The following is a 69,930-nucleotide window of genomic DNA, read 5'->3' as shown; positions in this document are numbered from 1 at the left end:
AGTTTTCAAAACTGGCAACATGATCTCATGTATATATTTACCATTCCATACAAGCATATGCATTGTTTTATAAACTGTCTGTACGGAGTTTTTGTGAAATGTTTAACTTCATAAACATCCACCACAATCGCAATACACGTACTACCTCAAAGAGGCACACAATCAGGAATTGTTGTAAGGGGTTCCCCAATTTTTAAAGATTTCGGATGATGTTCTCATCAGAAATCAAGATAATCTATAGACGAAATGGACTATCGGAATCGGGAAAACCTCTGAATGCTTTGTATCCAAGCAAGATAGCCTGTGGATGCCTTTTCATCGAAACATAGAGAAGAGCTATTCTTAAACGCAATCTGAGTAAAAAGAAGGAAAGCTAAATTCTAGATTGTATTTACAGTTTCATTTTTATCCAATTACTGGTTTAGCAGAAAGTTATCTTACAAAATAGAAACGAAGAAGAGGAAATATGATAGTTCGACTCCCATTAAGTCTTATATCCATTAATCCAAAATAAGAATCTGTTTTTGACTCTGAATAATGTAAAATAACAAAACAACCGAACTCCAAGCACAATTTAAAATGAAAAGTCCTTTATAAAACGCCAAAATCAAAAGCTCAAACACATCAAACGAATGGAAAACAACTGTCTAGAAAGTAACAAAGAGTTATAGACGCATGAAATTTATAACGTGTTGTTTTCATTTTTTTCGAGGTATATTGAAACACTATTAAATATTTGCTACCTTGTTCTATTATTCTCTTCAACCAAACCTCGTGGGAACAATTGGCGATTGGCTCATCATATTCCTGACATTGTCAATGCGGTCTCCAATGAAAGTGGTGTTATCAACCAGGTTTTACATCGAAGTTGTCCTTTTTATGACTGTCATTGAAGAGCTTAGCAACTATAAATAGTTTCCAATCGGATGTATAAATAAATACCTCACAACCAATGAAAATATAAATGCATACAGCATAGCCAACGTTAACGGCCGTGTAAATGAAGAACCACAGAGTCAACGGACGAATAAATACAAACTACGCAGCCAGCGGACGTATACATATGAAATGTATACGGCACAGTAAACGGACGCATAAATTGGTGCTGCACAATCAATGAACGTATATATACACACCACACAGCCAACGGACAAAACTATATACTTATAGCTCCAGCTCAGCTTAGTGAACATATATTTCTGCATCCCTTTTCTATTAACATCTTTAGAGTTTGAGATATCAGTTAACAGATCCAATGCCAAGCTAACACAAAAAGTAGTTTTAACTATTGACGAGACAAATAAGCATTCCAATGCAGTATTTTAGTACCGTCAATTTTAACTCTTTACTGATGTTTTTTTTCGGTTTTTCATTGTTAATGATCCAAGAAAATTAAAGCAACCACACTGTTTTTTTTAATTTAAGTATGGATCAATTTGCAATATAATAGTTTCAATACCATTGTCAAAGCACCAGTTTAATTCATTACTTGGATTGCTTTCAAATTATTTTTGAAGAACTTTTGTTAACTGACTTTGCTGAGGGTCTGTGGAGAACTAATCTTTTCGACAGATGGGTTGAACATGTCCATGTAGCAACATTACAGTATCACATGTATATGGAATACATAAGAGTACATTTGAGATGACAATGTATTCCAGAGCTGGGGTTTCTGTCATTGTTTCTTTGATGGAAAGTTGCTGCTTACAAGGAATATTTTAAGCTATGGGTTCTTATTGGTAAAGTTGGTCATGTCTTCGAAAGGTTTACGGACTATGCATAAATTGATTGCTCGCTTTTAAATATCTGTGTCACATAAAATTAAATAATGTTCCATTTATCTTAAGCACAATGGTGTCCACATCACCGAATGCGACTTTTCGTGTTTTGACCGGTGCCACTTGTGGAGTAACAATTGCCAACACTTCTGTAATCTTTCATCCGAATTCAGTTCGTGTTGCTTAATCTACAGATTTATGTGAAGTGTTTTGGGCTTGGTATTTGTCTTTTCGTTTTTTCTTTTCTTCGTTTGATCATTGGATCATTTGTCTTTCGTTGATTGGTGATTTTTTGTTATACCCTTCACGGTATGTATAGTGGCCGGGTGAGATCGTATTTTTTCGAGATAATCGGTCCACTTTTTTCAAATGATATTACATGCGATCAGATCGATGTACTGCTATTTCGCAAATATAATAGTTCTTTTCATGACTGTTGATCTTATTCTGAGTACTATTAATATTTTGAGCACAAACTTCGCACACGTTCTTTGATTTTCACGTAAGTATTCGATCCCACGGTGAATTTTTGACGAAAATTTGCAAACAAGCTATTTTTCACCGAAGCAGTTCAATTATGTAATAAAAAATAAACCTTCATGTGCTTTTTTAAATGGGGTCGAAATTTGAGACATTTACTCAAAATTTCGGTTGTTTGGACATTTCTATTCTTTGGATAGACATACCTAACTTTTTTGTTTCAAAAGATAAACTCAAGCGGATTTTTGTAAAAACATTTGGAAAATATTCTTTACATAAGTTTGCTCTAAATTTGTATAACAATTCTTTGGAAATAATTAATTTTTATCAAAGTTTCAGGATTTTAGAAAATTTTTAGAAAGTTTGAAGGCACCAGCCCTTCCCTAACCCTGGACAGTGGTGTAACAGTAAAACATCAGAATAAACTATAAAAATCAGTTGAAAAGGGCTTGATATAATATTTTTGGTAATATACTCTTGGCGTAGCTCGGTATTTATACATCCCGCCATTGTGTTATTGTGCTATGGGCTTTTTTTTTATTCTTGTCTTTCATTTTTGCTTATGTGCATTGTATATATAGTGTCTATATGCCATTTTGTTTTTCTTTGTTGAACTATTTTTTTTTGTTTTTATAGTGATTAAGATTATAACACAATCTTGACTGTTGTACCCCAATTTTTGACATTTGTACCTATTACGTCTTTTTGCTTTGCTCACACATTGTTGTCAATATAATGGAATTCTATGCGACTGTCATACAAGTGAGAGGTTAAGCTAGCTATAAAACCAGGTTTAATCCACCATTTTCTACATAAGGAAATGATTGTACCAATTCAAGAATATGACAGTTGTTTTCCATTTGTTTGATGTGTTTGAGCTTTTGATTTTGCCATTTGATAAAGGTCTTTCTGTTTTGAATTTTCCTTCGAGTTTGGTATTTTTGTTATTTATTTTTAACTCGTCAGATCGAAACAAATCAGAAACACATCTAACAAAAACACAGACCGAACATGTCAGGGTATCCCTAACGACTAAAATACACAAAGCACAGATCTGACAGTTAATCCATCTACAACATGTAAGGTTCAACTTAGAAAATGTTTTGAAATTTATAAACTGACAATTTTAGATGATTAATTTTTGGTTGCTTAATGTCCAGTGACAAATATTTCATGATTGTTTAGGACGAGAACAAATTAACAATAAATACAATAGGTAGGTCTTGTAATAGAGGCCGTTCGGGATGAAAGTCTGGAAATTAAGACTGTCACTGAAATAGTGTGTATATTGGATAGCTTTGCAACAGACCACCTACAGACCCCTGAAAGAGTTTTTGTAATGCTTCATAACGTGCTGAGAGCGTGACATACTCTCTCTACACGGCTGATTCTGACCGGATGTGGCTGTGTACTTGTACATTCCGCACAGCCAAACGAACACCTCACTAAGTCAAGGGTTTTACTACCGGTCGGAAGAGGACCTAAGTGACCATATTTCTATTCCCAGGTTCCCCTTGGAGGTAAACTTTAGAAAGGTTGGTTATAAATCATGTCAGAACTGACTTCTGAGCTGATGATAATCTCAGTGAGTTATCCAATGTAGAAATAAATAATCTATAAAGATTTTTGAAATAATAAAAAAAAACGAAATATGTATATAATGTGCCTACAACTCACAATAAAATTGAGAATGGAAATGGGGAATATGTCAAAGATACAAAAACCCGATCAAAGAGCAGACAACAGCCGAAGGCCACCAATGGGTCTATATTATCTATTTCCATTCTTTTAATTTCTGATGGTAAGGAAGCTATGAGAGTGCTTTATTTCTGTGTTACCAAGCATAAAATACGCTTGATCAGACTCCTCTTCACAGTAGGAGCATTTGAACATTGTTCTTGTTTTCCATTTCTAGAACGATAAAACATATTACCATCAAAGCAAATAGTAAATGAAACATTTAGGTTGTATTTTCTGTTAAAAAAAACGCCGATTTACCAGCTTCACACACTATAATATGCATACGTCTCAATCCAACAATTGTATTGGTTCACATAAAGAGTGTATATAAAATCCGTATCTGTACACTTACACAAACATTGTTCACATCACGTAAATTTACTGTAAAGAATCGACATCGGTATACGTACAGCATGTGTGAATTGATACCTGGGCGTTGCCATGTTTTCATTGGTGTGGACATGTTGGATCGATCTAAACATACGTAAACCTCTGTGGCTTGAATACAGTGGACGTTCATGATGTGAACAGTCTTTACTTGGGCGCAGACATGTTTGTTCTATCTATGCTGCGCACTCGAACAAACACAATCTGCTCTCGAAAAAAAACACGGACATATACAAATGCATTCACTCTTTAAATGTCCTTATAAATGGAATAACAAGAGTTTTTGTAGAGTTTATATCTAAGTATATTTAGATTCCATGTATGCATTTCCTTTGACATTTGCAGTGGTACAAATGTATGTGTATAAAAATAGCTTTAATCTATAATTTGAAATAAAGCATTTAATGGCTAAATCAAACGTTTGTAAAACAATACGATTTTTATCGCAAATACTTATCCACCTTGTATGATCTTGTATATTAGGTTCTAGCACCTTTTTACGTCTTACCAGAATGGGTGTCTGTTTGTTTACATTTTTTATATCATACTCACTCGAAAAAAACATGGTCGCACATGGAAAAAAAACCCGATCACATCACTCGAAAACACACGATACCAGTCGGACACTTTACTTACAATGCCCTTGGTATCCTCCTATTTTTATCCATCGATACTAAATTAAGAGTCATGAAGACCAAAAGAAACAAATAAAAATATTTTCCATTTTGCAGTAAAAACATATTTGCTTAATTTGTAACAGTTATAGTTCTTCCATTGTTATTGATTTCTTTCCTAATGATTAACGATACTTATAAATTACCAAGGAAGTTCCGTTGACATGTCCGCTTATTTCCTGGAGTAAATTGACAACTTAAATAATGCCTTGTCCAAAAAGAACAATGTGTTATTAACTCAATACTGATCGTCGTTGTTAATCGTATAATTTATAATTATGGTTTATACATGCTATCTGTTGTTTGTGTTCATAGGAACAAATCTTTTTCTTTAAATAAAAAAGTTATGCATATAGCGTAGGCCATTATAGAGAAAAGAGCTTTTACTAAGGACGTAATTCTACCACAACTCATTGTTATATGCCATTAAAACAAACATATCTTTTTTTACGGTTTTATGCCAATTTTGCAAAGTGTAAATATTGTAGAAGTTTAAATTATTATAAGCTTATTGATCCGAATTGAACAAGCCTCATTATAAATAAGGATAAGATCAAGAATTAGTTTTAGGATGTCAGCTGGAATGTATTATAGCAAATAAAATCATTGGGCAGAAAATAGCTTCAATATTTATTAAAATATTTGCCTCAATTTAATCATATTTTGATCACATATTATTTCATATCAAATATGAGAAAATAAATGATAATTTTGACATCAATAGGTCTGGTTGTATTCTAAGTTGTATGCCTAATCCGTGTATGTCTAGCAATTAATCAGAAAGCAGCTGTGACTCTTAATTTTTGTAGATGTGTGTTTTTAATTTTGTTTAAACTTCTTGTTATTATGTGTATAAAATGTATCCAATTCTTCTTTGCGTTGTGTGATTTAAAAGGAATAACACCAAAATGTACAGATTAATAGATTGATGATCGTTTGCTTGACATCCATTGACAATATTTCTTTGAAGAAGTTTTGTCAACTGTGGCTAGATGCTAATTTGAAAATTTAGATTTGTCTGCACTATCCTTGAAATGTTCAACCCGACGACATGAATTACAGTTCAAACTATTTGAAGGATTTATTGATATTTCTATAATTAAAGAGTAAGTTTTATATAAATGCAAAACAATACAAATTGAAACCCCATAAACTATTATAGAAAATGTATTTTATTGAGAAAGCGACCATTTAAAAGTCTTCTGCGTACAGTTGCACCATCGTTTAGATGATCACAGTACTGTTGCCTTGCTATATGTCCACGGTCACATTACTTTTCATCTGGATGTATTGGAATGTCATAGTTAATGTCACAGTTTTGCAGAACTCCGTACAGACGTGTTTCAGCACTATTGTCGATGCATCTGAACCTAGACTTCCACAATCCAAAGCTCCTTTCGACAACACTTCTTGCCCTCATATGTCCCCTTTGTACCGTTCCTCGGTTTTGGTACTTGCATTTAGAACTGGGGACATCAACCATGGCCGTAACGGATAGCCACTACCCCCTAAAAGCCAGCCAATGCTTGTGACTATAGAATTAAATAATTGATAAAGATATGAATTAGTGAGAATGAAAGAATCATGAGTTGCATCAGAGTATTTGGGACAATGTTCAAAAACTTCTTATTTGAATCACAAACTGCTTGAACGGTAATATAATGGGTTTTTTCTATTTACATAGGTGTTCCTCCTCAATTGGGGCTATTATGCGAATGTGTGTACCGCCTATGGCATCGACTACATTTGGAAAGTTTGTATTTTCATGAAAGCCTCTCATATTATTGGTCAGTTGGCATCTTTATATAATTATTGAAACCTTCTATAAATATGAAGTAACATCACGTGTTATTTTGGATACACTTGGCCTAGATACGTTATAATAAAAAGCATTAACCATCTGAAAGCTTTCAGTGGTATAAAACCTGAGTGCTACCATGATTTGAAATTATACTGACTAAGCACGAGATCGTGCTGTTGGTCTTGTTAAGTAATTTTGATACATTCTACATAATTCATGTCTCCGTTGGCATGAAAGTCTATATCTACATATAACTTGTTCATCATCCATATAATCTGGTGGGTTATTTCTGTCTCGGAAGACCCTGTTTCGGCGTACATTTTCATCTCGACATAGAATGTGTCTCTAAACAGCAGCAATATTTTTATAAGATGTCGTAACTTTTATGATAATCATAAGACCATCATAAGTCATTTCGCGAGGTGTCATAAGTTAACGATAAAAGTTATGACATGTCGTAACTTTGGACACTTTCGAAAACATATCTTACAACTATGACAAGTCCTAAGACAATCGTTAGACATGTCTTAGTCATAAGATACTTTAGAAAATCAGTCTCCTGGTATCTTTGATGAATTTTTTTTATAATATTTGATTTAAACAAAAATGGTGTTCAGTACCAACTTTTTATAAAATTACCATCAGCGGCATCAGGTTTTATCTGTCCATATGCTAAAACAAATGGAAAAAATAAAGAAACTTGTCGAACAAGACTGAACAGGACATAAAATATTGTTTAGCTATTTAGGTTCGGTTGATACTTTCAGTTTAAATTTCTTTTTACTTGCAATTGTGTATAATTAAGTATAAAATAAAATTGAGAATGGAAATGGGGAATGTATCAAAGAGACAACAACCCGACCAAACAGCAGAAAACAGCCCAAGGCCACCCATAGGTCTTCAACACAGCGAGAAAATGCCGCAACCGGAGGCGGGCTTCAGCCGGCCCCTTAACAAAATTGTTTACTAGTTCAGTAAAAATGGACGTCACACTAAACTCCGAAACATATAAATGAACTAAAATTAAAAAAACATACAAGAATAACAAAGGCCAGAGGCTCCTGGCATGGGACAGGCGCAAAAATGCGGCGGGGTTAAACATGTTTTGTGAGATCTCAACCCTCGCCCTATACCTCTAGCCAATGTAGAATTAAAAAAAACACACACAGCAATACGCACAGTAAAATTCAGTTTAAAAGAAGTCAGAGTCCGATGTCAGAATAGGTAACAGAAGAAACTAAGCAAAATGACAATGATACATAAATTAACAAAGGGCTACTAGCAGTTACTGACATGCAAGCTCCAGACCTCAATTAAACTGATTGAAAGATTGTCTGTCTTCATCATCTGAAAATCAAGTACAATCCCTCCCGTTAGGGGTTTAGTATCATACCATCATAAAATATATGAGAAGAACATAACCTGTATCATGCCAACAACTGGTTTTAGAATAAATGTGTTTATTTCCGATACAAAGCTTGTAAAAGCAGCTGTTTCATGATTTAGTTTTTTAATTTCATCTTCTAAGTCACGCCTGTCTGAATTGCAAGTTGTCGTCTATATAGTATATGCCACTGATAAAACGTTAGATATGTCCTAGCATAAAACAAAAGTAAAATAACAAAAATACAGAACTCCAAGGAAAATTCAAAACGGAAAGTCCCTTATCAAATAGCAAAATCAAAAGCTCAAACACATCAAACGAATGGAAAACAACTGTCATATTCCTGACTTGGTACAGACATTTCCTTATGTAGAAAATAGTGCATTAAACCTGGTTTTATAGCTAGCTAAACTTCTCACTTGTATGACAGTCGCATAGAATTCCATTATATTGACAACAATGTGTGAGCAAAACAGACAAAAAAGATTAAAATGTCAAAAATCGCGGTACAGCAGTCAACATTGTGTTATAATTTTAATCACTATAAAAACAGACAACTATGTCATAAAAAAAACCAAAATAGCATTAAGACATTCTATAGACAAAGCGCATAAGCAAACATGATACAGTCAGGTCGGTTGGAAGTATTTTTTTAAGGATGATGATGATGATGATGATGATGAGACTACTCCAGTATTCACATCAGGGACTTTCTTTGTTTTATTATCGCGGCATTATTACCATAATTGTCCTGATGTTTGTTGATACCCCGGAGCAGCTGAGATCGTATTTTTGTCAGGATTATTCAGTTTGTTTTTTGTCAATTCTGTCTTTCTTTCATTGACAATTTCCCCGCATCATGACCTGAAGTGTCTTAAACCGGTGATAATAAATCACTAAATATATCTACAATTATTGGCGAATGCCTTATACACATAACGCTTCTTTTTGGTGTGGTATAGTGATAATTACACGAATGATCAGCTTTTCTGCCATTATTGAATCCATTTTATTTACTTAAAATGCAGCATTGCGTTCAATTATGCAGCGAATAGAACAGTTTATAAGTCATTTTCATACATCCGTTTAAATTTTTTAGGAAAGAATGGTCAAGTTCGGTTTTTGGTTGGGTTAGTGTTGCTCAGTCTTTAGCTTTTTATGTTGTGTTCATATACTGTGTGTCTTTTAATCGCTTTTAATTTTTTTGCCATGGCATTGCCAGTTTGTTTTCTACTTATTTGTTTGAATAGCCCTTTGGTATCTTTTGCCTCTCTTTTTCGATATTTCATAATGTTCAATATGAATACATATCAAAAGCCAGTTTGTATTTTTAACTCTGTGTCAATCAACGATTTCTTTTGGAAAATCAATTTACCATATGATAGTCAATCGACACTGATGAAATCAAGTTAAAGGATTTTCTCGCTGTGTTGAAGACCCATTGGTGGCCTTCGGCTGTTTTCTGCTCTTTGGTCGGGTTGTTGTCTCTTTGACATATTCCCCATTTACATTCTTAATTGTAATGTGATATAAGCTTTCTAATATATAATACCAATAACATATCATATTATTGTTTGAAATAAAAGGGCAAAAGTACGGAAAAGGGACTTAGCGAAAACAACACGTGCTCGTAATTAGTTAAACGACAGATGCAGAAACAAATTCATAGTTTGTACGTCTCAACGATAAAAAATCAACAAATACGCGACTATGTTGTGCGTACATCGTTTATATGAACGATGTCAAAAAAATGTAAGAAACAATTAACTGGATTTAACGACTACGGGCGTAATCGTTTACATCGTTTAGATTAGAAACAAATGCGCTTTTAACTCCATGAAAAAAATTATTTCATCCCAAAAGGATTTGCACATAATATGTGCAACTTCCATAATTATGATATTAATATAAAAGATTTCGAAGGTTAGTGTTGATTTTTGGACAAACTCTATAAAAATCACTTAAAACTAATATATAGCTATCAGTTGAAAGGTTTTAGATTCTTTAATTCATTTGTTGAATGATTTTTCTTGTAATTTCAACATGAATTTAAAAGAATTATAAAGTCTTATTGATTCCAAAGTCATGTAAACAAGAAAAGATCGATGTTCATGTCATGTTAAATTGAAAGGTTGAACAAGCTTTCATTGTAGGAAATCCAGTACTGAGCTCGCATATTGGATAAACTAAACTTCTCGAATCATCGTAGATTTCTAGAAATGTCGTTTTTAAAGTGTCAAACAGTGATAAAAGGGTGTATATAACGCCATGTAATGAAACTCAACGAACTTTTAAGTCTTTCATGCAGTCCAGAAATACATTCCAACTATATTTTCGACAGTTTATTTCATTCTTTGGACAACCTTAATATATATTGATAATGTAATCACGTGTAAAATAACTTGTCTTTTTTACCTATTTGTAGCAAATAAAAATCATTTTAAAAGAATGGAGATAGCTGTAAAGCTATTGCTTTCTCCTCTGTCATTTGAGCTGAGGAATTATAAATTATATAAAATATCGGAATATTAGCTATAGGGTAAAGGATACAATTCGGAGTGTATATTTCATCGATTATAGGTATAATTTGCCAAATTCTGTACATTTTGGGTTTTTTTCGACAGAAGATAAATGTAATTGCTGGTGATCATTTAGTGTCGTTATTCTCAAGGATTTCATCCGCCAAGAAGCCAGTGTTTTACCATTTTGATATTTTTGTTGCATTTTGATAAATACTCCACCGATAAAGGAGTAGGGCCATTAAAGCCTTTATTTAATTTAAAATATTTTACAAAACTTAGAATTAAGTCTACAAACAAGATGACAAACCTAATAAAAAAATTACGTTAATTTTTATTTGGGAAATTAACAAAACATTTACATTCACACCATGTACACTTTCAGGAATGTAAAAATACAATCTAAACATCCAAAAAAATCTCTTTTTTACCACATTTTTTTATCGTTACTGAGAAATTGCGAATAATATCACTTACCGTGAATAACCATTCAACAATCAGTGATGAAAAACGCACATTTTGAACCTTTCTCTTTTTTTTTATATGTTTTTAAATAGTTATCATATAGAAAAAAAATGAGCACACCCAAGAAACAACTACATTTTAGAAGAAAATGTGTTAGTTGAGACAATACATCTTCTCAAAAAAAAATATGTCCAAGCTGCTCGATGTTTTCTGAAAGTGGCTCATTTTCAAAAGTGAGGTAATTGTGACATTATATCATGCCTCCTGTCTTCTCCTCTATGTTCTGTACATTCTTTGTAGACGTTAATTACAAACCCTTCATATTATTTTACTAAAAAAGGCCGAATTGGTCTTGTCTCATTGACAATCATACCAAATCTCCTTATTTTTATATTACTTCTATGAAAACATTTACCTAAAAATTAAATAAATATTGTGAAAGATTGTTTTAAATATTAAGTAAAAAATAATTAATGTGACGAACTTAAAGGACTTTATACGTCTTGATGTATACTTCATGTGATAGTTGTAGCATGTGAATCCATTGCATTTTTCATATCAATGAATGTTACAACACTATAAAGTTATACATTAAACGTTCTTATAAAAGTTCTACCATTCCCGGAAGCACGAACCCATATGCATTCATTAATTCCTTCTTCTGTTTGTCAATTATTGCTGTTATTCTATCTTTAGTTCAAATTTATCGTGGTGTTCAGAATATTATTTAAAGTAAGAGAAATCGTTCAATTCGCATGACACATTTTCACTTCCTATAAGTGCATGTATGTCTACATAAATTTCTCAGTGATATATGTCTCATTAATTATTAAACCAAAATCAATAGTAAAGCTAGAAATATAACTGCTACAAATGAAGAAAATAATTGTATTCTTTAGTTTTTTCTTTGACAGTTTAGTTTATGAGTTTATTTGTTATGTGGTTTCTGTATAGAAAACTCAGATACTCTAATTGTTTCCATTCTTTTAACACTTTGTTTTAACAAAACTATATTTGAGCCAGACATTACAAGATCTGTATTTTGGTATATTTAACAATCACACAATCATTGAAAATGATGCAAGTTTGGAATCTCTTGGAACTTTCTACAAGTTTGCCTTTACTGTGACCCCTATCTATGTTGTCACAAAGAACAACTGCGTGAAGAATATTTATGTAATCTTCTTGAAGAGGACGGTTTGGATTTTAATTATGCACCATGTCATGAAGTTATCTTCGTATGAAGTATTTTATGTCATTGAAGAACTTATTAAAACATGACGTGTAATTCCTGGGTATTTTAATGTCCAGAAATGAATATTTAAGCGTTATTCGCATTTTTTTCTATTGAAGGAAAATTCTCACCCAAACGTAAACAAGTAAATGTTTGCGTCGAGTGTGATTTGGTAACAAATTTGTTGAGGAACTTATCAGATTATTTGTTATTTCCATGATTTACGACGTGTGTCACATGTGAAGCAGGATCTGCTAACCTTTCCGAAACACCTGCTATCATCCCCGGTTTGTGTGGGGTTCGTGCTACTCAGTATTTAGTTTTCTATGTTGTGTTTTTTATACTGTTGTTTATCTATTGATCGTTATCTGTTTTTTTTGCCATGGCATTGTCAGCTCGTTTTCAACTTATGAGTTTGATTATCCCTCTGGTATCTTTCGCCTCTCTTTTGATTGCAACATGTTTTTCTGTAAATTTAGAATTCATGAAATTTGTGTAATTGTGCTAAACTCCGTCAGAAAAGTTTTCCGGTTTCCTTTTTCAATTTATTTTTTTCCCGATAAAAATAATCTAAGTGCTCTTCATTCCGTTCCCAAGATGACCATGTTAACAAGGAAGCAAATGGGGCTAAATGTCAAAAAAAAAGTTAGATCTTATATTGCAATGTGTCTGGTGGCGTTTTCTTTTAATTTCCTATTTGATAGCCTTCAATCGCCTTTAATTAAGAATACATATCTGAGTTTGATATACCCCACATCTCTTTCCGTTATACCTTAAGAAAAAGAACACAGAGACGGTCAATACCTCTAAATAATATACTAAAAATAGAGATCCCAGGACCATGACACTGAACTATAGTAAAAAGGGACAAATGAAAAAGAACACAACAATGTTTATCAGGATTGGAATGTAGAATCTGTTCGTTTTGTCAATTTTCATGTATTTCATATAGTTACTTTCAGTTAATTATCGAATTATTTTTTGTGTCAATCTAATGACAACGTGAACAACAACGAAAAATATACATGTAATTCAAAACCAGAAATTGTATTTCAGGCTTTTTGATAATAATTCCTCTTATCCTGTTATTATTATTTATTTTGTAAAACATATTGTTTGCACAAGTCATCATCTTATCATTATTTCTTTTTCTTTCAACTTGCAAATAATAACAAAGCTGGTAAGTGTTAAACTTGCATTTTAATCCATTTTGTATTTTGTTGTTCCTTCGTAGATGAATGCTTTTGTCAGTATTCCTCAAATGTCCTTTTTAAAAAACACAAATGTTCATTTAAAAAGCACAAATGTCCTATCAAAAAGCGCAAACGTCCCGCGCCGAGTAAACCAATGTAAAGAGTAAAACAGCTTAAATAATCTCATTTAATCTAATGTTTTTTAATCGAACCTTTGCACTATTATATTGTGCCTAGAAATAAACAGTTGGCACAGAGATGTGTATCGTTCAATTTGCATAGTATAATGCAAACGGATGTTGAAATTAAAATGTAAAAAGTGACATTGTGTGACTTTCTGTACACTAGCCAAAAGAATGGACAGTACAATAAACGAAACCTTAGCTAGAACAATGGTTTTTCCTGTAAAAATGTACTTAATGTACTAGAAACAATTATAATAGTTATAGAGATAAATTGACTCATAAACATATGTACCAATGCTTATACAACTATTTACCAGATCTTTGGTTTAGTGTTTCTCCTTATTGTGGCTTAATCACGAATTTTAACATGTAAACTATGTAAAAGTTACCAAGTCAATGGATCATGATGGGGGAGCAATCTTCATTTTAATAAGATGTGACAATGTTAATACAACTGCATGCAAACCAATATTACTTACTTCACATTACTTTTTCCTCTTAAACTGACCAAATCACAAACTTTTGTTGACGATACGATACCGAAAATAGCACCCTTAATCTCGCAATCAAGACAAAATTAGATGTACGAAAACATTAATAGCTATTTATTTCTATTTGGAGCAATCTATATGTCAGTATATTGCCCTGTGTAATCTATCAGATAAAAGCACTATGATTAACTGTCAAAGCTTTCAAGTGATCGTTATGGAACTGACCTATATGGTACCATTTAAGTCCGAGCAAATAATTATTTATTGTAATCAAATACAGTTGTGGTTGTCATATTTCACAGTGACGTCAATCAAGTATCATGGCGGCGTCTTAGGGTGTGGGTGGGGTTTACAAAATAGAGGATAATGGACCAATCAAATAAAGTATAGAAAAAAATGGGGCCAATAAATAAAGAATGGAGAATAATTGGGGTGCTAAAATATAAAGAAAGAGAATAATGGGCACTTAATATAAGGAGCAGAGAAAAATTACCTAAAATTTAAAGAATTCAGAAATGAAGGACAGACCATCGCGTATAGCATGTCTGAATATAATATGTGGAATATACGTCAATGAGACAGTAACCCAATGACACATCAGTGTATTTTACATACTTAATGATTGATATATCTTAACCATTTATAAAATTCTCTAAGAGATAAAACAAAAATATACGTTTGATTTGTTTCATTTTATTGTTTGTGTTTTAAGGTTAAATTGAGCAATATATGAGTTTTGAATGTGCCCTTGGTAACTCTTTTTTGTAACCAAAATTATTGAATAGAATTCGTACAACTTAGTAAAGTAGCTGTTGAAGTTCGTGTTCATACATAAATACACTGCTTCTACTCACTCCAGATATTGATCTTTATACAATATAGTGAGGTGGTTAGAGTTTATTACCTCATGTGCTTATTTACCTGAGAGGAAATCATCTATATATAGCGGAACGTAAAAATAAAGTATTATGCTAGCTTCTTTTGATACTTCATGAGAAATTCCTATATGAAGTCTGCTTCTTATGAGTAAGGGAACAAGCCGAATAGAAGTTGAGCACAGTAGTTCCCATAGAAATGCCGATTGTCTGTTGAAAAACACGTCCAACAAACGTAGCAAATTTATTGTCCATACAAGTAAATAAAGCGTCTTGTTTATGTCAGTTTCAGATAGTTATGTGCTTGAACCGGAGTGGTTTTAATTTCAACAATGTATGGTTCATTCTTTCAAAAACAAGATATTTGTATCAACAATGGGAAGGTGTTTTTTATGATATAAAGTTGAACTAATTAATTCAATCTGTCTTAAAGTTAAACATGATGAATGTATAGGATGAAGAAGTCCGATGCAGATTTTGGATTTTTTTCAGTATCTACATCTGATTCACAACGCCCCTAGAGTAGGTAGTTATCCACACAGTAACAGTACTTTGAAGTGCAGTTTTGATTGGTTAAAAGATAGATGTTGATAAACTGGAAAGAGGTTTCGTGGAGCGTTTAGCAGACGTGGTAATATAACGTTGTTTGTAACATATTATAAAGCATAAAATAACAAAATCTGATCAGGTATTTTTCTAATACTTTTAAAAATTATTTTTATAAGCATAATTTTTTCATTATTAACCCCGCCACATTCTTTATGTGCCTGTCCCAAGTCAGGAGCCTGTAGTTCAATGGTTGTCCGAGTTGGTTCATGTCTGCCATATTTGTTTTTCGTTAATTGTTTTGTTATAAATTAGACCGTTAGTTTTCTTAATTGAATTGTTTCATGTCGGGGCCTTTTATATCCGACTATACGGTATTGGTTTTTCTCATTGTTGAAGGCCGTACGGTTGCCTATAATTGCTTACATCCACTTTATTTGAACTTTGGTGGCTAGTTGTCTCATTAGCAATCATACCTCATCTCCTTATTTTTATATTACTGGTAGAAATTGACCTTTCCTTCTGTGACAATCATCGGTGAACTTTATTTGCAATTTTTTGGTGATTCTGCCAAAGTTACAACATCCTATATTGATGTTGAATTGATGTGAAATTACACAGTATGATTAATTTATACATTTTTCACAACAATTTTCCTTTTTAACAGAATTTAATTTCTTCCTGCAGCTTGGTATTGGAATTAAATGTCAAATTCACTTTGACATCGCGTGAAAGCTAAAAGCCATGTCATTCAAAATCTCTCCAAGTGATTAGAAGTGTTTTCAGATAAATTGCGCATGGGAAGATTGCTGTTTTGCACAACAATATGAAACACGTTTCGTTCCTTAGTAAACAATATTAAATAAAATTATCCAGTGATTGAATACTCTGCTTATATACACACAAGTGATTTTTATCCAATTTCGAAATCCTTTTTTGTACAGTTAGATACAATTAATATGTTGAAAATTGACATTTCATATTTATCAGTTTAGTTGGTTACATATCCGCACAAAAAATAAGAAATATTCAAAATTGTAATACTTAAACGTTCACTGTAGACGACTCGCAGTCGTGTTTCCGGATATTTTTTTTTTTTATATTGAACGCTCGAGAGCAAAAGTTTTGGGAGTTAAGAACACGACACGTTTTTCAGCATCAAACCAATTAGCCTAAACGGGACATCCAAAACCGTCTTAGGTCTATTTACACTTGTGTGGGAGGTTTGCAAGCTTGTTAAGTATACAATTTATACATAACGCCGTACGACATATACACTATCTATACCCTTGCTTGAAATATCAATGACCGCGAAATTACAGTTCGAAATGCGAGAATATTGCGAAAAAAATTTAGCTAGCTACTTCTCGGAATACAAAATAAAATTGATACTATAATTCTAAAGCAAAATATTCTTAGGTAAAATGGTGGACTTCTAGTCTCCACGGTGTCATCAGCTCAGTTGTTAATGTTCTGGTATATAGAACCAAGGTCCAAACTCACTCAGTCAAAGTTGGCTATTCATTTAAAGGTCCCTTTTGTACATATAGCTCCTCACGTATTTAAGTATTTATACATCCCAGTTTAAGTATTTATATATCCCTGTTTCAGTATTTATACATCCCTGTTTAAGTATTTATACATCCCTGGCTTTCAAGGTTTCGCAATTTAGCGTTCCTGATGAAGATAAATCCATCGGACGCACCTTTAGAACGTGCTATTTTAGGTTTTAAACCTTAGAAATCTTAAAGAAAAATTACGTTCGTCTTAAACAGATTATCTTGCACGAATTATAATATGTCGCTTTATCCAAAACTACCGGGAACCAGGATCTGAACTTAGCTGCTCCTACTAGTGGATTTGTCTGAATTGACTTCTGGAGATGTTGTGTTTTATAAATACATTGATTGTGTACTGTCAGCGTCAATACAAAAAAAACTTTACTTTCAAAAAGACATTAAAAATGCCAAGGGACAATAAAAAAACATATGTTTGATAAAACATAAAAACACCTGGGATAAACAGGTAAACGACGAAAAGACAGACAACAAACTGGTGCTTCGTAGGGACAGCAGACCCTGTTCCACTAGTGGCATCCCTTGTGTTACTCCTGTTTAAAATCATTTATACTATTTGTAGTGCAAATTGAGGTTAGATATCAGAAAAAGAAAGGCTAAAGATATCAAAGGGATATTCAAACTCATAAGTCGAAAATAAACTACCAACGTCATGGCTAAAAAAAATAAAAGACAAAAAGACAAACAACAATATATACAAAACACAACATAGAAAATTAAAGACGGAGCAACACAAACCTCACCAAAAACCTAGGGTGAATTCAGGTGCTATGGAAGAGTAAGCAGATCCTAAAGTATCCAAGTGTAGTGTTCGAGCGGAACTGAGACATTGAAGTTTTATTCGTACACCTAGTCACATGTTTATTGGGAGGTGAACCTTACCATGGAAATATTATATTACTTCCACGATCTTACCTATGAACCATATGACTTTGCTTAAGGACAGACCTATCCATCTCTTCGATATGAAAGTGCTTGTACTAAGTCAGGTTCTTAAGGATATTTATATGACATTTCTCAATAACAAGCCAAATAAATGTGGAAAAAAGAGTATTTAGAATTTAACTTGAAGTTAAGGACATTTATTGTTATTTAATTTTACTTCCTCAAAGATTTTTCATGATGTCACACAGAATTTGCATCTTTCTAAGCAATATATTCTCGACTTTGTCAGGTTTATAACAGCCACCTCGAGCATAACAGAAAAGCAATTTAGTGGCTCAAGAATGATAACTGAATAATAGCTTCTAACTTTTAATCACGAATGAAGCATGATAGCGCTACCAATGTCCTGAACGAATATCCTGAAATCGATAATGTTGTTTAATGTACTGTAATGTAATGAAATTTTACGAAAGATTATTTTAATTTTCCTTAAAATGTCCAAACGTTTGATCTTCGTTCTTCTCTAAATAAGTTCTGGGAAATATTAGATTACATGAAAGTTGGCTTGAAATATGACAAAAATAAATTGGCATTTAATTGTAAAATAACTCATTTACACTTTTAGTAAAACATTAAAATTTTACGAAAGTCTTATATTCGTTTTGCATTACAAAATCTATTCCAAATTCAAAGCATAGTGAGTGGATGGTTCCTTCTCATTCTATTTAAATGACAGTCAGAATGCAAATATCAAAGTTTGGAAATATAGTATATTTGCCAAGTAGATATTGCATCTTTCAAAAACCAAAGGACGAGAACAGACACGGGGACCTAAACTAAAGGACCAAAATACGTGTTGAATCAATTTCATATTCACCACTCAGGTACATGGTGTACAATCACAATATTACTTAACAAGATTTTATCACCATAAAGCTGATAGAAAAATGTCCTACATATTTGCGATGTGTTCGCTAAAAACATGATATAAGTAAAGCATGCAGTCACAGCTTAAATTGATTTGGATAGTGAGTTTGGTTGATATGACAGAATTCGTGTGGTTTGATCGGCCGAAGTTCGAAGACACCACCTCCCGCACTCCGATGAATATGCTTACGACGTGGTTTCTTTATTTTTGATTAGAGCCAATTTATAAAGTCGTTCATCAAAATGAATCCTGTTTTCTTATATAAATGTAATCACTGAAAAACATAGCGCCTACACCCTTATAGATGAAGCACGAAAGTACATTGCCAATATCACCTATCGAAAGCGTTTCGCGTACAAAATTCATAAATATTATTTTCATTTTTTTAAAATATGTGTCGTCTTTTATTTCCTTATTCAAGTTAGTGGTCATCATGTTGGTAGCTGGACAGTGCAGGGTTTTTTTTTATTTTCTTCGGCTTACCATTGGGCTTTTGTTAAAACTTACCTGACGTGTGTTATGCCTAAAGTTGATTGAGGCGCAGTAATCTGTAAAAATGGAATTTGGGGTACTAGTATCAGGTTATATATATTGTTTTGCAGTTTTCTCAGTGGATTGGGATTGTCGAATAGTGATTTTTTTAGGTGACAATAGCATATTTCTTGTTTGGTCATCAGCTTCTTATTGGAATATCAAGTCATAGTAAAATGTAAACTTCATCAAAAACATCTTTATCTCTATTTTGAACTAAGAAAGCTTCATTCCATAAACTAAAAAATCAACAAAGAGTTTCTATTTGACAATTATAGAGCTAATAAATAGTCCAACTATTCGTGGTACTGTTTCACATAATAATGGTTAGCCTTACATGTACGTGTGCGAAAGTATTTAGGTGGTGGATGTATAAGAGAAAACATTTACACGTTTTCAGTAAACATTAAAAGTACAAGTATCGTACTTTGGGGAAAATTGGCAACTTTTAATACAAATTACACCTGTGTCTACATAATAATACTCTTTTACATTGTATAAGGAATGTCTGATCTAAGCAAACATACACAAATGGATTTATAATATTGTTAAGTAGAAAACATCTGGACAAGATAGGAATTATTGCTTCGATGAAACTATCTGACATGTACTGACCTTTTGAAAGGGAAGAGACCATTTTCACTGTTATAAATGGTAAATAGCTTAAAATGAAGGCAATGCTTATAACAAATGCAATTTTTGTCACTTTTCTGGATTCTCGATTTCTTTGCGAAGTGTTCCTTTGTCTTTGAAGAGATTTTGTACTAGAGCCGGAAAATTTACCTTTAATTTTCTGACTGACAGTTTTATTATTTGAAACACTACTTTCATCTTCTAAAACAACTGTTTGTACACTAGACTCAACAGGGATTTCTATTTGCGAATGTGCAGAACTTGTTGACCTGAAATAGTCTTTCTTTCGGAGTTTATTCCATATGATCGCATACATCGTTATTAATGAAGAGACACATAAAACAAACCCTACAAGTAACACAACACTATAAGCGAAGGGATATATTGTGCGCTTATATCTGTCTTCCAAACCGCAGTCATACCCAGTTATATTGTGTTTTCGTTGTTTTAGGTTTATTCCACTTAATTTACCTTCAGGCCAGGAAACGGCTGTTACAAAAATCCCAAGAATAATGACACTAACCAAAGCTTGACGTGATGATAACGGAACTTTTAATGGCCACCAAATTCTGTACATTCTATTAGCGGACATCATTACTAGCAACAGTGAAGCCATTGCAGATAGATGAACACTTATTACTTTGAACGACTTGCATGCGCTTTCTGCATAAAATGTTAATTGGTGTGTCTGCTGGTAAAATTCAAAAGGAATAATTATTATGCATATTAGGAAATCTACAATAGTAATGGTACGGATAAAAGTCCAGTGTGATCCTTCGAGTTTCCATAACGATCCGAAATATATTAGAATTACCAAAGCATTCCCAGGTATCCCGATAATCATGACCAATGATAAATAAACGAGTGTCGGAATACGCTCCATCATTTCCTCCGTATTCAAAGTCTCCAAAGTAATTGGTGATTCCGAAGCATTCATGATAACTCTTTCTTTTGATCAAATTTTTAAATTTCATTTAAACGATGTCTAAAAAGAAAACAGAAATGGAGCATGAGGATACACATTTATTCTATATTTTAAGATTCATGCATTGTAACCATATACAATTTATCATTAATATGTGAATTCGAAAGAAAAAAAAACCCGGAAATTAATAAAATCTTTTATAATATAATAACATACCATGATGTATTCATTGTACTCATACAAAAGAATATAATGTATAATCTTAACCCGAATAATGTCAGTCGTTCGAAAGGCTAGTGGGCGCAGAATTAATTCGAGTTAGTATATTAATTTATCTTACCTCCTATACATTTCTCGGAATATGATTGGTTAAAAGCGTCCGCGTGGAGACCGTGTATATTCCATATTAGGTTAGTAGGGAGGCGGGCTTATTTCATACACGGTTAGTAGTGGTGTTACGTCCCTTTATAAATTAAGTGTAAACTGGGCTTGTTATGTATATTGTACTGTACGAAGGGTCTTTTATAATGAAAAGTCTACACAATCAAAACATTCCTCATTCCCATTCATTTTATTTTAAAAGTACGAGCCGCAATAATTACTTCAAAACGTAAGCAGACTAAATATGGCTAATCGGATTGCAATTAGTTCATTGTTAACATTTGGAACAATACACGTTTTTCGAACCTTCAGAATTGTCACTTCACGAGTTAAAAAGCTTCATACTCTTTAATCGTCCTAATCCTTGATACAATATGCAAAAATCGGAATGAAAAAGTTAGAAAATTTTGAAAATTTTGACACATCTTTAAAGTGAAATGCATGAAGAACACCAATTATTGTGAATCTAATTGTTGAAGGCCATACTGTTGTTTATAATTGCTAACATCCACTTCATATGAGCTGTGGTGGATAGTTGTTTCATTGGCAATTATACCACAGCTCCTTATTTTTATTTAAAGATCATTTTGCAATTTATACAAAAAGGTTTCTAAAGGCATGCTATATTATTCTTTTCAGTGATTCTTAATCTAAGAAGCAGGAGAGACCTAAAGATAAGACAAGTTTGAATAGCTTATTATAATATGAAATTTTTAAATGATAGAATGTCATCTTTGTTATATATAATGCATTTAAGTCATATTCCAAAAACCAATGATCTGTTGAGAATCCAGATAATCGTGAATCACTTTTATATCAGCTAAAACTTTGATCCAATTACCCATTACTCTACCTAAAATATAGATAACTTTTATGAAAATCATCCATTGTGTACTTAATTAATAATCAGATTAAACTGTTAAGACTTAACGTCCAGTGGCAAATAGTTCATGCATGTTTAGGACGATTTGAAAAAGGAAACGATAAAACATAGACTTACCGTACAAATGGTTATGCACATTTTAACGAATTACATGAAACAAGGAAAAAAAAGATCTGTTCTTTTATACCAATTCACTGTTAAAATTATTAAATATTTCCATATAAGGAGATTTTTTTCGGTTTCAGATACAAGTAAATTAAGTGCTTTTAAAAAAAATCAGATAATGATATTTGATTATATCTATTGTGTAACTAAAACAATTGTCATAATGTTAAATTATGATGACATAAGCTATATTATATGCAAGTGCATAACTTACATAACTTACATGTACATGTAATCTACATTGTAACTTCTAAAACAATGCCGAGATATCTATAGAGAGTGCATATCCTCCAACTGACTTGATACTACAAGAACATCTATGGCAAAAACGATGCTCAGAGTTCTATAAAGAGTGTATATCCTCCAACTGACTTGATACTTAAAGAAAATCTATGGCAAAAATACATTCTTTATATTATTATAAGTATCTATAAATAGTGTATATCCTCCAACTGACTTGATACTACAAGACACGTTATGGCAAAAACAAGTGAGGTATCTATAAAGAGTGTATATCCTCCAACTGACTTGATACTGCATGAAAAGCTAAGGCAAAAACAATGCTTAGATATCTATAATATAAAGTGTGTATATCCTCCAACTGACTTGATACTGTCAGAAAAGCTATGACAAAACCAATGCTGAGATATCTTTAAAGAGTGTAAAACCTCCAACTGACTTGATACCTTAAGAAAAACAATGGCAAAAACAATTCTAAGATATCTTTAAAGAGTGTATATCCTCCAACCTACTTGATACTGCAAGAAAAGCTATGGCAAAAACAATGCTGAGATATCCATAAAGAGTGTGTTTCCCCCAACTGACTATATATTGCAAGAAAAGCTATGTCAAAAACAATTCGTAGATATCCATAATATAAAGAGTGTATATCTTCCAACTGACTTGATATTGCAAGAAAAGCTATGACAAAATGATGTTGAGATATTTATAAAGAGTGTATATCTTCCAACTGACTTGATACTGCAAGAAAAGATATGGCAAAAACGATTCTGAGCTATCATTAAAGAGTGTATATCCTCCAACTGACTTCATACTGCACGAAAAGCTATGGGAAAAAAACGATTCTGAAATATCTATAAAGAGTGTATATTCTCCATCTGAATTGATACTGCAAGAAAACATATGGCAAAAACGATGCTGAGATATCTATAAACAGTGAGTCTTCTCCGACAGACTTGATACTGCAAGAATAGCTATGGGAAAAACGATGCTGAAATACGTATAAAGAGTGTATATCCTCGAACTGACTTTATACTGTAATAAAACATATTGCAAAAACGATGCTGAGATATCTATAAACAGTGAGTTTTCTCCAACAGACTTGATACTGCAAGTAAAACTGTGGCAAAACAATGCTGAGATGTCTATAAAGAGTGTATATCCTCCAACTGACTTGATACTGCAGGAAAATCTATGGCAAAAAACAATGCTCAGATATCTATAAAGAGTCTATATCTTCCAACTGACTTAATACTGCAAGAAAATCTTTGGCAGAAAAAACAATGCTCAGATATCTATAAGGAGTGTATATCCTCCAACAGACTTGATACTGCAAGAAAAGCTATAGCAAAAACGATGCTGAGATATCTATAAAGAGTGTATATCCTCCAACTGACTTGATACTGCAAAAAAAGCTATGGCAAAAGCGATGCTGAAGTATCCATAAAGACTGTATATCCCCAAACGGACTTGATATTGCAAGAAAAGCTATGGTAAAAACAATGCTTAGATATCTATAATATAAAGAGGGTATATCCTCCAACTGACTTAATACTGCAAGAAAATCTATGGCAGAAAAAAACAATGCTCAGATATCTATAAAGAATGTATATCCTCCAACTGACTTGATACTGCAAGAAAAGCTATGGCAGAAGCGATGCTGAGATATCCATAAAGACTGCATATCCCCAAACTGACTTGATATTGCATGAAAAGCTATGGCAAAAACAATGCTTAGATATCTATAATATAAAGAGTGTATGTCCTCCAACTGACTTAATACTGCAAGAAAATCTATGGCAGAAAAAACAATGCTCAGATATCTATAAAGAGTGTATATCCTCCAACTGACTTGATACTGCAAGAAAAGTTATGGCAAAAACAATGCTTAGATATCTATAATATAAAGAGTGTATATTCTCCAACTGACTTGATACTGCAAGAAAAGCTATAGAAAAAACGATTCTGTAATATTTATAAAGAGTGTATATTCTCTAACTGACTGATACTGCAAGAAAATCTATGGCAAAAACAATGCTCAGATATCTATAAAGAGTGTATATCATCAAGCTGACTTGATACTGCAAGAAAATCTATGGCAAAAACAATGCTGAGTTATCTTTACTGAGTGTATATCATCCAACTGACTTGATACTGCAGGAAAATCTATAGCAAAAAAAAAATGATAAGATATCTGTAAAGAGTGTATATCATCCAACTGACTTGATACTGCAAGAAAATCTATGGCAAAAACAATGCTCAGATATCTATAAAGAGTGTATATCATCAAGCTGACTTGATACTGCAAGAAAATCTATGGCAAAAACAATGCTGAGTTATCTTTACTGAGTGTATATCATCCAACTGACTTGATACTGCAGGAAAATCTATAGCAAAAAAAAAATGATAAGATATCTGTAAAGAGGGTATATCATCCAACTGACTTGATACTGCAAGAAAATCTATGGCAAAATACGATGCTCAGATATCTATAAAGACTGTATATCTTCCAACTGACTTAATACTGTAAGAAAATCTATGGCAGAAAAAACACTGCTCAGATATCTATAAAGAGTGTATATCCTCCAACTGACTTTATACTGCAGGAAAATATATGGCAAAAAACAATGCTCAGATATCTATAAAGAGTCTATATCTTCCAACTGACTTAATACTACAAGAAAATCTATGGCAGAAAAAACAATGCTCAGATATCTATAAAGAGTGTATATCCTCCAACTGACTTGATACTGCATGAAAAGCTATAGCAAAAACGATGCTGAGATATCTATAAAGAGTGTATATCCTCCAACTGACTTGATACTGCAAGAAAAGCTATGGCAAAAGCGATAGCAGGAGAGACCTAAAGATAAGACTAGTTTGAATAGCTTATTATAATATGAAATTTTTTAATGATAGAATGTCATCTTTGTTATATATAATGCATTTAAGTCATATTTAAAAAAAAACAATGATATGTTGAGAATCTAAATAATCGTGAATCACTTTTATATATTATCTAAAACTTTGATCCAATTACCCATTACTCTACCTAAAACATAGGTAACTTTTAAGAAAATCATCCATTGTGTACTTATTTTATAATCAAATTAAACTGTTCAGATTTATGAAAAGGGATTGATTGTTGGTTGCTTAACGTCCAGTGGCAAATAGTTTATGCATGTTTAGGACGATTTGAAAAGAAAACGATAAAACATAGACTTACCGTACAAATGGTTATGCACATTTTTACGAATTACATGAAACAAGGAAAATAAAGATCTGTTCTTTTATACCAATTCACTGTTAAAATTATTAAATATTTCCATATAAGGAGATTTCTTTCGGTTTCAGATACAAGTAAAAAAAGTGCTTTTAAAAGAAAACACTTAAGGATACTTGATTATATCTACTGTGCAACTAAAACAATTGTCATAATGTTAAATTAAGATGACATAAGCTATATTATATGCAAGTGCATAACTTACATATAATCTACATTGTAACTTCTAAAACAATGCCGAATATCTATGGAGAGTGCATATCCTCCAACTGACTTGATACTACAAGAACATCTATGGCAAAAACGACGTTGAGAGATCTATAAAGAGTGTATATCCTCCAACTGACTTGATACTAAAAGAAAATCTATGGCAAAAATACACTCTTTATATTATTATAAGTATCTATAAAGAGTGTATATTCTCCAACTGACTTGATACTTCAAGACACGTGATGACAAAAACAATGCTGAGATATATATAAAGAGTGTATATCCTCCAACTGACTTGATACTACAAGACACGTTATGGCAAAAACAATGCTGAGGTATCTATAAAGAGTGTATATCCTCCAACTGAATTGATACTGCTAGAAAATCTATGGCAGAAAAAACAATGCCGAGATATCTATAAACAGTGTATATCCTTTATCTGACTTGATACAACAAGACACGTTATGGCAAAAACGATGCTGAGATATCTATAAAGAGTGTATATCCTCCAACTGATTTGATACTGCATGAAAAGCTATGGCAAAAACAATCCTTAGATATCTATAATATAAAGAGTGTAAATCCTCTAACTGACTTGATACTGTCAGAAAAGCTATGACAAAACCAATGCTGAGATATCTTAAAAGAGTGTATAACCTCAAACTGACTTGATACCTTAAAAAAAGCAATGGCAAAAACAATGCTAAGATATCTTTAAAGAGTGTATATCCTCCAACTTACTTGATACTACAAGAAAAGCTATGGCAAAAACAATGCTGAGATATCCATAAAGAGTGTGTTTCCCCCAACTGACTTTATATTGCAAGAAAAGCTATGTCAAAAACAATTCTTAGATATCTATAATATAAAGAGTGTATATCATCCAACTGACTTGATACTGCAAGAAAAGCTATAGAAAAAACGATTCTGTAATATTTATAAAGAGTGTATATTCTCTAACTGACTGATACTGCAAGAAAAGCTATGATAAAAACAGTGATGAGATATCTATAAAGAGTGTATATCATCAAGCTAACTTGATACTGAAAGAAAATCAATGGCAAAAACAATGCTGAGATATCTATACAGAGTGTATATCATCCAACTGACTTGATACTGCAGGAAAATCTATAGCAAAAAAAAAAATGATAAGATATCTGTAAAGAGTGTATATCATCCCACTGACTTGATACTGCAAGAAAATCTATGGCAAAAACAATGCTCAGATATCTTTAAAGAGTTTTTATCTTCCAACTGACTTGTTACTGCAAGAAAATCTATGGCAGAAAAAAACAATGCTCAGATATCTATAAAGAGTGTATATTCTCCAACTGACTTGATACTGTAAGAAAAGCTATGGTAAAAACGATGCTGAAATATTTGTAAAGAGTGTATATCCTCCAACTGACTTGATACTATAAGAAGAGATATGGCAAAAACGATCTTAAGATTTCTATTGAGAGTGTATATCCTCCAATTGACTTGATACTGCAAGAAAAGCTATAGCAAAACTAATGCTGTCGTGAGATATCTATAAAGACTGTACATCCTCTAAATGACTTGATACTGCAAAAACCTATGGCAAAAACAATGCTGAGATATCTATAAAGAGTGTATATTCTCCAACTGACTTGATATTGTAAGAAAAGCTATGGTAAAAACGATGCTGAAATATTTATAAAGAGTGTATATCCTCCAACTGACTTGATACTGCAAGAAAACCTATGGGAAAACGATGCTGAAATATCTATAAAGAGTGTTTATTTTCCAACTGACTTAATACTGCAAGAAAAGCTATGGCAAAAACGATGTTTAGATATCTATTGAGAGTGTATATAATCCAATTGACTTGATACTGCAAGAAAACCTATGGGGAAAACGATCCTGAATTATTTATAAAGAGTGTATCTCCTCCAATTGACTTGATAATGCAAGAAGAAAAGCTATGTCAAAAACAATGCTTAGATATCTATAAAGAGAATATATCCTCCAACTGACTTGATACTGCAAGAAAAAACTATGACAAAAAAAAATGCTGAGATATCTATAAATATAAAAATAAGAAGATGTGGTCTGATTGCCAATAAGACAACTCTCCACAAGAGAATAATTGATACAGAAATTAACAACTATAGGTCACCATACGGCCTTCAACAATGAGTTAAACCCATACCGCATAGTCAACTATAAAAGGCCCCGAAATGACAAATGTAAAATAATTCAAACGAGAAAACTAACGGCCTGGTTTATAGACAAAATAATGAACGAAGACCAAATATGATATACAGCAACAAACGACAACCACTGGATTGAAGGCTCCTGACTTGGGACGGGCACATACTGAATGTGGCGGGGTTAAACAAGTTTGAAGGCGCGCCAACCCTCCCCTAACATGGGAGAATGGTGTAACAGTACAACATATGAACAAACTATCAACATCAGTTAAAAGTGCTTAACTCATCAGATCGATACAAATCAGAAATACATCTAACAAAAACACAGAGTGGACGTGGCAGGGTACTTTTACATCCCGACAACAAAAAGACACTAAGTACAGATTGAGAGTTCAAAGCCAATAACAACTGATATAAAAAATCATGCATCTAAGACTAAAATATCAAGCAGTACACATAAAGAGTGTATATCCTCCAACTGACTTGATACTGCAAGAAATACTTTGGGAAAAACGATACTGAAATATCTATAAAGAGTGCATATCCTCCAACTGACTTGATACTGCAAGAAATGCTTTGGGAAAAACAATGTTGAGGTATCTATAAAGAGTGTATATCCTCCAACTGACTTAATACTGTAAAAAAAAGCTATGGCAAAAACGTTGCTGAAATATCTATAAAGAGTTTATATCCTCCAACTGACTTGATACTACAAGAACATCTATGGCAAAAACAATGCTTATATATGTATAAAGAGTGTATATCCTCCAACTGACTTGATATTGCAAGAAAAGCTATGCTAAAAACCAATGCTGAGATATCTATAAAGAGTGCATATCCTCCAACTGATTTGATACTTCAAAGAAAGCTATGGTAAAATACGATGCTGACTATCTATATAGAGTGTGTATTCTCCAACTGACTTGATACTGCAAGAAAAGTTATGGCAAAAACAATGCTTAGATATCTATAATATAAAAAGGGTATATCCTCAAACTGACTTTATACTGCAATAAAACATATGGCAAAATTGATGCTGAGATATCTATAAAAGGTGTATATCCTCCAACTGACTTGATACTACAAGAAAAGCTTTGGCAAAAACAATGCTGAGATATCTATAAAGAGTGTACATTGTATATCATCCTACTGACTTGATACTGCAAGAAAATCTATGGCATAAAAAACAATGCTCACATATCTATAAAGAGTGTATATCCTCCAAATGACTTGATGCTACAAGACACGTTATGGCAAATAAAATACTGAGATATCTAAAAAGAGTGTATATTCTCCTAACTGATTTGAACTGTAAGAAAAGCTATGGCAAAACAATGCTGTGATATCTATGAAGAGTGTATATCCTCCAACGGACTTGATATTGTAAGAAAAGCTATGGTAAAAACCAATGCTGAGATATCTATAAAGAGTGCATATCTTCCAACTGACTTGATACTTCAAAGAAAGCGATGGTAAAACACGATACTGACTATCTATAAAAAGTGTGTATTCTCCAACTGACTTGATACTACAAGAAAAGCTATTGCAAAACAATGTTGAGATATCTATAAATGGTGTATATCCTCCAACTGGCTTGAAATTGCATGAATAGTTATGGCGAAACAATGCTGAGATATCTATAAACTTTTAAGAGTGTATATCCTCCAGCTGACTTGATACTGCAAAAAAGCTATGGCAAACACAATGCTTAGATATCTTTAATATAAAGAGTGTATATCCTCCAACTGACTTGATACTGCATGAAAAGATATGGCAAAAAAACAATGCTGAGATATCTATATATAGAGTGTATATTCTCCAACTGGTTTGATACTGCAAGAAAGGCTATTTTGGCAAAAACAATGCTGAGATATCTATAAAGAGTGTATATCCTCCAACTGACTTGACACTGCAAGAAAAGGTATGGCAAAAACTAATACTGAAATATCTATGAAGAGTGTGTATTTTCCAACCGACTTGATATTGCAAGAAAAGCTATTGCAAAAACATTGCTTAGATATCTATAAAGAGTGTATATCCTCCAACTGACTTAACACTGCAAGAAAAGCTATGGCAAAAACAATGCTGTATATTTTAAGAGTGTATATCCTCTAACTGGCTTGATACTGCAAGAAAAGCTATGGCAAGACAATGCTGAAATATCTTTAAAGAGTGTATATCCTTCAACTGATTTGATACTGCAGGAAAGGATTTGGCAATAAAAAATAAAGCTGTAGGAAAATTACTTTTGTTACATTAGTTCAGCGTGGTGATGCTTGTCAACCTTTTGCATACCAAAAAATCACTGGACAACAAATGTTTTAGTATTGTTAGTGTAGATCGTCAGCTTTACCTTATAACTTTTACATATGTGTTTTTCGTAGGCTTGTAAAGCTTCTAACAATCAAATTTTCATCTTTAAAAACAGTAAATCGACTTGATTAATAAAAATAGTTAGACAAAGACAAAACATAAGTCGAACAATAAAATATTTACTATAACAATCCCAGCCACTTTGTATAAACTTCAAAATTTTACGCAGTTCTCGCTTTCTTTCTGCATACTAGTAAAAAAAAAACGAGAACATTGACCCCCACCCTTCAATTGGTGCGCATTAAGTAAACTTCAACAGCTTTCAAATGTGGAAACAAATCTAAATTTATTTTTGATCAACCTTCATAATTCGAACAAAGAATTCGAAAAGACAACTAGCGATATTCAGTGTCTATGCAATATTTCAAGTTCTAAATCTATAACTGTTGTGCATAAATTTAACAGAAACTTGTCAAAGATCTGCCATTCAATCCGATTCTTCAAAACAATGAAAAAATATATTAAGATATGAAATACAACAACTAGTGACTACGTTTCTGACTTTAGACAGGCACATTCGAATGGGTCAAGGTTATACTTCAATCCTCCTCATTTCTTTTCTCGGTCAGTTGATTAACAAAACGTGCATACAAACACGTACAATAAATCAACTTGACAATTCAAACTATACATATAACTAAAGTGATAGCAACGTTTGTAATATTCAATAATTAGAAGACCATTTTCAAAAAGAGAAAATAAAAGCCAATCCGAAAAATGACAACAAATAAAGTACAAAAAACTCAAGATGGAGTATTAAAAAAACCCGGGGTAAGCAATATTTTACAATGTATACACAAAAAATATAGTCATATTTCAATATGAGATCAGAATGGTATTAATTGTTAAATAAAACTGAAGAATAATCAGGGGAAACAATTAAAATGTATATATTTATGTTACGTACAAGTTATCATTTTGTACAAAAAAAATGTGCAAATCATAATTTGTATTTTAACTTTGTACAAATTGTAATTTGTCCAAAAAGTACTTGTTCAAACTACAATTTGTAATTTGTACAAAATTTGACTAGAATTCACTTTTAACTTGTACAATAGTTTATAATATGGATTTTGTTAAAAAAAAAAAAAAAAGCTTTGATACATGCACATTATAGCATTTTAATCTAATGACCACACAGTAAACCTTATTTACAAAATACAAAAACAGTTCTTTGAGTTAGTTTATATCATACATTTCCAGATTTCAAAATTATTTCAGATTCAAATAATTCCTTGTTTTTATATTAAAAAGTTCTGCACCTGCCTTTGCATTTAATTGAAAGAAACCCCTGACCACCAGTTTTATAAGTTTTTTAACTGCTTCACGTAGCGAACCGTTGCTGCGAATTAACGTGTGTCTTTAACAGCTTTAATTTGATCTCTAGACAAATTTTCTGTTAAAATTCCTACAGCTGTTCAAATGTGGTACCAAAAATCTTTGGTGAACACATGATTGTGCTTTCATGTATTACAATGTATTCTCTGCTAGGTTCAGAATTTCTATTACAAATTTATCCTGCTGATCAACAAAGCTGGCCATGTTTACTTATAGGTTGGACAATACTTGGTCATGTTTTATGAAGATTAAAAGCCCAAGGCGTAGCCGAGGGCTTTAAATCTTCGTAGAACATGACCAAGTATTGTCTGACCAATTTAGAACATATTCACACTTTCGAGTGACCTTACAAAATTATCCTTTTCCATTGTAATATTCAAAACTAAATAAGAATTAACTTTTTATAATGAAGTGAGTCTATAACATAGGTAAGTAATGACCATTACAATGGATGGAATGAAATAGCACTGACATAGTTTATGAGGACAAAAAGACATTTGAGTTTTCTTCTGTTTCAGGTAAAAAATTGATACTTTTATACCTTAAATTTCTTGATTTTATTTAGCACACAATGTTATATCAATCCGATTTATGAAATTTGAATATTTTTTGATAATTATAAAACTTACTCTATAAATATTTGAATTACGACCATTCAACATCAGATGCTTACTTTTTATTAATGAATGTACATGTATTGTGGTTTTTTTTCTAAAAAAAATCATTTGCTTTATAAATCAGCAGTCTGACATTGTTTTCTTGAAAAAAATAATCGACTCGAATGTCTGGTATAAAAATTGTATAAAAGATAATTTTACCTACATCTGTGCCCCCATTTTATTTTTTGTTTGTTATATATATGTACCATTAATATAAAGATTTGCAATGTTCAAAAAGTTTTTTAAAATTCTTTTCTCTTTCATCTTTAATCAGTAGGCTATTTTCCAAGGAAAATGCCTCAGGGGATTGTACACTTTGTTAGTGAAGTTATTAAGAGGTCACTTTGATAATTATAATCTACAATGAAAAGTCATTCATGTATAGCATTTTATAGTTCATGGAAAGCCATGTACTATGAAAAGTACAAGGGAAAAAACTGACTTTTCATTGGACGAGAAGGGATGAGTATGTTCTAAACTATTACATCAAATGAGTTAACGACAAAAGAATGTTCACAAACACCGCGGGATTTATATCTTTGACAACTTATTAAAACAATTGACCCAAAAATAATAACATTCCAAAAGTGTCTCAAAGGGGTGCGACATTTAGTAAAACATGGATAGATTTGCCTATAGATTCGATCTGATAGTTTGTAATTCAAACACACCTTCTGTGTTACATGTATGATGACTCATTACAAACTATTTTTAGTTTTTTTAAGTAATGTGCATTTTTAATTTTAGAAAGTATTTAGTTTTATACCTAAACATGATTTGTATTCCTTTTCAGTTATTATCATGGTCAGAAAGAAGTCACGGCTAAGGCTTAATGCACCAAAACAAAGACATCCGTATAAGATTTGCCCGAAGCCACCAAAAGCTAAAATTCATCATATTTCTTCACCGGTTTCCTCTACAAAGCACACGTGCACGCCGCAAAAAGGACTCACTCCAAAACAAATCAATCCGCTTACTCTCATCACAAAAATACTTACCGGCATCTATAATAACAAATGGCAATAAAGTTTCAAGAAGACATGAAGAAGATGACACACCTACTTTAAACGATTTCAAAACAGCAATTAAAAATCCAAAGAACATAATCTGCTACTGATTTTTTTTCGTTCACCCAAAAGGTAAAAGAAAACAAATTTCCGTTAGAAAATATTTCAATTAACTAACTACTTTTGACAAGACCAAAACCAGCTCGAATAGTGAAGTGCGAATTTTCCTCAAAAATTATTTTCAGATCGAATCATCAATCTTTTCCTGGAGACAGTCAGATTTATGTCTAAGAGGATAACATCTGAAATGTGATATTGGGAAACTACAAAGAGGTTTTGTAAAAAAATAAGTTGATACTTTTACCTACCTTGGTTGCCTTTTCTCTGCTTCAAAACCGCAACCCGTGTCGTGGCGTTCTACACAGTGTATATGTTAGCGGCAATAAGTAAAATTATGCATTAAGCTTAAATCCTAGGCAATAAGCTAACGCCTAGGCATTAAGTGATTACCTGAAATTTTCAGGCATTAAACTTATTTCCTGAAACTGATGATGATTATTCAACCTATTGCCAAACAACAGAATTATATTTTATTTCTTTGTGGTATTACAAAAAAATATATTTTCAAACAATTGATTGTAGCTAATGAAAAGAGGAAGATTGATGATTCGATCTGAAAATAATTTTTGAGGAAAATTCGCACTTCACTATTCGAGCTGGTTTTGGTCTTGTCAAAAGTAGTTAAGTGTAGATGTGAATTTTTACTCATATCATCTTTCCGTTGATTTTATTGAATATGTGAAAACATTTTGTTAACTGTCCCCAATCTTGTCTTTTTCACTTCATAATCTGTATTATTATTAGCATTTAAGTGACAAATTTCTTGAATCTTTGCGGTCTTAATTTGAATAAGTGAAAACAAGGAGCATATAGAACAATGGTCTTTTGGCAATGATTGAACTTTTACCTTTTAGAATCCACAGGAAAGACGGCTACTATAGTTATGGCATTTTTAGCATTAGAGCTCGCACGTCAAAATGGGCTTCAGAGGAGACTTAAGATTTAATTGATGTTTTCACAATTTTTGGTGCACCCCACAAACTGCAATGTGACAATGGTCGTGAATTTACAGCTTTGGTTATATCCGAGTTAAAACTAAGGTGGCTAGAACAGTGATTATATTTTAGGTAGTTGACATTTTAAACCACAGTTCTTTTCATGATGATATGTACCATATGTATTTTAATTTTGAATAAACGCGTCTTTTTATTTACTCGCATTTACATTTTAGGCATTAAGATTAATGCCTGGACACATTTTGCAGGATTTATGAATAATGCCTAACATCATTACTGCCTAGGCGTTAGCTTAATTACTGCCAAGGATTTAAGCTGAATGCCTAATTTAACTTATTGCCGTTATTATATATACCTTATATCTATGTAACTCAGCTTTTACGTTCATCCAATTGAAAGTACACATTCCGGACATTCGATGATAAAGAGTGAGGAGGTTTGTCACATAATTAAGATAATCGTAAAATTACTGCAAGAGTATATTGAATATTTAAATAAAGATTTTAGACACATAAATATTTGTCAACCATTTTTTTTTGTGTCAACCAAGTGAACGTTGTTTTTAGAGAATAAAAATTGGATTCATTCTTTTTACAAACTTTTGATATAGAAAACCTTCGAAATGTCATATTTAGTTATAATACGAAACGTATCTGACCTTAACAAACAGATTCCCAGGAGTCCAAGACTTTTAAATTACACACAATTTCGTGTGTTTATTTGCAGGGAGCGCGCCAGACCTAGAGAAACAACTTTTAAGATTGAAATCGTAATCTTTCAGATTTATTGTGTGAAAAATAGTCAGACTCAGGGAAATAAAAGTTTCCTCTTATCACATGGTATGATAACAGCAAGATTTTTCTAAACGTCCGTCGCTGACTATTTGAAAAAAAATATATCTAACTCATAAAAATACTGACTTATTATTTTTAATGGTTTATATTTAGTTGAATATTTCTATAAAACGTTTAAAACAAAGTATAATAATTTGACAGTCTACAGTGCAAAACCAATGACTGGAAACGTGTTTATTCTTTAGCCCACACCGTTAGAGGCCCAAATTTAATCTTCTAATGAATTAAAACCATGGTTATCGATGTCCAATGACAATCGCAATTGCCTCTGCCAATATATAGCTCCAGTGTCGTCTTCTTAGTTGTTATGAACATCATGCTAATATTTGCAATTTCCTTTGTGCCAATCTGGTGAATCCAGTCATTTTCAACTGTTTTTCTACAGTTCGTTCTATTGTTGTTCTATTACACCACTGACGATTACACAAATGAGAATAAGTGCTCATAAATTAGCTATTGAGCAAGGTTGTTATATAAAGATTGTCAAAAATAAAAGAATTTGTAAATTTTGTTTTTTTTAAATTCAATTGAAGATGAGATTCATTTCTGATTGGATGTCCAGCATTCAAACAACAACGACAAGTTTCGTTAGATTCTGTTTTAAAAATATGTAACACTTTTTAAATTCTAGATACAGATTTATTTGGCTTCTTTCGTTTGATCATGAAGAATAATGCAGCAATGTGTGTTTGATTTGTTGTAAATGTTTTACAATAAGAAAACTACTGCTATGGTTAACTCCATATTATCATAAGCATCATCATTATTATTTCTTTACTATATGTCTGTTTATGATATTTATATGTAACATGCCCATAAAGGGCTATGATAGGTTTATTTATTTATTCGTATTCGTACAGCATTGTCCATGGTTAGGAGAGGTTAATTGCCCACTTTCTTTATGGGTATGTACCAAGTTAGGAGCCTGTAATTCAGTTGGTGTTGTTGAAAGCTCTCTGTCATATTTGTTTTTCGTTACTTGTATTGTTGGTCTTCTCGTCTAAATTGTTTCCCATTTTGTCATGTCGGGGTCTTTTATACAGTATCATACAGCTATAGTGCCACCCTTGCATCTTAATTTACCATCTACAAGCATAATTGTGTCATAGCCCATTTATACAGTTCCAATAAGTCGACTTAGTCTATTTCAACAATCCTTTCTTCCTTCTACTTCTCAAGCTCTGGAACAATTTATGCTTAGCTATTCGTTCTATACATAGCTTTAAGGATGTTCGCTACTCTGTTTCAAAATAACAGGCTTTTTAAAAGACTGTTATAAATTGATAGTATATAAATAAAGGAACTAAAAAAGCAGAAAAAAATTAAGGGTGCGTGTGCTTGTTTTCGAGATATAGGCCATTAAAAATTTGGCGGGAAATAATTCTCTCTAGACTTTTCATACATTTAACATTGGCACCCTTTTTCTTTAAAAAGATATGAAAAAATAACAAGGATTTTATAGCATTTTCAAATATGGCTATTCAAACCATATGTTATAAAATTATAAAAAGAAAAATAGGGGTTAGCAGGCAAATTTTTTATTGGCACTAACATGGATAAAACTAGAGGATTCCGAATATCTGACAAAAAGTCAGAAACAAGAGTAGCAAACATCCTTAAAAAGTCTGGGCAACAGAGTTTTCGACAGAATCATCATATTCATATTTACATTTAAAATTTGGATGATTTTTTTTTAAAAGGAAGCTTTTGACTTAGATATATATATAATCAAATATTTTTTAATGAGGTATATTAAATATTTCCACTTTTTCAGCATATATTTGGAAAATATTGACAAAACAATCTTAATTTGCATTACATTTGCTAAATTTTCCGGCTTCCTGTTTTCGGAGTAATTTCTGGTTGTGAAATTATGTCTGTTTCCGTAAACAATCAAGTTTGTTATGATAAAATTGAGTAACATAGGAAAAATTATCCGGTTTCCTTTTTTCCGAGATTCTATGATAACATCTTAGTTTTTGCCTCAAAATATTTTTTTTAAGTCGTGAAATTTTGTCAGTTTCCTTATACAATCATTTTTGCAATACAGTTATAGTGTAACAAAAGACGTTGCTTCATCAATAATATAAATATAATATAATAAATTTGTTCAGTTTTAAATGATTTTTCATATGCTAAAAAAATACTTTGATTTTAACCCAAACTCATCTATTTCTTCTACTCTTAACTTTAAAGACTTTTAGTTTAACAAATATGAAAGTATCCTGGACATAAAATTACTCAGGTAGGTTTTTGTTGCAATTTTGTAATTTTTCATGTTTACTTTTTTTTCCTCATAGCTTGACTAACTGCATGGTCTAAACAACCAGCCACCGATTTAAAATCAATGTTTGTCGGGGGAATAAATATGAAACCAAAATATTTTATCAATAAACTGTTGACACAGAAATATTCGCCTTTATGGTAGTATAATGGAAATGGTAAAATGAAAATGACAATACTTAACTTGTAAACTAGGCAACTCATCCAAAGTCAATGAACTAACATAGAAGGCTACATTGTTAAACAATCCCCACGGAAATTAGATATCTTAATGCTATACCAAATGTTAATGAATTATCATTCGTGGTTCCACTTAATACTGACATTATCACAAGCTTTAGCAGGTATTGTTTTTCATTCACGAATTAATTTAATATAGTCACCTATTATCAACGACGAAATACAGTGGGTTGTTAAAACTAAAGTTTAGATCGTGAACATAGATAGAGATTCGACGTACAAAATAGTTGGCACTTTTTTAAGTTTTCGATAGAAAGTTGTATACTAGTAGTAGACTTGTGCTAGAAAAATTTACTGGTTTTATAGTCGAGTTTTACATATTATTTGCTACAAGCATCATTATAATTGACTTCGATGTAACACTGTTTATTATTGTTGTGTGGATAAGTTTTTGGTCTTTATTACAAAGTTACACTCGTAGACCAAGAACTTTATAATATAAAAAAAAATAGATGTGGTATGATTGCCAATGAGACAACTCTCCACAGGAGACCAAATGACACAGAAATTAACAACAATAGGTCACCGTACGGCCTTCAACAATGAGCAAAGCCCATACCGCATAGTCAGCCTATACATGGTTTGATATAAGAATATAAGTAAAAGAAAAAATGTCTTATCTGACTATACTTAGTGTTTTCATGTTATTATTCATACACACATATGTATATGTTGTGTACAAGTTGTAATTTAGTACAAATTATAATTTGTACAGGGTTTTTGTACAAGTTATCAGTATTTTGACACACACCTTCTTTCACCAGGTGATACAAGTTTGTCTTCAATAATTATCCAGTTCGATGTTTTACTCACAAATTTATAAACTTCAATCTAACATTAAGCACTGTCCTCTATGTCATAAAACTACAAATAAGGACACCTGATTGGTTTAGATTATATTTTTATTTTTTGACTAATACCAAATTCTATGTCCACAAAATATATTTTAGTGTTTTTATATAAACTTTGTGTCAGTACTATATGCAAGACTGTAGCATGTAGTTGTGGAAATAAAACAGTGATAAGCTTAACCAAAGACACTGTGCTTATTTTATCCAATTATGTAAAGAGACTCACAAAATACAGATAACTTGTACAAAAATACTGCACAAATTATAATTTGTACAACATTACAATTTGTACATATAAATGTATATATAATAACTACTGATGTGCAATGAGAGAAAATAATTGCTTTAACATGTTTGATTTATAATGATATTAAACATAACAGTATTTATTTTGCTGTGATTTAAGTTTTCTTCAATCGCCAATAATATCACCAAAAAAAAAGCATTGAGTATTTTCTTTTCTGTTCTATTTGAGACATTTCTTCCTTCTTGATATATATGTTATGTACAAGTTATCAATTTGTACCAAATTTGACTAAAATAATTCACTTATAATTTGTACAAAGGATATATGATAGAAATGTTGGCCTTTTATATTTCTTTAACAATAATAAATTGTTATTACGTTGAGGAAACGAAAGAGGACGGACATTGTATTAAAACCAAAACTTGTATCCAAACCAATTAGTTCAGCTTACTTCATCTCTAGAGTTCAGGTTGACCTAGTTGATTTCTAATCTGTACCTGCTAGGGACTATAAGTGGATAATGCACTATAAGGATCATCTCACCAAATATAGTGTTTGTAGACCCCTTAAGTGTAAAAGGGCCACAGGAGTAGCTAACCAACTTCTTGATTGTTTCTGCTTTTGGAAGCACCTCGTATACTTCAAAGAGTTTACAACTTATTCAATAACTGAGCTTAAATCATTGCGAGCAGAGCTAGTGATTGTTCATGGAAGTCCTAGACACCCATAAAGGCAAGGGTCCATCGAAAAGGCAAATGCAGACATTAAGAAGATGATAACATCTGGATGAACGACAATGATACAACGCAATGGTCTGAAGGTTTGCACTTGGGACAGTTTTAACAAATAATCGTTCTTAAAGAGTTATTGACCAATCTCCATATACAGCTCTTTTGGGGTCAGAGTCAAAGATTGGGTAATCTGCATCTACTCTGCTAAAAGAATGTTTGCCTAATCTTGAAACCAAAGAAGAATTAGAGAAAATTTACGAGAAAAAGAAAATGATGAAACAGATGATCCTGATGAAAGTACAGAACTATTATTTATGCAATATTTTGTAATTCATCGTTTGTTTATAATAATAAATATGACAGTCCCATGCAGTAGCGTTTGGTCTTGCAGTTCCTGTAACATTCGTTCGTAGAGTTAATACTGACAGAGATTTCATAAATGAAGGATACTTTGACTGCAAGATAAATGTCGAAGACAATCCTTTAAACACTGCATATGATGTTGTACTATTAATCATTTATCGCTACAAATTTGATAATAATATGGATATATGTTATGATTGGCAAAACTGTTTTTTAACCAAATTAACTTCCGCATAAACCTAGCTGGTAGAACATTAAACAAGAGTATCGTCGCAAGCAGGGTTCGTCGTAAGGTACTGGAAGCCGCATCTCGTAAAATCGTAAAAATTATATTTCTGATCAGTTTAGTATTCCTGATTAGCTATCTTCCAATATTAGTTTTAAAAATTCATGAAAACATAAACGGATGGTACTTAATTACACCATGTTCACTGTAAAACCCTGCAATAGCCGTTATTGAAAGTCAAAATACAAATTATAATTTGTACATATTTTTTGTACAAATTATAATTTTCACAAAAAGATATCATGTACACAATATATATATACACTCTATATCAAATATCTAAAATATTTTTAAATGAATATCACGTGATGTCAAACGTACTGAATCGTTATAACTAACTTATTTCAAAAGTGGGAAAAGTTACATTTTAATTACACTTCCTACTTCGAATTTGAATTTTAGAGAAACCCTGGTTAAAATTGTTCATGCAATATTTTGTATTTGATCGTTTGTTTGACATGAGAGAGACATGAATGAATCCACATTTCCTCCATCAATCAGTAGAAACACTTCGGAAACATCTACTTCTTCTTTGGAAACAAATCATTCCAGTTTTCCTACTGTCATTCGAACGCCTGATAACGTGGCCGCTATTATTTTCTGCCTCAGTATTGCTGTAATCGGAGTAATAGGAAATGTTTTAGTTATAGGAATAAAAACATGGAAATACAAGTCATCGACACACCAAGTATTTATTATCGGTCTTGCTATAACGGACGTATTAGTTTGTGGACTTGTGATGCCCATTAATTCAGTTGAGATGTTGATGAAATACAGTTTTTATACTACCATTATAGGACGTGTGATAAGAACTATGGATCATATGATTGTTTATATATCTGTGTTAATAGTTACAGAAATGTCAATTGATCAGTATAGAAAAATATGCTATCCAACAAAAAGTCAGATGACACCAAAGATTGCAGCCATTATAATAAGTATGACAATCCCAGTAGCGTTTGGTCTAGCTATTCCTGTAACATTCGTTCGTAGAGTTAATATTGACAGAGATTTCATAAATGAAGGATACTTTGACTGCAAGATAAATGACGAAGAAAATCCTGTAAACGTTGCATATGATGTTGTACTATTAATCATTTATGTCGCTACAAATTTTATAATAATCGGGATATATGTGATAATTGGCAAAACTGTTTTTAACCAAATTAACTTCCGGATAAACTTAGCTGGCAGAACATTTAAGAAGAGTATCGTCGTAAGCAGAGGTCGTCGTAAGGTACTGGAAGCCTCATCTCGTAAAATCGTAAAAATAACATTTCTGATCAGTTTAGTATTCCTGATTAGCTATCTTCCAATATTAGTTTTATACATTCATGAAAACATAAACGGATGGTACTTAATTACACCATGTTCACTGTAAAACCCTGCAATAGCCGTTATTGAAAGATTTTATGGTTTTAACCACATGGCCAATCCTTTCATTTATGGATTTTTTGACAAAAACTTTAGAAACGAGATTAGTATGTTGGTAACGAAAATATTTACTTGCAAGAAGAGTAACATAAAGTAGAAAATTCTCCTCATTGTGGCATTTGCAATCCATGGATTTTGATTAAAGACACCCATTAAAATAGTTGTCGATAAGTAACTTGTACCTTTGTCATTTATTTCCTTTATCTGTTTTATGATTAAAATATGAATTATTTCATGATCACGATATTTGTATCTTTTTTCTTACATCATGGTTTAAAGTTAATGTCTAAAATATATAGGTAAATGAAAAGAATGAAAACAAAACCATGATCAGACATTGAGAATAAAATAAAACTTGCAGAAAATCCCAAATTTTTTAATCTTTAGAGACATGAGATGTAATGTTTCAACGAATTTTCAATCAAATACCACAGCAAAGAAAGTAGATATCTTACAGTTTTTTTTCATAATGCTAGCAAGTTTAAAGGTTTGGTTGACTTGCTTGCTTTGTTTGTATAAATGTTTGCTAAAGCATTGTAATTAAGATTGACATCTGCAAACAATATAAGTAGGCGGAGTTAAACCTGTGTATAGGTAAATTTGATTATTTAATAATGTCCGATCAAATTTAAATATAATGTATACAAGTTTAAATCCGCCTTTATATATTGTTTTCAGATGTCAATCTTAATTACAATGTTTGAGCAAACATTAATACAAACAAAGCAAGCAAGCCAAACAAACCTTTAACTTGCTAGCATTATGAAAAGAGCTGTAATGATATCCGCTGATCTTGTTTTTGACTTTTTGTCAGATATTCGGAACCTTTGGTTTTTATTCATCAAGTGCCATTAAAATTTTGCCCGCTAATCCATACTTTTCTTTTCATAATTTTTAACATATAGTTTTAAAAGCCATTTTTGACAATCTGGTAAAATCCTGGTTATTTTTTCATAGCTTTTAAATGAAGGAGCCAGTGTTAAATGTATGAAAATTCTAGAGAAAATAATTTAGCGCTAGATTTTTACATGGCTTATATATGAAAAACAAGGACACGACCATTGCATTTTCTGCATTTTTAGTTAGGTATTTACGTACAACCAATTTATAACAGTCTTTTGAAAAAATAATTATTTTGAAACATAGCAGCGAACATCCCGAAGTCAACATATACTGTCTTATTCAAAACAGTTCAGACCTCCATCCTTCTTAAAGACAATTTCAAGACCGTAGCCTTTGTAAACTATTTAAATGGCGTTAGTCTGTTGTCCGTCTCTTTGTTTTCTAAAACGTTCCTCAATTTATTTCGATCGTATGAAAAACATATTCTTAATTGATTCATTAATTCTGTATATTGGTTAATGTTTAGCATTTACAATATATGGAAGATGATTTTAATTCCTATTGTAAAATAAAAATCATTTCTTTCCAGACAGATGAAAAACAAAAATATAATAACTTTGCCTCACTTTGAATTTTGAAACCTAATTCTTTTCAACCTTTACATGAGCAACACGACTGGTGCCACATGTGGAGAACGATCTTCTTACCCTTTCGGAGTACCTGTGATTTAACACGGTTTTGCTTTCGTGTTGCTCAGTATTTAGTTTTTTCTATGTTGTGTTTTGTAGACTATTGTTTGTCTTTCGTCGTTTTTCGTGTTTTACCATGGCGTTGTCAATTTGTCATCAAATAAAGCATTGGTTAGAGGAATCCTACAAAATCATTCTGATTTAAAAAAACAAAAAAAGACGTGCACACAATCATTATATGGTTAAGATTGGGAGTAAGTTTTGATAAATTGTAATAAGGGGTTTAGGACAAGTTGTTTATACAAAACGGGTACCCCCTCAATAAAGCTATGACAAAGACCATGGTTTGCAAAGCCCCCCCCCCCCCCATATGATTCTGATTACAAAATAGGAGGTGCCCTAAAGCTTTTATGTTTAATATTGTTAGTAAGTGTCAATAAATCGAAGTAAGTGTTTCAGGAAGAAAAGGAGTCGATATAAAATTGGAACCCCTGAATTTGTAAGTTGCAGTTGCGGATAGATAAGTGGGACAGAAAAACGAACTTAACACACGGACAGACAGACAGACACATCACATAGACGAACAGACGTACTCCCGCACCTTTATATAACTCCCGCTTTAGAAAGCGAGGGGTATAATTTAGATCTTCAAATTCAATCAAATAATTTGTAAGGGGTAATGAACATCCTCATATGCTCAGGGAATTATCATATAAATTGTATATAGAGTTATCATTAAATTTTCTTTTTTTTTTTATGTCGCACATTTTTTAACCGAATTTTGATACTTTCGTGTTAATGATTAATTCTAATAATGACAATACCTGATGTTTCCTTCTTCCCTTATATGATTTATTGTAAAAGTGGGTTATTAATTTATTTTGATAATTTTTAATTGAATATCGGTCGACCGCGAAGATATTTTTTGTATTAACAAGGAAATATCGTTGTAAATGAGAAATGGGAAGTAACATTTTTAAACGTTACCTTATTCCTGTATTGAATAAAGTTGCACTTGTTCAAGCAACATATATAATAACAATTTTATGATTTTCAATTAATTTACAAACGGGTTTTAATTTACCTGTCTCAGGGTTTTTTATTTAACATCTGGTTTATATCATTCTTGATGGATCTAAGTTTTCCTAAAGAGTCTTATTCCAGAAGTACATTGCAGGTAATACATATGAGGGATTTGCAATGTTCAACTAGGAATCATATGCAATTAAAGTCTTCATATGAGTACGTTACGAGTGTATATCGACAGAGGCCGGTGTCAGTGGTCTATATACTTCTTTTAGTCAATATATCCTCGTATCGATCTTATTCAAAGGTTAGAATTATAACATTATTATTGTGAATGCGCCGGAAATTCATTTGACTTTTGTTACGTTTGCATTACAAAGTAATGAGGTTTTAAATTTCTATTTTTAGATATTTTAAAAATAAATCTGCAATATATCACTTCACTGTTAGCCATTTTCAGTCTACCTTTGAAGATACAGTTGAACATGTGACTCTTTCTGAACGAATCAGATAAGTTAGATTATACAAAATAACAAAGGTACACATAGTGCGTGTCGTGTTACTGACAGATTCTAGAGAAAATGCTTTATTAAATACTATTTATGACACCAAACATTTCGCTTGGATATTTGATACAGTACATAAGGCTTCAGTAATGATGCAATATAGTGAAGACGCTCACAAAGTAAATAACAAGAAAAAATAAAATGATTATCACAAATTATTGTTAATGTTCAGAGTCATCTCTTCCATGATCTGGTTCGATCACAGTAAATGCAAAATGGCCCATCTTACCCCCAAAGAAAGTTTTAATAATCTGTTACAGTTTCATAACTCTGAGGAAGAAAAAAGAACAGAAATAACAGAATTTTAACACTCGTGCATACTCACATACTCATACACATGTCAAGGCATATACATATATAAGCGTTGGGTTAAATCGGTCATCATCTTTTCGAAGCAAATCTACTTGGCATTAAAATAGTAAATCTCATAAACAAGCAGTACAATGTACTATTGACGGCATATGTGCGTTTGTTGTATGTCATTGCCGAAACAGAGTCACATCTTGTCGCCTCAATTTAAATTGAAGTCCCTTATGCTAGCACTGTCCATTGCGACGACGGTATTCTGGATCCTTATATAGCACAATCAAACATCTGATAAATATACCAAACAAACCAGAGGCCATGATTAAAGCACCAGATAATATAAAGCCAGCTTTGAATTTCTCCGTCGGTTCATCTATGTAGTCTTCTGCTGATTCTGTAATGACACAATAACAACATCATATCATTATTTTCATAAATATAAAACGGACTTGGAAACAACATGTACGTACTGGATTTTCAATCTATTGTACAAATGCTACGATTAAAATTGTGTACATGTTATTATATATATAATTACAAATTCGATTTTTTGCGAGAGACAATATTTTATTTAGCTTGCTAATTCTATGAACTCAATTTACAGTGAAAACGAAACTAATAGTCACGCCTATAATATTTCATGATATTTAACAGGTTGGGGACAACCCGCCAAATTGTGAATAGTTCCCCGAACTATCATTCAAATGAGGGATACTTTTCTAGTGTTATAAAAACTATTTTTAATACACATTTAATATGTCGTATATTCATGGAAAGTGCAGCAAATTTTCCGAAGATGAAGAATAGCCCTAACCTGATTTACTGAGAAGTTACAAGCCTTTGAAAACTTAGAAAAAAATGACAATTTTCAAGGCTAGTAAGAACTTTTTCAAAACCCAAAATAAAAATATGGTTCTTTGAAAGAAGGTGTTACATTTTCTTTAAATTTGTGCCATTTTAAGTAAAAAAAACTCGGCTATGTTAATTTTGTTTTAGCAATATCAAATGATTACTCAATTGAGGGATAATCATTTTGTGAATACATGTAGTTCCCTATTAGAAGGGTTGTCCCCAACCTGTTAAAAACAGAAAAAACAGGCGTATATAACTGTTACAACATGTGTGTATCGGCAAGCTTTAACCTGACATTTTGGAACGCAAGCATTCCTATCAGTATCAGTTTAAAGGGGCTTCATGATCATCGATTTGACTTTACTTTACTCAAATTCCATTTTTACAGCTTCATAAGCGTACCGTGAGGTTCTGACAACAAATTAAATATCTAATATCATGAGTATTTACTTATATAAATGCTTATAGATGGATGAGAAGTGCAATTTTGATAAATGTCACAATATTAATAGTTAACTAAAAAGGATTTATATTTTCTCTTAAACACAACAAATTCACTTATGTTTCGGACGTACTTCAGCGACAAAATTACAAAAGCTTGTCAAATGTTCACTATTTTATAAAGCTCATCTTCATCTGGAGTTATGTGTTTTTCAACAGTTGTGTGTTTTCAACAGTAATGTGTATGGGTTTTACAACTGTGTTTTTCAACTGTAATGTGTATGTTGTTCAACAGTATTTTTTTGTGTGTTTATAACAGTACTGTGTATGTATTTTTCAACAGTAATGTGTTTTTCAACAGTATCGTGTATGTGTCTTACAGTTATGTGTTTTCAACAGTATTGTGTATGTGTTTTCAACAATAATATGCATTGGTTTACAACAGTAACGTGTATATGTTTTCAACAGTAACGTGTATCTGTTTTCAACAGTATCATGTGTGTTTTTTCAACAGTATCGTGTATGTGCTTTGCAACTGTAATGTGTATGTGTTTTTCAACAGTAATGTGTAAGTGTTTTTTTCGATTTTTTGCGAGAGACAATATTTTATTTAGCTTGCTAATTCTATGAACTCAATTTACAGTGAAAACGAAACTAATAGTCACGCCTATAATATTTCATGATATTTAACAGGTTGGGGACAACCCGCCAAATTGTGAATAGTTCCCCGAACTATCATTCAAATGAGGGATACTTTTCTAGTGTTATAAAAACTATTTTTTAATACACATTTAATATGTCGTATATTCATGGAAAGTGCAGCAAATTTTCCGAAAGATGAAGAATAGCCCTAACCTGATTTACTGAGAAGTTACAAGCCTTTGAAAACTTAGAAAAAAATGACAATTTTCAAGGCTAGTAAGAACTTTTTCAAAACCCAAAATAAAAATATGGTTCTTTGAAAGAAGGTGTTACATTTTCTTTAAATTTGTGCCATTTTAAGTAAAAAAAACTCGGCTATGTTAATTTTGTTTTAGCAATATCAAATGATTACTCAATTGAGGGATAATCATTTTGGGAATACATGTAGTTCCCCATTAGAAGGGCTGTCCCCAACCTGTTAAAAGCAAAAAAAACAGGCGTATATAACTGTTACAACATGTGTGTATCGGCAAGCTTTAACCTGACATTTTGGAACGCAAACATTCCTATCAGTATCAGTTTAAAGGGGCTTCATGATCATCGATTTGACTTTACTTTACTCAAATTCCATTTTTACAGCTTCATAAGCGTACCGTGAGGTTCTGACAACAAATTAAATATCTAATATCATGAGTATTTACTTATATAAATGCTTATAGATGGATGAGAAGTGCAATTTTGATAAATGTCACAATATTAATAGTTAACTAAAAAGGATTTATATTTTCTCTTAAACACAACAAATTCACTTATGTTTCGGACGTACTTCAGCGACAAAATTACAAAAGCTTGTCAAATGTTCACTATTTTATAAAGCTCATCTTCATCTGGAGTTATGTGTTTTTCAACAGTTGTGTGTTTTCAACAGTAATGTGTATGGGTTTTACAACTGTGTTTTTCAACTGTAATGTGTATGTTGTTCAACAGTATTTTTTTGTGTGTTTATAACAGTACTGTGTATGTATTTTTCAACAGTAATGTGTTTTTCAACAGTATCGTGTATGTGTCTTACAGTTATGTGTTTTCAACAGTATTGTGTATGTGTTTTCAACAATAATATGCATTGGTTTACAACAGTAACGTGTATATGTTTTCAACAGTAACGTGTATCTGTTTTCAACAGTATCATGTGTGTTTTTTCAACAGTATCGTGTATGTGCTTTGCAACTGTAATGTGTATGTGTTTTTCAACAGTAATGTGTATGTGTTTTTAACAGTAATGCGTTTTCAAACAGTATCGTATATGTGTTTTTCAACAGTATCGCATATGTGTTTTCCATCAGGAATGTGTTTTGCAACAGTAATGTGGTTTTCAACAGAAGTGTGTTTTTCGACAGTAATGTGTAATACTATGTGTATTTCAATAGTTGTGTGTGTTTGTTTTTTAACAGTTATGTGTTTTTCAACAATAATGCGTTTTTCAACAGTAATATGTATGTGCTTTTAACAGTACGTGTATTTCAACAATAGCGTACGTAAAAATAACAGTATAATACGACATAAAACAAAATATTTTCATTAGATTTTTTTCCGTCCTTGGATTTATACCTATTAAAAAATTTGCCAATAATTGCTAAATTCCTCTATACGTATACATATTCTTTCAAAATTGTTTTGAAAAAAGGAATTCACCCACTATGGTGACTGGGGAATAGAGTTATGGTCATTTTGGTCTTCTTCATACCGGCAATAAAACCCTTGCCGAAGCGGGGCGTCCGTTTTTCTGTGCGGGATGTACAAGTACGCAGCCACGTCCGGCCAGAATGGGGACATTAAATCGTAGACGTCTCGTATAACGAGAGTGTCACGATCTCTGCGCGTTAAGAACCCTTGCAACAACTCTTTGAAGGGTCTGTAGGTGGTCTGTTACACATTCTGTCTCTATCCAATATACCCTCATTTTCCAGTGGCAATCATAATTCCCCCGACTTTTATACCGGACGGCCTCTATTACAGAACCTTTCTATTGTATTCATCATTAATTTGTTTTCGTCTCCAAACTACATGAAATATTTGCTACTGGACGTTAAGCAACAAAAAATCAATCAATCAATAAAGACAGACTAACGTTTCTTTTTTAATTTCTTTTTCCGATTTCTATCATCCTTATAAGCAGCATAAAAGTATACTTAATGTAATTAAATATGCTTTCATCTGATTATGTCTTGAATACACAACTATTAATCTAACCTTTGGCATAGGCCGATCCCATTTCACAAACACCTGCTACAAAACAGACAATGCCTAGACATACACGTGTGTTGTTCCTTCCAAATTCATCTGGTATCACATCTAACATCATCCACAAGATACAATCTAAAAAATACCAGATAAAACAGTAATTCATCTGAATAATGTGCAAATTGAGTTATGTTTACCAAAATGAAAAAGTAATAAACACTATCATTGATCGATCAGAAAAAGCATTTATTTGCCTCAAGATTAAAATTCGATTAAAAGAACAAAATGCTGTTTGAAAAGTACAAATCATAACCGAAGCAACTAACTGTATGGAAATCATTCGGTTAATATTTATAATTTTCTTTTCTTTTTTTTTGTTTGCTTGATTTTGCTTGTATTGCTTTTAGTAGTTTTTTTATTTGTATTTTTTCCATAAAACAATACATTTTTACCTTCATTACTCCTATCATACTTACGTTTAGCCACTACAAATAATATCCCATAAAAAACTATAAGGCCAAAGTCTGTGTATGGCAGAATTACACATGTAGCAAGACCAGCGATGAAATTAATTGGTCCAAGTACAGCTAATATATTGGAAAGTGTTTGATTCTTCCAAGCGCACATTAATAATGAGGCACAAGCAAATCCCATATAAGGCACAAATTTTGCTGTCATTAGCTGGTCATAATCAAACGCCCACTTTTGATTTTCAGTAATATTTTTTATATTAGGAAGATGTTCAGCTGTTAAAAAAGATAAAATAATCAAGATTTAAGACATATTATTATATCGAAAGTAATGTTTGCGACTATACACTTAAAATTTTGCCATAATTACGGGGTAAAACTGTGAAATTTTGATACACTAGAAAGTCAATAGAAGCATGTGAGATGCTTCATTAAGTCGTCATGAAGAAAATGTCTGTTCTTAAATTAATAGCAGACAGCAGATCGCGAGTTGTAGACTTTTATCTAGATAGCGCGAGCAAGATATGCTGCTCAGGTAGTGAATAAAATGTGTTCTTGTGCTGCAGAATATGCATCTCAATACCACGACAGACTCGTGAATTATTTTTTTTAAATCTATACATTGAAAAATAATGGATATGAACGGTTATCCTTTTTTTATTTAAATTTTGTAAAAAAATCATATAGTACTTTAAATGGAAATGGATGCTATTTTTTCTTTTAAGGATAGTACTAGTAAATGTTTTTATCGCTGAAAATTTAATATTGAGACAAAATCAACTCAAAAATACAATTTAAGGAAAACTCATCGATTACTCGGCAACTGTTTTACACCAATTGGAATATTCAAACCGCAGTAAGTGCGCATAAATTGATTAATATTTTGAAGAGTTCTGAACTTAAACCGTTTCTTTAGCTTCAGTCATTGATATTCAAAGACCATAGGCACATGTAACGGATGGCCTCTGCGCCAAGATTCAAGGATACTAGTAGATAGTCACGCGAATGTACACTTGTATGACCCTCATATATAATCACCGTAAACTATGTGACCTGGCAAGAAATTATTTTATTTTTGTACCTATTTCATCAGTTTGGTATTGCAACATGTTTGTAATGAAATTTAAAATGAAAATCGAGTGCCCTTGTATATAAGTTACATTTTACGTAAAGTACTTTGACAAAATAAAAAAATATAATGTAGTTTACTTTTGCATATTATTGAAATCATTTCATTTGTGGAAAACAATTTATATGCCGTTGGGACAATTTGGATGTAAACTAATATAGGAAATACAGCAGAAATATGATTAATTGAGAATATAGGATAAATTCATTATGCCAAGTAAAAAATATATAGTGCAACAGACAATTATTGATCTATTTGTGCTGATGTTAAAAATTGGTCCAAAATTCAGAATGCATGGCTTATATTTATTTACAGAAGTTATTTTTTCTCCCCACCATATCTTAGCATATAATTAAAGTCTCTTTTGGTCATATCGTTCCCCTCGTAAAAGATATATATATATATGTTTCATAAAGAGCGAGAATTGGATATCGCTTGATATCAACTCGAGTTATTTAATTTCAATATAATAATAAACGAGCCTTTGGCGAGTTTATTATTACAAGTTTAATTAAATAACGAGCCACCTGTTATAAAATGACCATAAACCCACTTATTCGTGGTATGGCATCAATATTTCTGACCTGACACTACGTACTTTTAATTGCTTAAGGGCATCCGATACAGTTTCTCGATATAATGTCATTTTTATAATTTTGAAATATGTTGTAGGCCTTGGCGAGTTATTAAATAAAACACAAAATAAAACATAGGTCACCATGCTTGTTTTCGAGAAAATTGAGGCTGAAAATTGGGGATTTGTGCAATTTTGTAAAAAAGTTAGGCAATGTTATAAAATTTTTGGAGCAGATATTCTTCGTCGTAAATTATAAAGATCGGGTTCAATTTGAAGCTGTGATAAGACACAATAAGGGAAAAAATAAATCCCTACACGAATGACTATACAATTATGCAAACCTTGCTTGACATTGCGGACCAGATGCTCAAAGTGGTATTTTTTTTAACCTAAAAATAGGGAAATAAAGTGTTTCTGAAAATGTCATTTTTATCATTTTTCTACATAAACTGCATTTTGTCATGCTTCCTCCAAATCTCAAATAAAAAATATATGTCACCGTGCTGGGTTCCATGATAAACGCGAGTTATCCTAAAAATTGAGTCCCCCCCTTTGGAACCTCAACGTTAGCGCTAAAATGCATGACGTCGCTGGCAGACAATTTCGACGTTATCTCTGCAAGTTACCGGCGACATTTTTTAGATGTATAAATATTGCTTGTAAACAGCTACCTATAAATTGGACAAATTGTTTTCGGAAATAAAATCATGTGAATCATAAATACTTGTCTCTGTTTGTGGTCTAAGTGAGAAACATCGCAAGAAAAGTTATTACGGACTGTTGATAATTTTACGGCTTTTAGAATTAAAGACTCGGCAATTTAGAACTTGACATACAGGTACATGTACTGTAGACACTCGTGTATTATTTTTTACAATATGTTGACCTCTAGATGTTGTTTTTTGTTTTGTTTTGTTTGGTGGGCTGCTGTTTCATTACAATACTCCTTAAAATCCTTTTATTCACGTTTTAATCATTTTTTAGAATTTCACATTTATTCATAAAATAAAACTTTTATTACGGTCAATGATTGCAATTGAATAAAATTTATAGGCTTCTGAATAGTTTTAAAGTTCACTTGATAAAATTATCTCCACTGGATCACAGCACAAAGGTTACTTACATGAGGTCTTTTCCTGCAAACGGAACTTCTTTTTTGTACATAAATTAGGCCGCTAGTTTTCTCGTCTGAATTGTTTTACAGTGTCATTTCGGGGCCTTCTATAGTTGACTATGCGGTATGGGCTTTGCTCATTGTTGAAGACCGTACGATGACCTATAGCTGTTAATTTCTGTGTCATGTTTGTCTCTTGTGGAGAGTTGTCTTATCGGCAATTACACCACATCTTCTTTTTTTATGTTGTCAGAAAACAAAAACAAAATCTTATAAAGGAGAATCTTCAATTTGCCAAAGGATGCTTTTGTCCAGACAGAGAAACTAAACCATAATTTTGAAATTTTTGATTTGGCAAAACGATTGAACTAATAGCGAAAGGACTGGACATATTACCTATTCCCCCACCCACTCCCAGCTTTGGTTTTGTTTCTGTTCCTCTCCCAACTTTCCACACTATACCCACTTAAAGTACGATTGCAAAGCAAGTCAGTGGCGGATCCAGAAATTTTCATAAGTAGGGGCCCACTGACTGCATAAGAGGGGGCCCGCTCTCGTCACGCTTCAGTGATTCTCTATATAACCAACCAAAATTTTTCCTCAAAAGGGGGGCCTGAGCCTCCCCCCTGAATACGCCTCTGCACGTCACTTTTATAATCTTGTACTATTATATACTTTCTCTTCAGTTTTTAATGCTGTTTTTTAGGGGGAAGAGGGGAGAGAGTGGGAGAGGGTAGCAAGTTGCGATTAAAATCCAAATACTAGTACTTCTCTCATAGCGTAATTTTATTGGTAAATAACTATATATATTTTTTCACCACAGCGCGACGCATTGCGGGGTACATAAAATATCACACGCCCATTCCTCTGTCTGTCCTTTATGTCCTTCTGGTTAATAGATTTTTCAAGTGTACAATTCTTGCCAAATTTTTATAAAACTAATATCGTATGGACACGTTCGAAAATCAGTGCATATCAACTGTTCTTTAAAAGAGTTATGCCATTTGGAAATATTAATTAAATTGGAAATTGCATTGTATTTAATGTCAATCCGTCATTTCTCTAATATATTTGTAAAAAAAATAAAGAACAAAATAAACAGCTGCGCTACGAGCGATACGCCCATCGTCTTATGAAAAAAACCCATAATAAATGTTTTTAAAATAACACGGGGGTTGTACAGGAATTCATGCTAAGTATATCCTGACTCATTCCTTATTCTTTCTCAATAGGAAGTTTATATATCACATCATGTGTTCTATGATATCAAATTGAAGCTCAATAAAAATTCAAGAACTCAAAAATGAATTAAAGAATCATCACGAAAAAGTATACAGATCTTTAGATTAATTTAAGTAACAAGTATGTGAAGTTTTATGCAATAATTATAAATAGTTTCTGAGATACGGCGCGACATGTGAAAACCCCCTCTTTTTTCATAAACTCAATAACTGTAAAATAAAATTTTGAATCATCCCCAAAAAGTACACAGATCTTCAGATTAATATAACTAAGAAGTGTGTACAGTTTTAAGCAATAATCATAATTCGTTTTTGAGATACGGCGCGAACTGTGAAAAAAAACACCTCTGTTTTAGTTACAAAGTCCTGTAACTCAAAACGTTCACCAAAAAGTATACTTATCGTTTGACCATCATAAAAAACAACTATGTTAAGTTTAATGAAATTTGGATATTTGTGCTGTACTATGTTAAAGACGGACAGACAGACGCCGGACATTTGTATACCATTATTACGTTCCGTCAAAATTTTTCGGGCGTTAATATTGTTGACTTTTGCCTTTTGTTAGATAAAATACGTGCAACGTGGAAGAAATAGGAACTTTGTTGTATCATTTTTAATATTAGCGGCATACCATTATTTATTTTAGTAAATTGTTCAGTTAGGAAATTTACTTCTTCGTGACCCCTAAATTTTCGGTATTAGTTTTAAAATATCATTGGTTTTCTGTGCTGTAATAAAATGTCAGAAAATCGGATTCGGACCAAATCATGGATGATGAATGATAATAAAAATGATAATTGACATGCATTATATTAGTAACACCAAAAGGGTCAGTCGTCTTGAGATTGCTCACTATACGATACTTTGTTGAAGATCTCACAGAAACAGTAATATGTTTTATTTCTTCTGATTTTATTAGACTGTTATCCTGTTAGAATCAAATGCACTAATATTAATGGTTTAGAAGTTAGCATGCGGGAGAAACAGAAATTGAAGCATCGAAAATCCACATTGCGTTTCTTATTACGGAAAATTACACGCATTACGTCCCGCAAAAAGTGACGTTTTGCGGGAATTCAAACGCATAACGTCGCGCCAAGAGTTAACTCCCTTGAAACTGTATCGGATGCCCTTAATTCTTTAGAATTTAATATGCAATGTTTCGGATTTTTTCGGGAATATTCCCAGGTAAATCCTTATCAGAGGCCGACCTTTATTTATATGTTTAATCTAACATTATAGATAGATGTGTGTCTGTTTCATAACAGTTTTTTTTTTTACTCTTATTTACAACACGTGCATATAGGTCTTCGTTGTAGCTAGTCTTTTTACAGACTAAAGAATTGTTGATATCAAGCAATATCCAATTTTCACAAGTAGTTTAACTTATTTCTCTTATGGTTAACACTCTCATTGTGTTAAATTAAAAATTCCGCGAATCGTTGATCTAGTCTTTTGCACATACCAGTATGACGTCATATGTCCTTTTCCGTCGTCAAACTTTAACATTTTAAAACTTTTTGTACGCTTCAGAATGTAATCAAATTTGACAAAAGGAAGATTACCAGGTTAAGAATGTAAGTGTTTTGTATATTATTGAAGAAATTACATATGTCCGTTTCCATGGACGAAATGTACATCGTCTTAGTCTTTGGGAGTTATCAAGGACATACCGAATAGCCAATGGAAATGCCGTAATATCGTCTGATGATGCTCGATAAGCCAATCAAATTAACGCAGTTTTCGTATCACTTTTTCGTATCGCACTCCTTTAGCAAAAATATATTATAAATAGTAATATTACTAATAATAGCAGTTTCCCAAGCTCTCTTTTTATTATACACGAGGAAATTTATCTGGTGTTGGTATGCAGTTAAACTAATTACTTGCGAGCTAAACAGTTAACTATAAGCCACCAAGTCCAACCCATTTCAACACTTCATTTTTGAAAAGGCTTGTTTTAGTGCAGTTCTCTTTTCTTGTTATAGTTATGCTCAAAATTTTGTGCTTCCGTACAATACTGACTTACCTATTCCATCTTGCTTTAAAAAAATAGCCTAGCAGAAGTAAATGTGTACATATACATCATACACAAGTACAGCCGCAGTTACATGCCTTGTATAAGTGTGTAATACATGAATTCGGCAGATTTCTTCAGTTCTTTAGAGCTTACAATCAGTAAAATTAATGTAAGCATTCTTTGATATGGTATTATTTCATAATAGTTTAACTGTGCAGGAGTTTTTACGGTCTGTAACTCCGATATGATAGAGTTCATTGCTTTTTCTGATAGTATTATTGAAGGAATTTTTATGTATATTTTTGTTATAACTGCCATCAAAAAAGGGGGAAAGAGGGGTTGAGTACTGACTACTAGTTTTACCCATGCCACAATTTTTTTTTTGTATATAGTAAGAAATGTCGCCAGTGGTTTTTCGTTTAAATCTTAAAATAGGTATTTTATTACAATACGATTCTTTTAAATTTATTTACAATTCGTCTATGATTATTTCAATATAGAGTTTGATATATGGTACAGACATTTGTATTTTATCTCTAGATGTCAAAGAAACATTTCCATCTGACAGTTCATAGATGCGAAAAGATTTTATATAGTGTGGTTTGTTTCGGACAGAGTCCTATGAAATTGTTCTGATCACTTCTCTATATAGAAATAAGAAGATGTGGTATGATTGCCAATGAAACAACTCTCCACCAGAAACCACATTACGTACAAGTTAGCAAATAGTAAGTTTCATATCTTTTCTTGAAAGAAATGATTATAATTGATTTCGTTGAAAGATAAAAAATGGGAAACAGTAAAGACGGCATGCAGTTGTTGAAGTAAACTTTTAAGTATAATATACTTACCAAAATCATATAACAAGAAAAACACAATATACAGGTAAAAAGTGAGATCCTTCACCAAGCCATTCCAGTCTTTTGGTGAGAAGTCTGAATATTGTAGATGATGGTGCCGGTGGATCTTTTTAATATCCGGCTCCGGTTCAAGGTCAAGGGTGCGTATAAAACCACTAGCTATAACTGCTACTGCCATTCCTATAGCTTGGTAACGAAAAGTTAAACTCCATGGTAAAACTAACTCGTGGTAATGTTTTTTTAATTCCAGTAGTACCGAAAATATGACATTCACCGCTATTGCTGCTATATTAACAATAATTATTACTTTCACTCTTTTGGTAGAAAAATATTCTAAAACAACAACGAGAATCGCATATTCCATAAATCCTGATCCTATCCCTGTAAAATCACAAATAAAATAAATTGTTCTATTATCTTTTAATAACAGTAAGATAAAAAAAAAATGGCGGAAGAAGATATAACAAGGCAATCCAAAACAATAAGGTGAAGACACACAATAATATGGCCAATGAAAAATGGACGAAAAAACAAAACCCATCGAAAACTGGTTGTGAAATCAGGTGTAATAGGTAAGCAGATCTACAGGTTATACCTGTTGTATTGCTTATTACTATGTGTTAAATCTGTTTAAAAGTTGATCCCAGTAATGACATGCACGAGGAAAGAGCTTTGACAAGCGCAATATACCCATGATCATCTGTGACACAAATATTCCATAACGGTCAACCAAAACATGATGGCATTCGTTAAACTTTCCCAGAGATGACTTGAACTTTACCATTAGGAACCCTTTTGTTCCGCAGTTTCATTGAAAGCAGGAAACTTCTTTGGAGATAGAAACGACAGCCCTTAAATACCGTTTCACCTGGAATGTATAGTCTATAATCCCCGGCTTAGTATATTTCTAGGATTTTGATTGGTTAATGCACGTCGTTACAAAACCCATAGCCCCTGGGTGTTGCTAATCCATATACCCGGACGTTGCTACCCATTACAACGGGGAACATGACGCGCGTTTTCCTTAGTTCCATGGTTGTTCCTTGTGAAATATCGAATTCTGTAGATTATCCATGATGTCTGTAATTAAATATTTAATCAACTAACGATGTTATCTTATTATGTCGATCATTTGCACTCATTTTAGTAAATGCATTACTTGGCTGCCACACTGTCAATGAATGGGACTACTGACCTAGCTATGTAAATGACCCACGTTGACGTCACACCGTCTATGATGTAACTCTCACAACATTGAGCGCCAAATTCGACCCATTCCCGTTTCTCTGTCTCTGGATTAAAAACGTCTTATATTGGACTACCTGTAGGGTTCTACCAAAGGTAGTACCCTACACCCCGTTACAAATATGTCAAATTCCCAAATTTCAATAAAAGATTTTTAAAAAATGAATAAAACGTTGCTTTCACGTTACATTTTGTGGTTGAATTTCTCTAAAAATCGCAAGATTTGGACTAAGACCGGGGATAAATTAGTTATCTACGTTCATATCCGTAGATATGGATATTTTAACACCCTTCAGTACCCTGTACACCCTTCGGCTTCGCCTCAGGATGTACTTGGATACTTCAGGGTGTTAGAATATCCATATCTACGGATATGAACGTAGATAACTTATATAATGCAAGCACCGCTTTGATGTTGCTACGTAGAAATGAAAAGTTCATAATGGGAAAAAACTTTCGAGTTCAATGAAATATATGCGATCTTCATAGCACATATATATATAGTCAACAAACGTGAAGTATTCAGTGATAGGTTATCATCTATAAAGCGGAAAGAAAAGTAAAGGGATCATACTAGATTAGTTTCATTCGTCTTGAAAATCCATTGTATGCCTCATACGAGAATAAGGGCGCAGTTGGTTTCGGTATAAATGCCGACTGTCTGTTGCTAAACATGTCAACCAACATTACAAATATTTTTTTAAAATAAAAAATCAAACATTTTGTTGTTGACAGTTTAGGATAAATTGTTGTTAAGATAAAAGCTGTTTTATCAAATAAGATTAGTCCCTTCGTAAAAAGATATTTAATCCATGTTTGTCATTCTCATTTATGAAACAAGTTGGACCAATTCTTACAATTCGTCTTTAAGTGCTGAAAGAGTAATACTCGTGTAAAAGGTAGAGAAGCCAAATGTTATATACTTTATATCATTGTATAAAGAGACTTTATGTACTCTAACATATCTTTAGAATTGTTTATTATTTCAGAATTCAGTGTTTTCGATATGTTAACTGACACATGTCAATTTTAATATCATAAAAGAGGGACGAAAAATACCAGATGGACATTCAAACTCATAAATCGAAAATAAACGGACAACGCCATGGCTAAAAAAGAAAAAGACAAACAGACACACAATAGTACACACTTTGAGGCTGATAATTTTAGTCGTAATATGTGTAGTATAATGTTCTCATCATAGATACCAAGATTGAAATTGTGAACGCAAGATGTGCATTTCGTCTACAAAAGACTCATCAGTGACGCTCGAATTAAAAAAGTTAAAAAGGCCAAATAAAGTACGAAATTGAAGACCTAACATTTCGAAAGGTGTTGCCAAATACAGCTTAGGTAGTCTATTCCTGGGGTACAAAATCTTTAATATTTTGACAAATTCAAAGTTTTGTAAATAGTTGATTTAGAATTATGACCATATCAATGATAATTCCTGTCAACACAGAAGTGATACCAGATGATTGAAATAGATGTTTAAGTATTGTTGTTTTATTATGGAGTTCTACGCAAGTTACATTCCGAGCAAGAAAGAATGAACTTTTCTGGTGAGGGTGGTAATTTTAGTTTGCACAAGGAATAAGGGGAACGTGGTATAATTAAAATTAGATAGACTTCCATTAGAGTCAAAATAACGTGGAGGTAAGTAATTATAGGTCACTGTACGGCTACTTCAATGAGCAAAAACCCGTATTATCATCTATAAAAGGCCCCGACATGACAAAATGTGAATTATTCTAAACGAAAAACTAATGGCTTGTTAGTAGATTTTATTAATCGTCATCTATTTTTTTTTCAAATCAAATACTATTTCATTTCTTCTGTAATAGTTAGTACAATGATTGCAATGCAAAAGAAATACTCTCCTTTACGTGTCCATTCACACTTAACGAACAATGGTAACTACGCTTGTATCTAAATATCTCATGACAAATACCAATCATCATGATCACAAATGTATGTGACAGTATAAGTAATTCAAAACTATGCAATTCTAGAAATTAATTCTATTGTATCGATTAAGATTAATGAATTATGAAATAGATACGGATATAGACTCACAAAAAAACCAAAGGCTACTAACAGATATTATTTAAAGTTCAATTTAATGATTATTTTGTAAATCAATCGAAATCTTCATGTATAAAAATATACGTTTATAACAGCGTGAATGAAAACTAAGAAACAGGCTGATTCCAAGAATATATATACAAATCATATATATGAATTATGGATTATCAGACTTTCTGCATGCAGATAATGATAAAATATCGACTGCCAGTCAAATTATAAAGTTTTTTCGACGCATGAGCAGCATCAAACGAGTTAAAAAATCACATTGTGTCGATATAATCATATTGTGTCGATATAATCATATTGTGTCGATATAATCATATTGTGTCGATATAATCACATTGTGTCGATATAATCATATTGTGTCGATATAATCATATTGTGTCGATATAATCATATTGTGTCGATATAATCACATTGTGTCGATATAATCATATTGTGTCGATATAATCATATTGTGTCGATATAATCATATTGTGTCGATAAAATCACATTGTGTCGATATAATCATATTGATCTAGAACATAGTTTACTTGCTTGTTTTTTATATGTTCATGATAAAGTCGGTTCAAATTGATATCATCTGGTCAAATCTGTTGTACCGTTACAAAACCGCAAAACGGGATTTTATGAATGATACAAAATACCATCACTCTCTTTGTCTCTTCTCACTCATTTAACAGCCAATTTTGGATTCTTCTATTTTAATTGATCTTTTCACTTTTTTCTATTTGTAATTAAGAACAACACCAAAATAACCAAATACAACATATCTTAACCGTTGAAAGGTATTCGTCGAATGTGGAGCTTATTATAAAAAACTGTAATATTCACATACTGTCCGAGTATTGTACAAAATCTTTATTTGCAAATTGCGTCCCTTAAAAAAATTGTACGAGATGTTCTAAAGACTTACCGGAAACACAGCTGACTAGCAGTGCTATCAAACCTCGGAGAGATGCTGTACACAGGGATGCTAACAACAAACCAGAAGCTGCAGTGATACATCCTATTATACCTACCATTCCGTATCCATACCGAATTGATATTACAGCCGCAAATACACCTGCGTAAGGACAAAACAGATCATTTTGACACTTCACAAAAAATGTTTTATAGATTTTGTCAACATATAAAATGTGTGCTTTTGCATTAAGATTGATTTATCGGCGACTTCTCAACATCCAGCTGTGAATTTCGCATCGCATATCCGGGACGATAATATGTTGATGTGTTTGTGGTTGTCGTTGGTTCATGTCTGTCATATTTGTTTTGTTATTGTTTTGTTATATTCTATGAATATATTGATAATATTAATGATGAAACATGCATGTGTCTAAAAATTTTTAATTTCCATACCTCTAACAATCAGAACCACGTTTTATTTTAGTACCTATTAATTTTGTTTAATTTCATTGCTAATATTCCATATACGAAGTAATTTGTTTTACCTCCAAATTTTGAAAAACCGCTGTAAACATTGTATATATCCTGTGCAAGTTCTTTTCCTACGTCATCCGAGAAGCCATCAGAATGTTGAATTATATTTCGTAGGAATTCTTTGCAAAAGTTTAGAATGAAGCAAACGCCAACCATTTTCCATGCAGGTACCCCGCCATCAGGAGGGTGCAATACAGATATCTTCTTACATTTCCGCCTTTTTTGATCATCTGGGCTAGAAATCCGGGAACTTGGTGTAGCATGTATGTCCTACCAAAACATTATATATAGTATTGTTAATTCAGAAATGTTTGTGTGCAATTATTATTGCGAATGTAAAAGAACTAGTAAAAATGCGAGATTAATCATTGCGATTTCAAGTATTTTGCATACAAATATTAATGTTATCAGAATCAAACCTATCCCGTCGAATTTTTGCAATAATAAAATTAAACATCGTAAACATTTCCGAATTTACATTGTACATACTAGTACAAAAAGTCATGTATATTACACATAACAGGTAATTAACATATGAACAAACATATATGGTTGTCCTTGGTTCATGTCTGTCATAATTGTTTTGTTATAAATTAGGTCGTTAGTATTCTCATTTGAATTGTTTCACATTTTTGTTGTCATGGCCTTTTATAGCCGACTATACAGTATGGTTTTTTCTCATTGTTAAATGTCGAGCGGTGACCTTTAATTGCCTACATCCACATCAATTGAACTGTGGTGGATAGTTGTCTCATTGGCAATCATACCAAATTTCCTTATTTTTTATAAAGATAAGAACTGTGGTATAGGGGAATCAAACTCAAACTAGTTGATAAAAGCTACGATAAACTTCAACTGTGTCTGATATGGTTATTTTAAGTGTAATGCGGTAATAGAACTCAGAGGACAGGATCAATTGATTTTTAAGTTTACTTCCTGTACATAAATCAAGAGTCTCAAAATAAATATCAAATCTTCGTATACTGAAAATAATGTTTGAAAATAATTCAATTTGTGGTTTATTACCACACGACAAATAAATAAATGTCAAGACAGGGTCTGAAAAATAAAAAACTTTTCAGTGAAAGTCTAAAATTTAGTGTACCAAGAGGATGGGTTCAAAGTGGTTGGTAACCGTCGAAAGACAAAACATGGACTTGGTATAAATCAGCAATCATATGCATGTGGCTTAAAAACAGATTTCATAACCAATTGAAGAACAAAGACAGCACGTGCATTTTGGTGCCATTGCGTAGGAATTTCGACATCCAGCTTTACACAATTAAATGTATGCCTTGTCATTGATTGGTGTTAGTAAACCTAAACAGAACCCTTGTTAGGGTCTTTTAATTTTATCCTCATTTTTAAATAGTTGCTGTAATTCGTTACTGTCGTTATTTGAATTACAATATAAAAATAAAGAGATGTGTTATGATTGCCAATGAGACAACTATCAACCAAAGTTCCAATAAAGTGGATTATAGGCAACATAACGGCCTTCGGCAAAGAGAAAAACCCATACCATGTAGTCGGCTGTAAAAGGCCCCGACATGAAAAATATGAAACAATTCAATTGAGAAAACTAACGGCCTAATTTATAACAAAACAATTTACGAAAAACAAATATGACAGACATAAAACAACGACAACCACTGAACTACATTACATAAATATTGTATCTATCGTCAATTTTCGGTTTACATATTAAATGAATTAATGCAGAAATCTGTCTATTATAAGTATGAAAAAGGATGTTCTTTTATCTTTAAATATACTGTTCTTTTTATAATATATTTGATATCATGACTAGTATAGAATTCATTTAACGTTTACTAACAGTTATGTGTTACGGTACATGAAACCAAATGTTCTACTATTACTAATGTTAAGGGTCGTAATAACAGTGCTAGCGGCAATATAAAAAAAAGTATGTTTATTATAATTATTGTTTATTTTATTCATAACAAATGATGAAGTGCTACTCAAAGGGTGATTGGATCAAATATATATTTCTATTTGAATTCTAAAATTTCATATTTATACAGTATGTAATGTATTTATTTGGCCTTTTTAACTTTTTTGGATTCCAGCGTCATTGATGGGCCTTTCGTAGACGAAACGCGCGTCTGGTGTACAAAATTCTTATCCTGATATCTATGATGACTTTATATACAGAATTTCTTCAATGTTTCGTAAGGGCAAATGAAGGTTTATGAAGTACGTACGATTCTTTGCAATCATTATTTTCGTGTCACAAGTCCTAATAATTTCCCAATTTTTATAACATACTTTCTCCCGTATTAATTATATAATTTTAATTAAAGAAAGGTCCGTATCCTTTCTTTTCCATCAAATGTTTGAAGACATCATTAAAAAAGGGAATGTTTTAAAAGGAATGTTTTTGCTAATTGGAACTTACCTCTTCATCTTCTACGTGTATAATGTCCGACGCAGATTGACCAAAAGATGAATTATTTCCGATGGTCGAGACTAATTTTAAAGCATCCATCCGTAGGACATAATATAGAAAGAATCATACACTGACGGAACAATCATTTTCGTAACTAGACATGTCCCATGTTGTTTGTGTAGCATGCTGCGAATTTTCTAATTGATAAAATGACATTCTAAACGTATACAGGTTTGAATAATTAATGAATTTAATTATATTAATAAGTAAAACCATAAAGATGAGACAAACCATGCAGTTTATAATTATTAAATGTCTGTATATTCACTACGTTTAATATATGAAAAGTGTTGAAACTTAAAGAAGAATAAAGTACTTTGTTCCGCTATAGTGTGTTATAAGGTATAATTTTCATTAAAATTATTAACAATATTGTGCCATCGTAGCCTGACTCTCCCTTGTGTAATATTTCTGTATCGTCATACACATAATGCTTGATCAATAACACCTATTGTTATATCATAATAGAGAATGACATTCAAATAGAATCGGAGAAAATAGATATAATTGAAAATATCTGTTAGTCGTAGTAGTGCATAGATGGGTAAACTCTACCAACTTTATCTGGTCATGATTCAGATCTACATCAATTTCAGAGAACCGTCTGGGGATTGCGGAGAACAATCAGTCGTATACAGACATCTGTCATGTTTTTCAAACTTTGCTTGATGTTCAATAAACAATATTTGATCATTTCAACTTTCAACCATTACTTTTAGTGTACAACTTCCTGAATGAATTTGGATATTAAAACCTTGTTTATTTATTAAGTTCAGGTTTTACCTTGTAAGAGGGATTTATTAATAATACCCGATTTAAATCATTTTTTTCAAAGATAAAAAATGAAAATAACACTCAAACGATCTTGTTTTTCTTTTCATGACTTCGTTTACTGCTTACAAGAAGGCTAATGGATCAAGTGGTAAAAAGTCATCCCTTCAAAAGATTGCGGATTAGGTTGACCACCCTATGGAAATATCAATACATGTGTCACAGACGATCAAGGACATGTTCAAAATGTTGTAGCCATAATACCATCCTTTTCCCCTCGATTGTGACTTCACCAAATGAGACTTATCGCATAATTTGTACTTGCCATGAGCACCACGACGGGTGACACATATTGAGCAGGATATCATTATCCTCTCAGAGTACCCGAGTACAATCCTCGGTTTATGATGAAGCTCGTGTTGCTCAGTCTTTATTTGTCTGTGTAGTGTTTTGTAGACTGTTGTGTTTTGATATAACATAATATTCTTCTTTATCTTTGGATAATGTAAGTCTGAAGTAAAAAAAAAGCCACTGATTTTCGTCTATGGACTGGCTTGTTCTTATTATATGTTTTAAACAGTGAGTGGTACTAGTATTCTTGACCATGTGATTGATTGGTTTTTGGTAGCTGGTCAGCTTCTCAGCGCATATTATTTCTGGCTTTGTCAGGAGGAATATAAATATTTTCAATTAGTCAGCATTGACAAAATTACTGTTCGGATGTTAATTTTATACATGTCAATGGCCTGGATGTCACCGGTCTGACAACTGGTTTAAGTATCAGCACCCGGATCTGATAGATCATTTCGATTAGTCGAACTAGTACTACTCACTGAATCGATAGTTTACTGTTGATTGGTCCGATGCAAGTACTCCGATATAGAAAAGCCATAACGAAATCGTTGAAGGGCCAAACCAATCCAAGAGTATTTTTTTTAAAAGAACATCTAGATGACACGGCTTTTCAAGGACTAACGTCGGAACCACAAAAACGTAACAAATGTCAGCAAACTATAATTAAAACATGAAATATAACGACTAATCAATTGAGTAATTGAATGATTGATAAGTGCTAGCATTAAAACAAAGGGTAAGTTAAAGATATAGGTATCGAAGACGACAGTTAAACAAACTACAGCATTCTCTTGTAAACCAGTCTCTCTAAGCACATATAAACTGGGGGTTCTAACTAGTGCTGCAGACCAAATAGAGGGCTTGAAGAATCATTCTGCTCATGATTGAAGTAAAAGAAAAGAGAAAGGCATTGCAAGATTCATTAATTTCAAATTCATATATATATATATCAGATTTCAATAACTTATTGTTTATCATAATCTTTCTATATTATTGGTAAACTGAAATAATATACACAATGATTTTTCAATTCCAGTCAGAAATGAAAACAAGTATAAGATATATCTGAATAGATATAAGAAGATGTGGTATGAGTGCCAATGAGACAACTCTCCATCCAAGTCAAAATTTATAAAAGTAAACCATTATAGGTCACAGTACGGTCTTCAACACGGAGCCTTGGCTCACACCGAACAGTAAGCCATAAAGGGCCCCAAAAAAATACTAGTGTAAAACCATTCAAACGGGAAAACCAACGGTCCAATCTATATAAAAAACGAGAAACGAGAAACACTAATGAACCACATCAACAAACTACAACCACTGAACATCAGACTCCTGACCCAGGACAGGTGAAACAAATGCAGCGGATTTAAACGTTTTAATGGTACCAAACCCTCACCCCTTTTCTGAAACAACAGCGTAACATCACAACACAGAAAGACACACTGAAGCATGTTTTATTCACATACTAACAACTTTAACAGAATCTGAACTTAAATTACCTGAGACATATCTGTGAAATCAAAAGAATCTCAATATTTGACTAGAATATAAAACCACTGCCAAGTAGTGCATTCCCCATCATCGTCTTGCAACAAGTTGGAAGAGCTGATACTAAGCATTTATCTTATTTTTCTTTAAATCCATTGAGAGCGGGTTAATTCTAGAGTGTTTAGAAGTATCCTGGGTCTGTTCCATATAAAAATGCTAAAACCCTTGTATTTTACATGACATTTAAAAATGGCATGTATTGAAAAATTTGGCGATTTTACTGCCAATTAATCTCCACTTTATAGGCCTTTGTGTCATGATATAAATAATATGTCGAGTTACTGTAAGTTTTTCTTTTTAAATTTAATTCGAAATATAGTTATTGTGAATCACCTTTTATGGGAAATATATACACAGAATTGACTAAAATTTGGCGAGAACAGGACTGGCCGGAGAGGGGGAGGACTGGCGAGGGTAGGCCTTTTATTGGGACTCTGGAATTGACCCTTTTTAGGTTCAGGAATTTTGGAAATAGGGGTAAAATAATTAAACATGGATTCGGGATCTAGACATTTTGAGGTGGGGAAGATGGGGAAAAAAATTTAAGCTTGGGAAATGCCAAATTTAGGTCTGGGATTTCGGGTAGGACCATCCCTTCCTCTCCTCCCCAAACTCTCTCTCGGAAGTTTTTTAACAGTCATGGTTACAATTTTGAAGTTGAGAACCGTGGAAACAGTATCATTAAAATCTGTCTCAAACATTTCCTGTGATCCACCCCTGTACAATTTCACGGTCACGTGTCCCCTGTCAAAGGCATCATTAACATGTTCATCCTGATCTACGGATCACCAAAAGCCGCCCCTACAACATCTTCCCAAATTTCATTCGTACAAAAGTTGATAATTTTGTTTGGGCCAACATTATATTTTTTCTTGAATGAACTCTGCTCTTCAAGTATTGAGACACACAGGGCAACGTTCGTCAAAGCTGCGAAACCGTAGCTCTTAGGTCCTTGTGATATTTTTTGACTATTTGTCTATGGTCCGCAAATAGTCAAAAAATATCATTAGGACCTAATAGCTACGGTTCCGCAGCTAGTACGTCATGCTTTCCAAACTTTCGACGTCGAATTCAAACCAATGCTTTGAATCTCAAAATGCCAGTGATCATGTCAAACGCTCCCGTGATACTAAACGGACTAAACCTTATACGGGAAACATAAAACCCGAGGATTCCGGTAAAAAAGTTTTGAGCGGTAAATACAAATATAAGATTTTCGGTAGGAACGAAAAATCATTTAGAAAAAAAATTGCCGGTAAATACAAATAAGAGATTTTCAGTGGGAACAAATTTATTGGGTCGGTCGGTAAAGGTCAAACAAACAATATTTTAGTTTAGGCCTAACAATCTTCATTCTGTATTTAAAAAACTTTCCTACAACAAAAAAAAGTTTCATGTACGTCACCCCATGATGATGTTTGCTTTAAAAACCATGTTAAGGAAAAACATAAAGTTAAAGTATGAATAATTATACAAAATCTCATAATTTGAGTACAAAACTACATAACAGCGCCGCTGCTGAGTTTATTAACTATGTTATACATGAAAAAATCAACAAACATTTATTTATAAATATACAACACACAACATAAAAATGCAAGCCTGAAAACCACACTCGACTAGCCCTATCAATCTTATTATATTGATAATTAAAGGGGGGACTAATTAATTCAAAATTTACCAAGGAATTTGAGAACCGATCGCTTTGTTGCTGTCGTGATGAATAAAATGACCGTACGAATGTTACGAGACCTATACATCATGAAAAAGACATGAGAAAATAAGTTCATTTTAATTCACTACGTATATTAAAGTCATATAATACTTCAAATTAAAAAGAATAGTTGATTATGTTTAAATTTATATACTTTATCTTATCAAAATCTTCAAAAATGTACTGCTATTGCAATTATCAACTTCCCATACTCTAATTCGCCTATCTTTATCCGTATGCAGTGATCTTAGCTACGAGACCTTTCGTTAGAACTTCGGCCACCGCACAGCGCAAATGCGAGAGAAAAATCGTGCTGAAAGAATGTTCATAAACATGCCCTGGAAGGTAATTAATAAGAATCAATTCTTAATAAACAAATTAATACACAAAATCATCTAACAACTGGTATGGAAAAGTTTATTTAACAAATTGGAACGCATGGAAAATATTAAAAAAATATTAACATCGCTCTTTCAATTCACGTATTTTTAACGTGCTCCACGATTCTTTGTTGATTGTTTATCAATGTCACGATCCGTTATACTTAATATATATGCATGCATTTTTTCAATAATTCATTAAAATTATAATGACAAGAAACTCATTTCATATGACTCTAATGAAGTGTGGTTCTCGTTTGAATTGTTTTACATTTGTCATTTCGGAGCCTTTTATAGCTGAATATACTGTATGGGGTTTGTTCATTGTTGAAGGCCGTTAGGTGACCTATAGTTGTTAACTTCTATGCCATTTGGTCTCTTTTGGAAATTTGTCTCATTGGCAATTATATATATTATACCACATCTTCTTATTTTTATATTCACATACATATATGCATTTTCATCCGTAGCCTTATCAAATAGAAATACAATTTTGAACAGTAGACACAAAAGAGATGCACCAGAAACAAGAAAGTCAAGACTCTCCTACTTGTTTTATTAAAATATTAGAAATGATGAATTTCA

General features: G+C 32.3%; 2 protein-coding genes across 4 annotated transcripts; both read right to left on the bottom strand.

Moving 5' to 3' along the window:
* Positions 1-19,852: 19,852 nt before the first annotated feature.
* Positions 19,853-26,173, bottom strand: LOC127706514 (trace amine-associated receptor 13c-like). 3 transcript variants are annotated; one of them, XM_052211179.1, is made up of 2 exons: positions 26,127-26,173; positions 19,853-21,291 (listed from the first exon to the last, which is right to left on the bottom strand). In XM_052211179.1, exon 2 carries the CDS (start codon positions 21,241-21,243, stop codon positions 20,122-20,124), a length of 1,122 nt encoding a protein of 373 aa, XP_052067139.1. In that variant the 5' UTR covers positions 21,244-21,291; positions 26,127-26,173; the 3' UTR covers positions 19,853-20,121. The 3 variants fall into 3 exon arrangements, with proteins under 3 accessions (XP_052067139.1, XP_052067140.1, XP_052067138.1); XM_052211180.1 differs by lacking the exon at positions 26,127-26,173 and adding an exon at positions 22,613-22,640; XM_052211178.1 differs by lacking the exon at positions 26,127-26,173 and adding an exon at positions 21,448-22,109.
* Positions 26,174-45,420: 19,247 nt separating this feature from the next.
* LOC127706507 (uncharacterized) lies at positions 45,421-64,717 on the bottom strand. The gene is made up of 7 exons (XM_052211170.1): positions 64,522-64,717; positions 62,114-62,372; positions 61,579-61,728; positions 57,321-57,710; positions 50,392-50,661; positions 49,925-50,050; positions 45,421-46,133 (listed from the first exon to the last, which is right to left on the bottom strand). Exons 1-7 carry the CDS (start codon positions 64,609-64,611, stop codon positions 45,970-45,972), a joined length of 1,449 nt encoding a protein of 482 aa, XP_052067130.1. The 5' UTR covers positions 64,612-64,717; the 3' UTR covers positions 45,421-45,969.
* Positions 64,718-69,930: the final 5,213 nt, after the last annotated feature.

Source organism: Mytilus californianus, unplaced genomic scaffold (genome assembly GCF_021869535.1).
Source record: "Mytilus californianus isolate M0D057914Y unplaced genomic scaffold, xbMytCali1.0.p SCAF_6, whole genome shotgun sequence".
Lineage (NCBI taxonomy): Eukaryota > Metazoa > Mollusca > Bivalvia > Mytilida > Mytilidae > Mytilus > Mytilus californianus.
Note: the sequence above shows the minus strand (reverse complement) of the source record. Positions and strands in the feature narration are given on the sequence as shown.

Bases quoted from the DNA above. Each gene is read 5' to 3' on its own strand.
- LOC127706507 (XM_052211170.1), bottom strand. From the start codon at position 64,611: ATGGATGCTTTAAAATTAGTCTCGACCATCGGAAATAATTCATCTTTT. The intron at 62,373-64,521 runs GTAAGTTCCAAT...ATGTTTTGGTAG, and splicing joins TACACGTAGAAGATGAAGAG to GACATACATGCTACACCAAG. The intron at 61,729-62,113 runs GTAAAACAAATT...GTCCTTACGCAG, and splicing joins CGGTTTTTCAAAATTTGGAG to GTGTATTTGCGGCTGTAATA.
- LOC127706514 (XM_052211179.1), bottom strand. From the start codon at position 21,243: ATGAATGCTTCGGAATCACCAATTACTTTGGAGACTTTGAATACGGAG.